General features: G+C 33.8%; 3 protein-coding genes and 2 pseudogenes across 17 annotated transcripts in view; 2 read left to right on the forward strand and 3 right to left on the reverse strand.

The window, feature by feature from the left end:
- The window catches only part of LOC114187804 (uncharacterized), a 3063-nt pseudogene extending 2622 nt beyond the window's left edge, over nucleotides 1–441 (forward strand).
- A 5758-nt stretch (nucleotides 442–6199) lies between these two features.
- Nucleotides 6200–9519, reverse strand: LOC114189024 (transcription factor bHLH157). The gene is given in 13 exon segments (XM_085674387.1): nucleotides 6200–6403; nucleotides 6405–6481; nucleotides 6483–6542; nucleotides 6811–6939; nucleotides 7010–7068; nucleotides 7109–7301; nucleotides 7396–7563; nucleotides 7566–8117; nucleotides 8508–8567; nucleotides 8734–8775; nucleotides 8871–8937; nucleotides 9051–9140; nucleotides 9221–9519. Coding segments are annotated over 13 exon segments (1674 nt in total). The 5' UTR covers nucleotides 9337–9519; the 3' UTR covers nucleotides 6200–6342.
- Nucleotides 9520–38668: 29149 nt separating this feature from the next.
- LOC114188702 (heterogeneous nuclear ribonucleoprotein Q-like) lies at nucleotides 38669–43613 on the forward strand. 15 transcript variants are annotated; one of them, XM_028077311.2, is made up of 9 exons: nucleotides 38670–38821; nucleotides 39044–39139; nucleotides 39620–40078; nucleotides 40160–40276; nucleotides 40457–40597; nucleotides 40828–41001; nucleotides 42427–42631; nucleotides 42709–42887; nucleotides 43401–43613. In XM_028077311.2, exons 3-9 carry the CDS (start codon nucleotides 39629–39631, stop codon nucleotides 43464–43466), a joined length of 1332 nt encoding a protein of 443 aa, XP_027933112.1. In that variant the 5' UTR covers nucleotides 38670–38821; nucleotides 39044–39139; nucleotides 39620–39628; the 3' UTR covers nucleotides 43467–43613. The 15 variants fall into 15 exon arrangements, with proteins under 15 accessions (XP_085530905.1, XP_027933112.1, XP_027933115.1 ...); XM_028077314.2 differs by having other exon boundaries at nucleotides 39044–39135; XM_028077315.2 differs by having other exon boundaries at nucleotides 38687–38821; nucleotides 39009–39139.
- A 19550-nt stretch (nucleotides 43614–63163) lies between these two features.
- The window catches only part of ABCF3 (general control non-repressible 3), an 18331-nt gene continuing 9405 nt past the window's right edge, over nucleotides 63164–72089 (reverse strand). Inside the window, exons 8-17 of the mRNA XM_028076539.2 lie at nucleotides 67015–67077; nucleotides 66799–66845; nucleotides 66649–66708; nucleotides 66450–66532; nucleotides 66096–66190; nucleotides 65677–65763; nucleotides 64261–64348; nucleotides 63991–64076; nucleotides 63592–63654; nucleotides 63164–63501 (exon numbers count right to left, since the gene is read on the reverse strand). Coding sequence (XP_027932340.1) covers nucleotides 63379–63501; nucleotides 63592–63654; nucleotides 63991–64076; nucleotides 64261–64348; nucleotides 65677–65763; nucleotides 66096–66190; nucleotides 66450–66532; nucleotides 66649–66708; nucleotides 66799–66845; nucleotides 67015–67077 — 795 coding nt within the window. The 3' untranslated portion in view covers nucleotides 63164–63378. The remainder of the gene's footprint in view (nucleotides 63502–63591; nucleotides 63655–63990; nucleotides 64077–64260; nucleotides 64349–65676; nucleotides 65764–66095; nucleotides 66191–66449; nucleotides 66533–66648; nucleotides 66709–66798; nucleotides 66846–67014; nucleotides 67078–72089) is intronic.
- LOC146885384 (secreted RxLR effector protein 161 pseudogene) lies at nucleotides 68029–69270 on the reverse strand (annotated as a pseudogene).

The following is a 72089-nucleotide window of genomic DNA, read 5'->3' on the forward strand; positions in this document are numbered from 1 at the left end:
ATGGTCCCCTTTTTTGTTGAAACGTCTCACGTTTGCCCTTCCCGTTAAGTCAAGGTTGACGCCGTTAGAGGAGTGCCACGAGTCAATTCCTCGATTTTTTGAATTTTTTTTTGAATTTTTTATTTTTTTTATTATTTTTTTTAAAAAAATCAAAAAATTGCCACGTGTCAAGCTGTCATCGTGCCACGTGGCAGTGACAGTGACACGTGTCAGTATTACGCCATGTGTCATTTTGTTAGTCTCAATTTGGTCCCTTTATTTTAATTTGTCTCAATTTAGTCCCAATTTTTGTAAAAATTAGCAATTTTGTCCCCCTTCAAATTGAAACAAAATTTAATTTTATATAAATGTTATACAAATATTTTTATTAAATTTGATATTTGTATTCAAATTGATATTTTTATTATATATTTTTAACATAGCTAAGTTTAGTTAAAATTATGTTTCACATTCAACTTTACTTAAAATTGTTTTAAAATTTTAAATTTATATGTGTTTTATTGTAACATGAACTAGGTAATTTATGAATTTTTTTCTATTAACAACTTTTAAACCATTTTAAATAAAGTTCAATGTAAAATATTAATTAAATGAACTTAATTTGGTTAAAAATATTTACTTGAAATATCAATTTTGATGGAAATATTTGTGTACATTTATATAGAAATTAAATTTGATTTCAATTTGGAGAGGGACAAAATTGCTAATTTTTACAAAAATTGGGACTAAATTGAGACAAATTAAAATAAAGGGGCCAAATTGAGACTAAGAAAATGACATGTGGCGTAATACTGACATGTGTCACTGTCACTGCCACGTGGCACGATGACAGCTTGACACGTTGCAATTTTTTTAATTTTTAAAAAAAATTCAAAATAAAAATTTAAAATAAAAAATAAATTCAAAAAAAATTAATAAAAAAATTCAAAAAATCGAGGAACTGACACGTGGCACTCCCTCTAACGGCGTCAACGTTGACTCAACGGCAAGGGCAAACATGAGATGTTTCAACAAAAAAGGGACCATTTTGAGACTTTTAAAAATTTGGGTACCATTTTGAGATTTTGACTCCAAAATGGGGACCAAAGGCATAATTAAACCTTTTTTTTATATATATTATTGTTGATGATAAACTTTATGTTACTCTTTCATATATATTATTGTTATATTGTTTAGATTCTATTGTTATGAGTGCTTATTTTGAATAAAAAAAATAATGTAAAGAAATTAATTTTTTTAATTAAAAGAAATTATTATTTCTTAATTAAAAAAATAATTTATATAAAACAAATATAATTTGCCCCCTAAAATTTTGGTCAAGTTCCGGCATTGCAGTAGACGAGAAAAGTACGGTTAGAGCCTAAGTGAAACTATCTCCTTCAACCATCATGATAGTAATTCAAGGTTGTGAAAGGGATAGTTGAAGGGATAGAGAAAATGTATAGAAAGTAGAGTGTGAAAGTAGTAGTTGGAGAAGTGTATTTGTAGTTGAGAGTAGTTGTATTGGATGTTGTGATAGTTGTTCTTGATGTTACAAAATGGTAGGATACATGGGTATTTATAGTCCCATAGATTATTCTAGAAACTCCTAGCCAGAACTAATGCAAATACTTCTAGATTTTTCTACATAGTTGAATGTTCTTGATTTTTCTTTCTATCCTAGGCTTTTCTCCAATACTCTAGAAGTTTCTTTACATTTCAATAACTCTATCTTATATTTTTTTAGATTCTTCTAGAATTTGCATTATACTTTAATACTCCTCCTTGATGCAAATTCGGTAACTCCAAGCATAGCGCGTAGTAGTTCAAATCTTGGTCTTGGTAAGGCCTTTGTGAAGATATCTGCAATTTGATCTTCTGTCGGGCAGTACTCAAGTCGTATCTTCATATTTGTTTCCGCTTCTCTGATGAAGTGGTATTTAATTGCTATGTGTTTTGTTCTACTATGATGTATTGGGTTCTTCGTCATTGTGATAGCTGATTTATTATCACAGTTGATTGTAGTAGGTCCACTTTGTTTCTCTCCCATATCTTTGAATATCTTTCGAAGCCATATAGCTTGACTTGTTGCTTCAGCAGCAGCCACATATTCTGCTTCAGCTGTTGATTGTGCAACAGTTGCTTGCTTCTTTGATGCCCAAGAGAATATTCCCGATCCAAGCGAGAAAGCATAGCCTGAGGTGCTCTTCATGTCATCTTTTGATCCTGCCCAATCACTATCGGTGTAGCCAATGATCCTTGAGTTAGTCATGGTTTTGTACCATATTCCAAACTCCTTTGTGCCTTGTAGATATCTTAAAATTCTTTTCCCTACTCCATAATGAATCTGACTTGGCTTTTGCATGAATCTTGATAGAAGACTTGTGGCATACATAATGTCTGGTCTTGTGGCTGTGAGATATAAGAGACTTCCAATCAAACTTCTGTAGCGTGATGCATTTGTTTCTTGTGCTCCATCATCTTTTTGTAGTTTCTCATTTACCACCAATGGAGTAGCGACAGGTTTACAATCATACATCTTGAACTTCTTCAATAGGGCTTCAATATATTTCTTTTGAGAGATAAATATGCCGTCTTCTTGTTGTTTCACCTCTATACCGAGGAAATAGTTCATCAACCCAAGGTTGGTCATCTCAAATGTCTTCATCATGTCTTCTTTAAATTCTTTCATCATCTCCAAATTGTTTCCTGTATAGATAAGATCATCGACATATAAGGAGACAATGAGGTGATACTGACCTTGTGCTTTAATATATAGTGTTGTCTCACTTTTGCTCCTCCTGAATCCTTGATCGATGAAGTATTGATCAATCTTGCTATACCATGCTCGAGGAGCTTGCTTCAAGCCGTATAAGGCTTTTTTTAGTCTTAGTACTTTGCCTTCATTGCCTTTATTGATGAAGCCTTGAGGTTGTTCAACATAAATCTCTTCTTCGAGCACTCCATTTAGGAAGGCTGATTTGACATCTAGTTGATAGATGTTCCATCCTTTTTGTGCTGCTAGGGCTATTAGAGCTCTTATTGTATCTAGTCGTGCGACTGGAGCAAATGTCTCATTGTAGTCGATTCCTGGTTGTTGTGAGTATCCTTTTGCGACCAATCTGGCCTTATGCTTTTGTATAGTTCCATCAGGATTGAGCTTTGTTTTATATACCCATTTCACTCCAATGATGTCTTTTCCTTGAGGACAGTTTACGAGCTCCCAAGTGTTATTCTTCTCAATCATTTTAACCTCTTCTTCCATAGCCTTGACCCATATTTCTTGCTTTGATGCTTCCTCACAGCAGTTAAGCTCAATCATGGCCATATTGCAGGTTTCGTATATGTCTACCAAAGATCTTACTCGTCTTGGAGTGGACTCTAGTGAAGAATCTTCTAATGGAGGTGGAGAAGGCATACCTGAAGCTTCTGCCTCTTCTTGAATTTCTTCTTGATATTGTTGCACTGGAACTAAAGTGGTGCTTTTAACAACTTTTTCTTCTTCCCAATTCCAAGAAGCATTTTCATCAATTTCAACATCTCGACTAATGACGAGCTTTTTTGTTTGTAGGTTGTAAACTCGATAGCCTTTTGATTGTGTGCTATATCCCAAGAATATTCCTCGTATAGTCTTGTCTTCAAGCTTGTGCCTCCTTTGATCAGGAACATGTATGTAGCAAATAGATCCAAATACTCGTAGGTGTTTGGCTGATGGCTTTTTTCCACTCCAAGCTTCAATAGGAGTCTTGTCTTTGACTGCCTTAGTTGGACATCTGTTTAAAATGTAAACTGCAGTGTAGACTGCTTCAGCCCAAAAAGTGTTAGGCATACCTTTCTCTTTTAGCATTGATCTTGCCATCTCCATGACTGTGCGATTTTTTCTTTCTGATACACCGTTTTGTTGTGGAGTATATGCGACTGTGAGTTGTCTCTCTATGCCTTCATCTTCGCAGAATTTGTCAAACTCGCGAGATGTATACTCCTTTCCACGATCACTTCTAAGTACTTTTATTTGTTTTCCACTTTGCTTCTCAACAAGGGCCTTGAATTTCTTGAATATTCCAAAGACTTCTGACTTTGCCTTTAAGAAATAAACCCATGTCATTCTAGAGAAGTCATCAATGAAGAGGATGAAGTACCTGTTGTTGTGATGTGAAGGCGTCCTCATTGGTCCACAAACATCAGTATGGATCAACTCTAGTAAGTCTTTAGCTCTCCATGCTTTGTCAGTCGAGAATGGTAATCGATGTTGTTTACCAAGGAGACATCCTTCGCATGATTCTTTATTCTCTTTTAAGCATGGAAGATCTCTCATCATGTTTTTCTTATATAGAAGCTTTAAGGCATATGTGTTGAAGTGACCAAATCTCCTATGCCAAAGCCACGAGTCATCAACTTCTGCCTTCATGGCAATATTAGTTCCAGGTTTGAAGCTTATGGGAAAGCTTCTATTTCTCTTTTCCATTTTTACTTGGCCAATTTCTGTCTTTCTACTGTCATAAATTTTGCATGTATCTTTCTCAAAGTGGAGAGAATATCCATTCTCCATCATTTGACCAATACTTAAAAGATTTTCTTTAAGATTGGGAACCAATAAAACATCCTTGATGAATTTCGTACCTTTCTTTGTCTCCACCATGACAGTTCCTTTGCCTTGAGACTCCACTGTGGTACCGTTTCCTAGTCGAACTTTGACATTGACAGATTTATCAATGTCTTTGAAGATGCTTTGATCTTTGGCCATGTGATTGCTGCATCCACTATCCAAGTACCAACTTTCTCCTTCGTTAGGAGATTCTTGATTGGCATAAAATAGGCGTTGCTCCTGATTATGTTCTTCAGCAAAGTTTGCTTGATGCTTATTTTTATTACGACAATACTTCTCTACGTGGCCAAATTTCTTGCAGTATTGACATTGAGGTTTTCTATGATGCCAACAATCTTTTTCCATGTGACTTGTCTTTTTACATATGCCACATGGGGGATATTTTCCTTGATGAATCATAGGGAAGCTTCTAGAATTTTCTTTATTTCTAGAAATTTCTCCTCTACTTTTATTTCCTTCATATTCTTTATTCTGAGACCGTAATTTTAGTTTTGATTGAAAGGCATTTTCGACTGAGTCTTCTTCATGCCTTTTCAATCTTTGTTCATAAGCTTCAAGAGAGCCCATTAGTTGTGTTACTGACAATGTGGCCAAATCTTTTGTTTGTTCAATCGCAGTTGCGATTGCATCATATTTTTGGGGAATAGAAATTAAAATTTTCTCAACGATTTTTTTGTCAAGAATAGTTTCCCCATAGGCTCTCATCTGACTAACTATTTCCTTTATTCTAGAATAATAATCTTTAATGGTCTCAGATTCTTTCATTCTTATTAATTCAAACTCTCGTCTTAGAGAATGAAGTTTAACATTGCGTACCTCATCACTTCCTTGAAACTCTTCTTGTATTGTGTTCCAAGCTTGCTTTGCGTTTGTGGCACCTATTATTCTCGGAAAGATTGTGTCATCAACTGCTTGTTGAAGAGCAAATAAAGCCCTTGAATCCTTCTGTTTGTTTTCCTTCAACTCCTTCTTCTGAGCTGCAGTAAGAGCGGAAGTGTATTCTGGAATAGTGAATCCCTCTTCTATAATGTCCCATAAATCTTGGGAGCGAAAGAATGTCTTCATTTTGACACTCCAAAATTCATAATTTTCTCTTGTGAAAATAGGTACTGGAATTGATGATGTTTGATTGGTAGTGGCCATAGGTTGAGAAAATATTTTGGAAGTAGTATAGAATGAAGTTCTAATTTTTTTGAAGTAGTTGAAAAGTTTATCTACGCCCAGTAGATGACCGAACGTAGCTCTGGTACCACTGATAGTAATTCAAGGTTGTGAAAGGGATAGTTGAAGGGATAGAGAAAATGTATAGAAAGTAGAGTGTGAAAGTAGTAGTTGGAGAAGTGTATTTGTAGTTGAGAGTAGTTGTATTGGATGTTGTGTTAGTTGTTCTTGATGTTACAAAATGGTAGGATACATGGGTATTTATAGTCCCATAGATTATTCTAGAAACTCCTAGCTAGAACTAATGCAAATACTTCTAGATTTTTCTACATAATTGAATGTTCTTGATTTTTCTTTCTATCCTAGGCTTTTCTCCAATACTCTAGAAGTTTCTTTACATTTCAATAACTCTATCTTATATTTTTTTAGATTCTTCTAGAATTTGCATTATACTTTAATACATCAAAACATCATTTTACTCACATTTCACCACCCATAACATGAGCTTAAAGATAACCGTGTCATATTTTGGCAAGTGTATCTTATATTCCTATATCTAAAATCTATTTCATGCTCATCCCTCTAATTTCTCATCACTAACTAATCATCCAAATATCTTTGTCATGTACATGAGTTATACTGGCATATCTGTTGTTCATATTTGTCCATTGAAGAAAAGGCAACATCATTAATATTACAATGCCTGTTTGGTGAATCCGTTCCAGACGTGTTTTTTCTGCGGAAGAAGTCTGATGAGGGACCAAAACACATCTATCCTTGTTACATGTCGGTTGGCCTGTTCCACAAGGAAATCAAATCAGTGATTAGCTTTAGGCTATGTTTGACAATTATAAACAAGATGAAGGTTGCCATGGAGTGTGGTGATATGCTGTAAAAGAGTGTTGGAACAACCCTTTTAAATTTCCCAATAAAAAATCTTCATTTTTATCAACAATTAATATGCTCATTTCATGTCAAATTTACATATATGAAGATGTATGTATAAAAATAAAACAGAGTAGAGATATCGTTTGTGTAAAATATTTGAAGTCTTAACAACTTACCTCAACTATAAAGCGTGCCCATATCTTATTAGTCTCCCTAATTTCCATGTTTCCCTTCAAGATACTAAATCCAAAGCCACCAATGGTGTCCACTATCTCAAGGAAGGAGCCCTGATCTTCATAAAGCATCTGCAACAAAGTAATTTCTTACTTCCATCAAATAAAAAAGTGTAGACATAATACATTATCATATTCTTACCTCTATAAGCATTTGGCCAGGTGGGTTCATATCCTCCACAATAATTGGGCACACCACCACTTCTGTCTTTTGCCTTCTCAATGAGCTAAACATACAAACATGATGATGATGGTGAAGAAATAAAGAGTATAAGAATGCTTAATGTTTTGTATTTTTTGTCAAGAGAGGGTAAAGCTCTCTGATCAATTACCTTAGGCTCACTGGGCTCTTGCAGCTTGTCTGCATACCTGGTAATGCTTTGTAAGAATATCATGTATCTGATGGTTCGGTCTAACAAAGAATCTATGCTACACTGCTTCATCAGCACAGCATTTGTTAATATATTAAGATTCTGAATAAATTTGATGCAAAACACAAGGTTGGTTGTTATGATGAGGAGGATATACCTTTCCACCATTGGGAATGATCCCTCTCAACTCTCCAATGCGGTCTTGAATCTGCTGACGATCTTTGGGTCTCGGTCGAGTTGTTTCACCTGGCCTAGCTCTTTTCCTCGTGACCTTATTGTGTTGCACCACCTTTTGAGGCCTTCCTACTCCTTTCTGTGACTTTGACAATATTTCTTTCTTTTGATCACTTTCAAATATTGTCTCATGCTACCCAAGAAACTGTCTTCAGAACAATGCATGGCTGTAATTGAAGTGTTATGCTCAGTTTGACATGTGAATGGAACATCATCAATACCAATCAGACCAAAAGATGGGGAATTAAATCCTAGTGACTCATCCCACGAAGTCACTGTTCCATAAATGCTGTGGTCTGAATGGGCTAACAAATGGCCTAGATCAGAATGCGGGATATCCGTTGGACATCCTATGTGGTGTTCAAATACGGCTTCAGCTTCTACTGCTTGGTCACAAAGATAAGAGAATCCATGCATCGGCGTCGTTCCTTCTTCCACAAGAATCATATCCATGGAAGGGAAGGAATCTTCAAGACTTGGATAGGAACACGAATTTCCCAATACCATTTCAGAGTTCTCACTATCAACACATTTGAGATTCCAATCATATAAATTTTCACAATCTAGATATAGATCCAAACCCTCATCTTCTATTCCCCTCAACAACCTTTCTGTTTGTTCCACAAATTTCACTCTGTCCAAAATCTGCAACAAAGAAACTACCGTAATCCACCACGGAAACAAAATTTCGAGACAGCATAAGATTTACGAGGAATTTAAAAGATATATTAGTATATAAATTAAATGCTGAACTAGCTGAACTAGATTACGAATAAGTGCTTGTATGGCCAACAAGGTTTAGGACAAGCATGGCGAGTTCAAAACTATAAAGCAACTCAAAGCCATATGAATAAGAAAATTAGACAACACGTGTAGAGCAGACTTAAGATTCTTTAGCTTCTGCTTCAAATGTCAGATACAAGCCTCTTAATAGTACTTCTTATCCATTAATAATAGCTTATTCTTAATCCAAGTGAGCATGGGCAGGAGATCATAATTAAGCATGACAAGTTCAGGCATTTCAATGATGCTAACCTTCTTTCTGGATCCAAATTGTACCACTCCCCAGGCTTTAACAGATATCATCACAACTGTCTGCATATAATAGATGGTTAAAGCACAATGATCAGGACTTGAAAGAAGAATACTATAGACAATTAAGTATATTTATTTAATATGTGATATTTAACCAAAGAAATTATGGGATAGAATATGAATAAATCTGAAGCATGGAGGTTCCTTTCTTGGAGTTTGATGGTACCTTTATCCCGGACAAGAACTGTGGATGCAAACCAAAATCATCCTGCACAAAGAAAGCAAATTTTCAAGTGGGCAAAACTTACAAAAAGAGGAGATGAGATGTTAAAAATGGTAACCAATTAACATTAAAAAAAGTACCTCACACATTTGACCATCTGACTCCACCCATCTGTGCTTGCCGGTCAAAGCAGCATGACCAACAATTCTGCATATGACATAACCACAAAAATCACCCCTTTGTATTTCATTCTTACATTTTATATGCTTTTAGGATAATAAAAAAATTATGCTATGAGTTAAGAACAATATTGAGTGTACCCTTCACCCAGCGAATGGAATTGTGGAACTGTGTTTACAATCTCTTCTCCCAATTGATCTTCACAATATACATCTTCCATGCGTAGCATCCTGGAGGTAAGTGATCACTCTCATGTTAAAAACTAAAAATAATATACAAATAACAGAACAAAAGGAAAGAAAAGGCTTACAGGGTATTTTGAGGATGAATGCGCCACAAAATGACGTAGGAGCAGCCATTCACAGCACAAAGCGTCTTCAGCTTGTTCCTTACACTTGTAACATCATGAGGCTCAACCATTGCCATTTTATTTGCCACTAACTAAAGTGTTACCAACAATATATCTTTGAAAATTAATCAATGGTGATAGATTTGTGAGTGAAGGAAGGAACCACTGTGCAAACACTAACGCAACAAGATTTCCAGTGTCAACCACAGCAAAGTTACTAAGGAAAGAAAGAGAACAGATCAACGTGTTGTTTTGTTGTTGGGTTTGGTTTCTTTCACTTTTCACTTCATTCATTTGTTTTGGCATATTTGTTTGTCTTTTCCTTGTTCCGATATCAATCAAATATTGGCATTCATTTACAATTATTAAAAGGAAGATTCTTTCTTCTTCGTATCAACATTAATTGAGTTAAGGTCAATAAATTCAACGGTAAACGAACAATTACTCTTATGTAATTTGAAAATCATTGTGGTTGTTTCATCAGCAGGTAATACGCATTTAGTGTGAAGCACTGAAAGTTGGTAAGGGAATATTGTATTACATTTACTCTCGTGCGTGTATAAAACTCCATTATTATGAATTAAAGAAAAGCATGGAAGTGATATAATTTAGGAACATTAAATTTACGAAAATGATTTTTTGACTATTCAATTTTGACAGTAAAATAATTTAGGAACATTAAATTTACGAAAATGATTTTTTGACTACTCAATTTTGACAACTTTCTCTTACAACTTTAAGTAGCATCTTTCAAATAGTTTTTCATTTTTCTATTCTCATTTTTAATATTTCAAAACTACTTAAAAAAGACACATCATATTGTAAAAAAAAATTATCAACATTTAGTAGTCAAAAATATTATTGTCTTTAAATTTGAGTACAACGTAATCATAAGTTGCCAAACACTGCAACTGAGTTTTATGTAAAACTGAATTGTTATATAGGTAGCCTAGGGAGAGGATATTCACAGAAGATGACTTGTTGTAGTCTTGTCATAGCTAAAAGGAGAAACTTATTTTTAGCCTTCCAAATGATATCCTTATAGGGTGGTCTCAAGGGTCTACTTACAAGCTCAAAGAGTCATTTCTCTATTCTTCTAGGATAATGGACCTTGTAAGATAAGGCACTACATGATTGGAGAATGTGGAATTTGATCTCTAAGTTAGCGTTGTAGGGGATAAAATAACTTATCTTTCTTGTCCATTCTTAAAATATTAAGGTTACATGAAAGTTCATTTCAATAATAAAAAAAATAAAGGTGAAATATGTGGATTTAGTTCTTTTAATCATATTTTGTTAGGTGTATTTGATGTTTCGTACGCATCTCAATATTGTATTTGAGTTGTTCATATTAATTGACACATCTTTGTTTTAATGTTAAATTAAATATTATTATGAAACGCGTTTGATAGAACTGTCAAAACGGGTAATTCGACTCGATCCGGCTCAACCCACCACGGGTTGATAATTTAGTGAGCCAACCCAACCCGACTCACTTTTTAATGAGCCAAAAAAATTCGAACCCGACCTGACCCACTACGGGTTGGCGGGTTAAACGGGTTAGCTCACGGATTCACTTAATTAAAAAAAATACAATTTTTTTATTTATTTTTCAGTCAAAACTAAATTATAATTCTAATTAAAATCTAAATAAACTTTAATAAAATCCAAATACAAACCAAAATGAACAAATACAAATTATTTATGTGTTGGCTAAAAATAACAACCTAACATGACCCAAATGTAAAGTTCAATTTAATAAAAAACACCCGTGCGACCCTTTTATTTGCGGGTTGGTGAGCCAACCCGGCTCACCACGGGTTCAACCCGAATGAGCCGGGTTCTAAATGAGTCGGGTAAAAAATCAACCCGTATTAAAATTTATAAAAGAATTTCAATCCAACCCGACCCGAATCTGTGGTGAGACGGGTTGACTCGTGGTTTCCAACCCATTTTGACAGTTCTAGCGTTTGAAATGTTAAATAAACTTAAAAAAAATTTGATTAAAAGAATTAATTTACATATTTCAAAAGATAAATGACTAAATTGATTCAAAATTTCAAAATAAATTAATTATAAAATTTATTAAAAATTAAGGGACAAAATGGTATTTAACCCGTAAGATTTAGATTATTTAAGAAACCGAATCATCTCTTTAGACTTCAATTTTATAAATAAGCTTAAAGGTTATTCTAAAGTTAAAAATTTCGGATTGGAAACGTGACAACTATTCTTCGCCTTCTTCCTTTTCAGTTTCATTTTCTGGTTAATCATGCAGTCTTCAACGCTGCCTCCCATTGACGCGCCTCCTTCTGTCATCGCCTTCTTCCTTCGTTTTGTCTGCGTCGTCAAATGCCATTGTTTTTTCTTTTATTCGGTTTATACTTTATTCTAAAGATAAAATTCGAAGTTTTAAAAATAATTTGAATCGTAAAAATATTCTGTAAACCCTAAAACAATTGTCCATTAACTATAATGGATTATTTGGTAAACATAATCAATTAATTTTATTTAAAGAATTTTGAAACATAAATGTTAGATTATATAAAAAATATTATAATTGATTGAATAAGATTATCTTTAATCACATAATTATTAACAATATAAAAATACTTTTGCAATACACTTCTTAGATTAGTTTAATAATTTTATTTGAAAACATTCTTTTTTCAATCAAATACATATCAAAACAAATTCTACTCTAATTTATCTCTCACCTATATTTCTGTTCCTGTATATTTCTTTCTCACTATCTCTTCCTTTTCATTGAAGAATAAATAGTTACATTTTGATTCACAAACGTAAATAAATCAATTATTCAAATGATCCACATAAAAATATAATATAATATTAGGTTGTATAGCTTATATTAAATGTACTATTTATTTGAATTTAAGTGTCTTCAAAATTACATAATTACTAGTTACATTTTTTTTTCTAATCTTAACTCGTTATTATTTTTAACCATAATTTTGTGATTGTCACTTTTATTTTTATATAAGTATTTATATTATATATATATATATATATATATATATATATATATATATATATATATATAAATTTCTATTTAACTTATTTTATCAACAAATGTTTTTTATGTCTATTTTCTATTTTTAAAGTATTTAAACTTGTGCGTTATGTGCAATTTTTTTTTTTGTAATAACTTTTTATTATTTTAATTGGAAAATATTAATTCTAGACATAAATTTTGATAGGAAATATTGGCTCGTAATTATACAATTATCAATTATCAGTAATTATTTTCTTACCAAATATTATATATATATTGTGAGTAATTTTGATAAGTTTAAAATTATTTTTTTATAAATTGTTTGTATGTGTTAGTAATTATGAGAATGAAAAGCACATGGGGAATTGTACAATTTTTCTCATGATAGGACTTACATCATTATGGTTATGGTGATAAGAGAATATTGATCCCATGCATTGCCTTCAAATGACAATATAATTGCCTAATGTTAGTTGAAAGGTGAAAATTATAATAAATGAACATATGTTATGTGTATTGTTCAAATCAATATGTATGGTGCAAACATCACTAAGTTTTAATAAAAAACAAATATTGATATGTTATTGTACAGATCTATTGTAGTAGTTTGTAAATATTTTCTCATTATCAAATATTATATATAAAATATCTTGGCATCATGTTTTCATGGCAATGAAACTAATAGGTTTTATCAAGATACAGAAGCAAAATTACGGGCAAGTAATGCACTTTTTCTCTTGTAAAATCTTCAAACAAAATTAGAAAGGATTCTTTTGTTCATGTCTCATAGTTTCATCAACAAAAATCTAAGAAATGAAATGAGAATGCATTCAGTATAAAAGAACTTTCATTCTCCTTTTTTTCCATTGAACATTATCCACATGTTGTGATCTTTCGTAATTTTCACGATGGGTAAACACCACTTGTGACTTGTGTTGATGATTCAAAGAAAAAAGTGTTTAATTTTCTCACTTCTTCAATCATTGGATGTGAGATTTTCCAGTGAAGGAATATCATTTATCATCTTAATTCATCATTTGTTCTAAATAAAGAGTTACTCATTGGAATTCCTAGTAAATCTTTTATAATTCATCATTTAACTTCAATATTTTAACTCCTCATAGTGTATTCTTTTATAAATCTTTAGTTGGAGAAAAACTGCCGTAAAAAAATGAGTACAAAAAAAATGGAAAAAATAATACAGGAAAAACGCTATTTAAATAATTTTTTCTATAAATGGTTCAAAAATATAACAAAATATACTTTTCATAAACTAAAATTATAATTTAAACATAAGTTAAATAAATATTTAAAAAATGGGTTAAATATGTTTTTGATTCCTTAACCAAATTTTGTTAAGTTTATTTCATGTTTCAAACACATTTCAAGATAATTTCTTAGCTAGAATTGAAGTAGAGATGTGTTAAACACCGTAAACAACTCAAATGTTACTATGAAACATGTTTAAAACATTAAATAAACTTAACAAAATTTGGTCAAAATGATTAAATTCACACATTTATAGAGTTGAAAAACTAAATTGAATCAAAATTTCGAAGATGGACTAATTCTAATTTTTATTTAAAGTTAATGGATAAAAACATATTTGACGGTTAAAAAATTTATGTGATTCTTTTTAAATAAGTTATTTATATATTTATAGATTAGAAATTTGTTCAAATATATCTAAATGTAATTTGTGACTACCTCAAGGATGATATTTTTTTAGTTTTGGAGAACATGCTGGCTTGGTCGAGTTGAGCCAAAATCGATTAACAAAAGTGATTAAATTTGTTTTAAAAGGATAAAATTACATTTAAAATGTATTAATTTCGAGCTAAACAGTTCTATAATTATATATATATTTTTAAATGAAATACTTTTAATTTATTTTTTCACACTACATACTTCTTTTATCTTTATTTCTATATATATATATATATATATATATATATATATATATAGAATCTCTATGCTTATTGAGAGTATAGGACATATGTTATGTGACTTGATAATCACAAAGGGATAAGACAATCCATTCTTCCATCATAATAACAAAATTTTCTGAAGAGAGAAGATGATGTTAATGCACCAGTGCAGGAAGGCCTTTTGGCAGCGGTTATTTTTCATATTCTGCACCGGTTCCCGGACCGAGGCATATTGGGGCGAGGCCAAAGGAGGATAGCCTTTGGCCTCGGTCGTAACCCAAGGCCATAGAGACCCTCTTCTGCCTCGATTCCCATGTACCCGAGGCCATATGTCACCTTTTTGCCTCGGTTCTGGTATGAACCGAGGCCTAATCCTCCATCTCATAATTAGGGTTTCCTTGTTCTACATTTTAGGGTTGTCGTCGCCGCAAGGGGCTGCAATGTCAGGAGGGTTTCGCGTTGGAGATGTGCGCTGCGGTTTCTCATTTAAGCGCGGCGATGATGGTTACTGCGTTTTGGCTTGATTCGTGGTGGTTTAACGTTCTGATCTGCTTCATGAGTTTTGTGGTGCGCAATTTAGGTTCAAAGTGCAGGTGGCTTCGTTCTGCTCCAATGGTTGCGATTTGCTTCGCATCTTCGTGTGCTTGGTGGCAGCGTGATGGAGACGTGAAGACGCGGGTGGACGCAGGTGCTGGCAGCGTTGAGGGTGGTGGACGGCGGCAGGGGGCTCGCGTGGTGGTCTCGCGTGGTGGTGGACGGACGCGAGACGAGACGGCGGCAGGGGGCTCGCGTGGTGGTCTCGCGTGGTGGTGGCTGGACGCGAGACGAGACGGCGGTGGCAGGAGGCTCGCGTGGTGGTCTCGGGTGGTGGGCTCGCCGGAAGTCGCGGAGAGAAGAGGAGACAATGACTGGCCGGAATTTGCAAAGAGAAATGCAGGAGCAGCTGGCGCGCGCGATAGGAAGAAAGGGGTTCTGTTTTTTAGCCCTAATTAAACCATATGGCCTCGGTTCAATTTAGAACCGAGGCATATAACACCTATTTTGCCCCGGTTCCCTAAAACCCGAGGCATATAACACCTTTGGCACCGGCTTTTCCCCAATTGAAGCCTATAGGTCCCAATGTCAATGGCATTTTTGAAATTTCTGGCAACCTTTTTGGCTTCGAGCCTCCTTAACCGAGGCCTATAACAACTTTTGGCACCGGTTTTTTTTGAACCGAGGCCTATAACAGCATTTGGCACCGATTTTTGTGTGAACCGAGGCCTATAAGTTGTCTTTAATTTCAAAATTACTACCGCACCGTTATATGTTTCGGTTCCTTGCCAACCGAGGCCTATAAGGCGAGGTAAAAATGCAATTCTGCACTAGTGATGCATGAATCATCTTTGATATATTTTAAGTAAATCATTAGTTGAGGGGTATCTAGGTTAAATTAAGAGGAGAAGACAATTGAGTATTGACGATAAAAGAGTAAATATTCTCATTCCGGAATGAGAATCTTGACTCTATTTACAACATCATTACTCCCTTTTCATTACTTCCTCACTCTTCCACCTCCAAAAAATGGTACCACAACAAAGGAATGTGATGCATCACAACATCACACTTTGCCTTTCTCTTCCTCTTTCAGAATCTCATCATTGTCAGAACAATTTAACTTAAAGAAGCCAAGTTTTTGGGTCCATCTACTTCCTTATTTTCTAAGTATAATATATAACAACACCTTTTCTTCATTTTCTCTCTCCCGTTGTGTCTGTTAAGAATATTCAGAATGAGTCTTAATTATATCGTTTGAGTTGAGATATAATGATATGTGACTTTGTTATACTTTTATTGTATGAAAAAATAATGTTTATAAATTATTTTTTACATAGACGTGTGAAATATGAGAGATTATTTAGATGTACCTCCTATTCATGTTCAGAATCTATATGTAAAAAAATTCTTAATAAATCCTTTTAAGAAAAAAAATTATAATTTGAAATTAACTAATATACAAAGTAAAAATAACGTTATAGAAAATATCTTTTACAAACTAGTTTATGCATTTAAATTATAAAATAATGATTTATTTATTTTTGTTGGAGTTCTTTTAAAGAAAAATACTGTAAAAATTCGTTACCAATAGTATATAAATTGTTTATATAAATAATTATCACATCATTCTCAACTTAAAATCTTAAAATTATTTTTTTATATATTATTTAATTTTCTTATTTTTATTTAATAATTGATATTTGCTTTATATTTAAATTCCTCATTCTTTAATAAAAAGTGTTTTTACCTTGTTATTTGAAGAGGAAGGTGTAGGTATAGGTATAGGTGTGACAAAAGTAAGGAAAGAGAAAATAGGAGACATAAACATGACGGAAAGTTTTGGGTTTATTAGTGATTGAATTCAATTTCGCAAGGAATGGGAATGGAGAGGAAAGGGCAATAATTTTGTTCCCGTTGGGAGGCACATGCTTTATCATTTAAGAGGCAAGTCAATGCCATCAAACCACAACTTCTCAATTACGTTCACCTTCCATATGGCTATGCTTTTGTGTTTTGTCCACCTTCTTTTTATATAAAGGTTAAAATATTTTTTTCCCATCGTCAAATTTTATTAAGGGTTACATATGTTTTTGTCCCTTAACTTTTAGTGAAAATTGGATTTATTCTTCGAAACCTTGGCCTAATTTAGTCCTCAAACTTTAGAAATGTTTGGATTCAGTCCTTTTAACCAATTTTTTAAAAGTTTAGTTACTGTTTTAAACAAGTTTCATGAGAGCATTTGAGTTGTTTACCCTGCTTGACATATTTTCGTTTCAATGTTAGCTAAGAAACTGTTTTGAAACACATTTGAAACGTCAAATAAAGTTAACAAAATTTTGTTAAAAGGACTAAATCGAAACATTTGTAAAGTTAGAGGACTAAAGGTTTTAGAGAGGGACTAATTTCAATTTTCACTAAAAGTTAAGAGACCAAAAACATATTTTACCCTTTTATTAAATTAGTCATAATTTTGTTTTTGTACTCAAATAAATCATAATTTTTGTCAATTTTGTTCAATTTGGTCATGTTTTGCTAACATCGTTTAAATTATTAACAACCATGAACACCTGCCACGTGTCACTTCGTGGGTCTTTTTTATTTATTTATTTTATTTTATTTTTTCAAAAGGTCCACATGTCAACCAGCAGTGTACCACGTGTCAGAGTTAATGTTTTATATTCAATTTAGTTCCTATATTCGTTATTTTTTTTCAGTCTAGTTCTAATCTTTATTAACATGAATCACTTTTGTCCCTCTCCAAATTGAGATCAAACTTAACTTTTATATTAAAATTCAGATTTTTTATTAAATATATTAAAATTCACATCATTATAACTTTTATATAAAAATTAAATTTGGTCCCAATTTTAAAGGGACAAAATTGTTTAATTTAAACAAAATTGAGACTAAATTGAACAAAAATAACAAATATATGAAGTAAATTGTGTCAGGTTTATAAGGAGGGGGTATCACTGGGGAGAACGACACCAGCGGAAGCTGCCCAACCACGAGTACTCCTTTTAGGACCATACTGGTACTGCACTCGTCTGAGCCGGTATTAACCATCGGCTCTGATACCACTTGTCAGGTTTATAAGGAGGGGGTATCACTGGGGATAACGACACCAATGAGATCTGAGCCAAACCACATAAGGCATTGACACCACTCTCAACCCAAAACCTTAAGGCAATGGGTTTATGGGTCTTTATTCTTATATAGTGCTCTACTTTCTCATTTCTGGTCAATGTGGGACTCAGACTTACACTTGGATTCCTAACAAATTGAATATAAAACATTAACTCTAACACGTGGCACATTGTTGTGTTAACATGTCGACATTTAAAAGAAATTAAAAAATATTAAAAAAATAAAAAAAATTACAAAGTGACACGTGTCAGTCATTGTTCATTATTGTCAATGATTTAAACGGTGTTAACAAAGGACTAAATTGAACAAAATTGACGAAATTCTGGACCTATTTGAACATAAAAAAAAATTATGACTGATTTGACAAAACTTGACGAAAATTGGAACTAAAAAGATATTTTAACCTAAAAAATATATATGGGAGAAATATAGTATACAGAATAAAAATATAGAATTAGAAATAAATAGAATAATATAATGATATAATAATATATTATTATGAATAGAATTATACATAAATAATAATATTAATATTAATATGAATATAAATATTAATGTTAGTTAATGTGAATATAAATATTTGAATATAAGAGTATAAGAATTATTAGAATTAAATATTAAATCCAATTTAAATATATAACCTTTATTTGAGATTTGAATGAACGTTATAAATGAATGTGACATTACTGCTATTGAAATGATTTAGATCAAGAAACCCCTTCTCGGTTTTCAAGCAAATTAAAATCAAAACCATTTCAGTTTCTAATGAAAAATTGAAGAAATTAAATTTTTTTAAAATTTAAAATTTTTAAATATATTTATACAATCTGAAATCAGAAATGAGAATGAAAAATATAATAGGTATAAATATAACAGTAAATTAAACATATATTAGTACACTTAAAAATATAGATGGTAAAATGAAATATAATTAAGTAAATAATAAAATTATATCAATACATAAATATAAATATATAAATAGTACTGTACAGTATGTCCAATCGGTCAATCGGCCATTACTAATCCCCAGGGGACCATCGGTCTCACGGATAAACGAACAACCATGTAGCATCATTAAAGGACCATCGGTCAAACGGTCGAACATAAGGATGTAATTGTACCCATGCCATCGGTTCAGCGGTAAAACAACAACGATGGACCCTCTGGTCCATCGGTCCATCGATAAAACAGCAACGTTGAACCCATTGACCTCTTGAGCCCATCGGTCCACCGGTACAACAGCAGCGAGGGACCCTCTAACCTATAGAGCCCATCGGTTCGTCGGTACAACAGCAACGATGGACCCATTGACCTCTAAGGCCCATCGGCTCATCGGTTAGACAACAACAGCGGACCCTCTGACCACGAGGGTCCATCGGTTCATCAGTAGAACAGCACCCTCTAGTCCATCGGTTCATCGGTAAAACAGCAACGATGGACCTCATAAAAACACCTGACGGTCGATCGGTAACACACATTATTAGCTTGTATAAAACATATCGTCATTAACCCAGCCAAGCGACCATCGGTCGCACGGTCATATAACAAGCCAACGATTATCGGATTAAACGAGTCACTAATCGTCATTAAGGGATCATTGGGCCGTGATTAAGAAACCCTAATTACAGGCCCATGTCAAAAGCTATAAATAGGACCCAAAGGTAGGTTGGTAAGCATCTTAATTGCGCATTTATTACAACGGATAATCTGACACACCGATCGGTCCCCTCTAACTTAAGCATCGGAGTATTTTAGACAGGTACCCCGATCGTCATCCCAACCGATCGAGCTAAGGAGTGGATTTTGCCGAAGTCATTAGAGAGGAGGAAGATATCGCGAAGTGAAGGAGTTCTTTTAGTGGGCTCTTGGTCCCTACCCCGAAACAAGTACGTTATGATGTTAACAATTAAAATTAGAAGATAAAATATAATAAAGTTAATATCTTTCATAGGTTGTTTGTCTATTAGTGTTGAGAATTTTTTGATTATGTCAACACATAATTGGCCAACCAAGATTTTCTTAAACATATAACAATTTCTCATAAAATTGAAATTAAACAATTACACAAATGGTGTCTAAAATAAGAAAAGAAAAACAATAAAATAAAGACTTCATCAAAAGTCTGACAAACAAAACAATATGTTAAAAAAATTGGTTTTGTTATGAATTAATGGTCATCTATTGATTTGATACAGTTACTCATATGATTTGATATGATTGATACTCATATGATTTATTACTTAATTACTCTTTTTGTAAATATTTGTATTAATTATTTGATTTGTATCTTTTATGATTTACCATGTTGTATCTATTTATAAATAAAACTATTCCTATCAATAATAAGACACATAGTTGCTCCTCATTCTCTCATTCTCTATTCTTCCTTTTATCTTTTCTCTATTATTAGTTTATTTCATAATAACATGTTATCATGTTCCAACCAACTAAGGACTAGTGAAAGCTTTTTTCTCTCCAACGACAGTTCGCTCTGTGTGTCTCAATCCAGACTATTTCTAATCCTTTCTTCATTTACAATTTTACCTTATATTCTTATTCTTGTGATAAGAATTGTTTGACTTTATCAATTTTTATCTCTGTCTTATTATTTTTATTTTGATTATGTGAGTGATTATTATTATTATTATTATTATTGCTTTTATGATGATTATTACTATTATTTTATGTACTAATTTTAAACCTGTCAAATCTTACAAATTTTGAATTTGTCATCCTTGATATTACAAGGAAGAATTACATTTAAATGCAATGGGTTTTGAGATACCATTAAAGAAAGAAATAAAGTATCTAAGCAACTGATTTACTCCTGCAACAACAATATTGTGAAAATAGATTTCACAAATATTATGAATTTATTTTATGCCTTTGTATGAACAAAACAATCAAGCTTTTGATGAAAAATCATGAAATCTATTTAATCTACTCCATTCCCAAAAGTGAATGTAGCAACAAATATTATGAATTTATTTATTTATTTAATGTCTTTGTATGGCTGAACAAAGCAATGAGATTTTGATAGAAAATCATGAAACCTGTCTAATTGGTTATGGACATGGTTATAAAGGAAATTTCAAAGACACATTTTGTCACTAGAAGTGGCACAATAATGTGAAAAAGGGAAACAAAAAATGTTAAAATATTGGCTATATATTATCATTACGATGGTAAAGGCCATTTGAGTTATACTTGTTGTATACTAAAGCATCTTACAAATAATGAGAAGAACATTGAAACACACTTTGCTTATGAAGATGGTGATTCTGATTATGGCCATATGGATACTACTCTTCTTAATATTATTATTTTCTTTGATAAACAAAATGGAATCATTGATAACCTTATTGGTTATGAGAGTGTTAAAAAAAATCTCATATTGTTATTTATGTTATGATGCATCCACCCCAAGGCTTATAGCTTGGGCCAACGTCTAAGCCCAAATCATACTCAAGGCCAAATCCATGGCCCACATGCTCCTAAAGATTCAAGCCCATCAAAGGCCCAATAATAAGAGACATGCTTAGAAGAATCCAAATGGGCTTGCCTCAAGAGGATCAAATTCATCATGTATAACATCCTAGCTGAAAATTACTTATTTAAAATAAATAGAAAGAAAATAATAAAACTGCATTTAATATTCAAACGCGGGAAATTAAAATCCAATGTCAACGCGCCAAGTATAACTAAAAACCGCGACGTTCAATTATTACAGACATAAACTGTTTATCAAAACCATTTCAAAAATAGTCCATGAATAAAACTAGTAAAACTCCCATAGCTGGTCCCCACTCCGACTCTACGCATCCACACACTCACCTGCATCATCATCTGCTCCCATGTAACAAGTTACATGATCATCACCAAACACACACAGATAGGGTGAGCTTAGTTAAAATAAACAACATAACATAATTAAAACATCTCCAAATTTTAACCCGTGTTAGTATTTCCCCTTCCTTAGTTTCTCAACTTTCAAACCATACGTTATACGCCTCTTGATTCTACAAACTTTGGTGAGTACACTGATCGACCTTTGCTGCACGAGTGTCTACTCGCCCCTCCGACTACAGGCCACCACCTAATAGTCCACATGCGAGAATAAATTGCCACGACCACAATCCGCGACCCCAAGTGGAGTTCCCCAAAACAAACCAAAGTCCATAGTTGTCCCTAGACTACCAAACTCAATAAGGTGCACTAATGAGGGTAATCATCTAAAACCTCGTCGTACGAGCCACGATCTCGCACACTCCACTGGACTTCTTAATCCACCAGGCTACAACCTCGAGTGGCCACGTGTTACCCCAATACAAGTTACACTCGTAATTGGGCCCCCAGCCAAAGCGTCACATCATGACACTCATCCAAAGTTGTGAAGAACTCTTCATCGAGAGCCAACTCTGCACCCAAAATCGCTTGGCGCGCCTCTCGTGTCGCTGGGCGGAACTTGGTTCCAGACCGCTTGGCGGGCCTCTAGCGCCGCCAGGCGCCAATCGTCTACCAAGGGCCCCTGCCATGTCATTTCTGCCTGGCGGAACCAACCCTACCGCCATGGGCCATGCACGTCCAGTGTTTTTGGTATCTATCGCTTGACGACTCGCCCCGCACCGCCAAGTGCTAGATCAGTAGCACAATGCTACTAGTTTTTGGCAATTGGATCAGGTCCTAACGGACCCCAAACACACAGGACGCAAACCATGACACACATACAATTATCCAGTCATAACATTATGATTGAATCACAAGGCATAAATTCAATCATGCCACCAACCTAATTATTATCTTGTCTATCATATTCTCCTCGCAACATGCAACAAAACTATCAATATTGCACATACACTTTAAAACAACACAACCAAGGAAGTATACAATCTAGCCACCTCAAAACACCAATCTCAATCATTCAGGCATATTTATAAAACTGATTTGCACTTTCACACACTTCACTTAGCATATTTCTCAATTAATAGCATACCATCCCCTTAAACAACAATGTACATTCTACTTCACATTCATCATATTACAAATTAACCAACCCATAACATTTAATCAACGACACAAGGTGTCCTCATTGCAGCTTCCAAATAAATACAATCCCTATCATGTTCAACATACAACTTTATTCAGTTTAAAGCATATATCCCAATTATCACATACTCATGCATAAATCATTTGATATCCAATGCTTGAGTTTCCTTCACCTCACTACCCCACTAATCCCTATCATACATACCAAGTTATCCATCATAACACCCAATACACGCAATCACAATAGAAACTCAAAATGATCAGTAGAACTGAGGTGTTGCCTGGCGGCAGCCTAGGCGCCGCCAATCGGTGCTTATCAAATTGGGTTCTGCCCAGATTTATTTCGATTCAGTCCTGATTCCCAAGCTCTCCAATCACAATACCCATTTTCATGCTGACATAATTTCACATGCACACATATGACAGAGTTCATACTTTATTCATATTAACATCAATTCCATAAAATAGTGCACTGATCATATACATAATTCATGCTTAATTATTTCCAACCCCAACATGAACCCTAATCAAAATTTCATTCAAGACTTCATGGAATTTCCACAGATTAAATAATTATAGATAAGTCTTGTCATGCCAATCGTATAAGTACAATAAAAATCCACTTCAAACACCACCACACCACTGATAAACCAAACAAACAAGGGAAAACTGGCAACAACGAATATGTCGCCTGGCGGGTCGCCTTCAGCCGTCAGGCGGTTCATAGGGATACGTAGAAAATTGGGATCAATCACGTGTGTCGCCTGGCGGCAGTTTATGTGCCGCTAGGCAGTTTTTGGAAAAATCTAGAAACGCGAAAAAGTCTGAGAATGGTAAGGTCATACACTTCAAGCATGATACATAATACATATTCATACGATAAAAAAATTAAAAACACACAATAGGAACTCCTCTAACCTGGATTCCTAGCACAATTTGCAAAAACTTGAATTCTCCCTTGATCCACACCAGCCTCCTTTGTTCTACCACCTTGCAACCTCCTCTCTCACTCTCTTCAGCCTGTGACTATTCTGGAAATTCTCTCCTCACTCTATGCTTCAATGGCAGCCTCACTAACTGTTTCTCACCCTTAATGGAGTCCTTAACTATGCTTTAATTTGGTTTGACGGTAGCAAAACGAAATTCATTTAAAGGGAGTTTAAATAATGGTTTCCAGCCCTCCTATCTGCCTCCTAATTTGCTAGGGTTTTCAGACTCTTCACATTCATACCAAAAATTAATTTTAGAAAAAAGAAAGCTATTTTGCTTAAGCCAAGGTTTTAACACACAACCATCAAATTACCAAGTCAATGCACAACCATTCAACCAATTTATGTTTCGTGATAATTTCTATAAATTTAGAGTTTTATACTTTCTTATCACGCTCCCATAAACCTACTAATAAGCTAATGAGTTTATGGTAACAATTAATTGTACAATAAAGTACATATGACTTGAACCTAAGTCCTCTCACACAATAAAGTACTCTCAACCATTTGAGCTAGTACTTTTTCACGTCATAACAATTAGTATTTAATGTCATAAAGGCTTTAACTACTCGCATTTATTAAATAATTATTTATTTAATTATTTAAATCCCTCGGGTCTTACATCATGGGCTTCATATGTTGTTCTCATGGGCTAAAGAAGACATCAAAATATGAGAGCACATAGGATTAGAGCATTAGAATAGATTTTATTTTGGGCCACATGTTAGGCCATGTTCTAGAATAAAAATAGTAACGTACTTTGTTGTTTAGTCTTCAAATTGGGGTAATGCAAGCCCAATTAAACCTTTTGGCCGAGAATGTGCTTGGAGGCAAGGCTTGGTGCACCTTATTTACTTGGTGCATGCAAGGAAAGTGTGATTGCCACATGGCATTAGATCCCTTCCTCCTTTGCATCACACGACCCACCTTTGTGCTTCTTCTCCAAGCTACATCTCCATTTCATTTCATGCTACATTTCTTATTTCATTTGGCCAACCATGATTCCTATAAATGGGGGCATTCTACTCTTGTATTTGGTTAGTACTCCACCTATTGCCTCTAGAGTCACTTTGCTAGACTAGTTTCTACCAAGAACTCCTCTAGCCTCCTTCCCTAGAATATATTTCTCTTAAATTTTTACTCTCCATTTCACCTTAATCTTCAAGAGCCTCCAAGCTTGAATCCACTCCTCCATTTCCCTCCATTTCCACTGCAACCATGGACCTTCTCCTCTTCATTTTCGTGCTACAAGGTCCATCATGTTTATATGAAGAAGGAATGTTGGCACTAACACCAATGATGAAGATATATGTCTTATTGATAGTGCAACAACTCATACAATTCTCAAGAGTAATAAATTTTTCTCTTTTTTGGTAATGCGAGAAGTCAATTTAGTACTATTTATGGTACTACAAATATAATTGAAGGCTCTGGAAGAGCTATTATACTTCTACCAAGAAGTTGAATAGAAACTTATTAAGTTTCAAGAATATTTGTCTAAATGGGTATCATATTGAAACAAACAATGAAAAACATATGAAATATCTTTATATCCCTACGATTGAGTTGAAAAAAATGTGTATTGGAGAAATTATGAACATTCTCTTATGGTTTGTACTACACGTATATTAGTACAATTGAAATGCACGTCATGATAAATCAGAAGTTTATGAATCAAAATGAATGCTTTGCTTGGCATGATCAATTGAATGATTTTTACTACGCATATATTAGTACAATTAAAATGCATGTCATGGTAAACCAGAAGTTTATACATTCACAAAAGTTGATAATAAGACCATCACTATAAAAATTAGAAATGAGTCAATTTCATTTTCATAACGAATACATGGTGATATTTGTGGTCCAATACACCTACCATGTGGATCATTTATATATTTTATGGTTTTAATTGATGCATAAACTAGATGGTCACATATTTATTTATTATCAATTGGCAATCAAGTATTTGCAAAGTTATTAGTATAATTAAGAGCTCACTTCCCATATTAAAATCTGTTATGATAATACTGGTGAAATTACATCTCATGCTTTTTGATAACGTTGTCGTTGACACGATCAAGTTAATACTACTTTTCTATAACAACTTCAGTATTGTTAAGAAAATAGTCAACAAAATAGAAAGGGTTAAGCTAACCTTGAGTCGTCTCCCAACGAACATGAAATTGTTATTTAACAAATTAGTTCTTATAAAAAATATACAAAAGAGTTAGTCAAATAATAAAAATATGAGAGGATTAAGATAAACAAAGAAAGAAGTAGTATTGAAAAGATAAAAAAATAAAAATAATAGTAAAGAAAAATAGGTTCATTCCACTGATTTTTCAAAATATGATTCATCATTGGTTTCTTAAAGATTATTGTTATTGAAGACTTCAAATTAATCAATGTAACTTCTCAATTAATTTTTTGGCGTCCTTACTTTTAACCAAAGTAACATCTCAATCAAAAGCAAGAATTTTGTAGATTAATCATAGTAAATTTAACCAAAGTAACTTCTCAATTAAATATTACTAATCATAATCATGTCCATTCTTTACCTCTTATATCTAGTAAAAAACTAATTAACCAAAGTAATTTCTTGATTAATTCTAATATAAGTTTTTGCCTCTAATCAAAGTAACTTCTCAATTATTAGAAAAAACTCATTCAATCATATGAAAGTTTCTAAAATTTAACCAAAGTAACTTCTTAATTAAAATTTAAAAACCCTTGGACTCATATGATTGTTATGTTATGTAGATTTAACATCTTGCTAACTTGCTACAACGTAAAAATTATTACTTTTACTAAATTAAGAACTAGAAGACATGATGAAAATAAATCTCAACAAGAATCAAAAGAACAAGCAAACTTATTCAAACCTCAAAATTCAATTGAGAAATTACAATGGAACTAACCCTTGAAGCTTAGCCCTCCATGTAATGCAAAATAAAAATAGAAGAAGAATAGAGAGAGAAAGGAAACGAAATTAGGCCCCCCTAAGGGTTCCTAAACTCTGAAGTCCCGAGGTTGTTCCCTTCTACTTCCTTTGGCCTCTTTATATAGGCCTTGATTGAACTTGAATCTTATATTTTTTATTGTTGAAATCTTTTATCTTTTGATATAATATCTCTCAAATAATTAACAAATTTGATCAGTTTCTAAAATATTTGGAAGATTTCCTTTGTTGATAATTTGAGATATATCAAAGATAATTAATCAAAAATCTTTAATTAATTATTCAGCAACTTAATTTCTGTCCAATTACCAATTATGTCCCTCTTATAATCTCCTCCAATGATCTTCTAAATAATACAATATCTTCAAGATATACTTGTTTGTTATAGAGATATAAAAAGATTCAAGAAGATCTTGACATATTTAAAAAGATTTGGTAGTTATTATCTTTTGATGTTTTATGATATAATTCAATAATATAATTATTTAAAAATATCAAATAAAATATCTAAAGATATATTTTCCCAAATTATCTTTTATCATAAATATTTATGAATTATGAAAGTCGTTCTTCTGGAAAGAGATAAAGAAAACCGCAAGGTCCAATTTTTGTTACTCGTTTCCTCTTCTTGGCTTAGCCAAACTTCTTCACTTTTTCAAGCTTTTCTTGCAATTCTTGGGTTGGCTTTAAGCAATTTATTTCCACACCTCCATTAGTTCAACTTAGCTATAGCTGCACTAACACACCTCAAAATATCCAAAGAACATTTATGCAACTAAAAAGCTATTTTTAACATCTTTTTGTATATCATGCTCAATAAACTCAATTATAAGAAATCCCAATTAAATAAATCTTTTAAGAACAAAATTCAATTAAAAATCCAGAATTAAACATTAAATGAAGGTAAAAATATGAACTCATCACTTTTCATGAGTATTGTATATCAATTGGAATTGAAGTTGAGCATCCAGTAGCACATGTTCATACACAAAATAGACTTGTGAAATCATTACTAAAACGTCTAAAATTGGTTGCAAGACCATTACTTATGAGAGATAATCTTCCAATGGCTACTTATGGATACACAATTTTGCATGTTGCATTATTGATTTATATCAAACCAATAAGTTATCACAAATATTCTATTATGCAATTAGTTTTTGGTCAATGACCTAATATTCTCATGTAAGAATTTTTTGGTGTGTTGTATATGTTTTCCCCACCAAAAGGGACTATGATGGGTCCTTAGAGACAATTGAACTACTAACAGGAAACTTATTTACAGTTCGACTTTTCAATTGTCACTTTTATGAATAAGTTTTTCCAACATTAGGGGGAGAAAGAAAACAATTAAAAAACGATATTGGTTGGAATGAATTATCATTATCTCGTCTTGATCCTCGTACAAAAGAATGTGAACTAGAAGTTCAAAGGATAATTCATTTACAAAATTAGTCAATATATTACCTTATATTTTATTGACAGAAAAAGAGTAACTAATACCAGTTGTTAATGCTCCAAAGATGATTGATATTAATTCATAACACGCTTGAAGCGTGGTAGGCCTGTTAGTTCTAAATACACGCTTGAAGTGTGGTAGGTCTATTGGTTCCAAAGATAAAAACTCTTGAATGAGAAAGGGAGCTAAAATGCAAGATGACCTAAACGAAAAGGTTGAAATCTCAAGACATTCATTTGACATAATTAATGATTCGGTTCCAAAAGAACCTCAGGTACCTGAAATTGTTCAAAATGATGAGATCTCAATAAATTATGTCATGATCATATAATATGAAACCAAAATGAAGTCAACATTGATGAAACTTTTACATATAATATAGCGATGAATGCTATGAATGACAATGAGGATCAATAATCAATGATCATTGAAGATTGTTGACAAAGAAATGATTGGCCAAAATGAAAATATGCAAAGAAGCATAATTAGATTTCCTTGTTAAACAAAAGGTTTTTTGACCTATAATTCGCATACCTAAGGTGTGAAACCCGTTGGGTACATATGGATTTTTGCGCAAAAATCAAATTAAGAATGATGAAATTGTTAAATACAAAGCACAATTGGTTGCTCAAGATTTTTCACAAAACCTGATATTGATTTGTGAAAAGACATATTCAGTGGTATTGGATGCAACAACATTGCAATATTTGATTATCCTAGTTGCACAACAAGGTTTGCATTTACATGTAATGGATGATGTTACAGCCTATTTGTACGGTTCCCTTGAGAATCCTATTTATATGAAAATTCCTGAAGGATTTTATTTGCCCAACAAGATAAATTCTAAAGAGGGTTGTTCAAGAAAATTGAACAAGCCCTTTTATTGATTAAAGCAATCAGGACGTGTGTGGCATAACCGTCTTATTGAGTGCTTATTAAAAGAAGGATATAGAAATGATCCTATTTGTGCTTGTATTTATATGAAAATATCCAAAAATGAATTTGCCATAATTATTGTTTATGTAGATGACATAAACATCGTTGGAACTCTTAATGAGCTCACAAAGGCAATTGATTGCTTAAAGAAAGAATTTTAGATAATGGATCTTGAAAAGGCAAAGTTTTTGTTTTAAATTACAAATTGAGTATTTAAACCAAGGTGTTTTTATACATAAAGAGGCTTATATAATTAAGGTGTGTAAAATGTTCTAAATGGACAAGTCACATCCACTATGCACTCTAATAGTTGTGAGGTCATTAGATGTTGGTAAATGCTCTTCTTAGACCTCAAGAAAATGATGAAGATCTTCTTTGTCCGAAAATGACATATCTTAGTGTTATAACAACACTAATGTATCTTGCTAATTATACTTGACATGATATTGCATTTTGTAAGACCCGTGAAAATTAATTAATTAATTAATAAATGCGGGTATTGGGAGCCTTTATGATATTAAATATTGATTGTATAATGTGGAAAAATACTAGCTCAAATGGTTGAGAGTACTTGATTATGTCAAAGGACTTGGGTTTGAGTCCTATATGTATGCCAATTATGTGTTATTTATATGTTATTATTTTAAATATATGTTGATCATGTTGAGGGGTAATATAATCATTGAATTATATTATTTAGCATGAAATATGAATTGGTTGAATGATTAAGCATTGATTTGGCATTGGCATGGTTGGGGGTTCAAGTGTTGGAGAACCCGAATTAAAATTTATTTTTGCTAAATTTAGTTTTGGCTTGAATGTGAAAAGTTAAAGGAAATCCTAGCTGAAGGAGCAGCTTAGGGGTGGCTGGAAAGTGGCTGGAAAAACAGTCATAAGTGACCTTGAATGGCAATTACACCTCCTCTTAATGTTAATTTCGTTTTAGAGTGATTAAGCCTAATTAACACACCATTAAGTGAGTTTTTGAGTCTGCCATTGTTCTGCAACAAGTTGAGAGAGAATTCAGAGTGGAATTGTGTGGGAGATTGACGTAAAGGAGCTGAATTGTGAGAGAAAGCCAAAGGGAGGTCATTGGTGATCATAGGAAACTCTCAAGTATCCACTTTTAAGCAAGGAAACCAGGTTAGGGGAGTTTTAATCGTTAGTTTTATGTTTGAGAATTTATTGCACGAAATATATGTTGAATTGAACGCACATGCTCTGCCTGGTTCATAAAATTTTGGGTTTCTGGAAATTTCCAGAAACCGCCTGGCGGGTCGTTCATGGCCGCCAGGCGACTCATCCAGTATAGTGTATTCTGGGTTTCCTAAGAAGAACTGCCTGGCGGTAAATTCCCGACCTCCAGGCGACCCCTACCATTTTTATCCAATTTTCTGGGTTTTGTTTGAGTTGCCTGGCGAGGATGATTAACTGCCAGGCGACGCGAGCCATGTTGGCTCGATTTTGTGATTTTGTGCGTTTTGGGATGATTTTGATCGGAGGGAAACCAAGTGGTAGTTGTTAAGGGATGATATAATGTGTACTTCATTGATTTTTAGTGTAATTGATGGTGTAATTTGATGGAACAGTGTAAATGAAGTCTTAGGGTTTTGATGTTGGAGGCTTGGTAGAATTGAGCATGATAGTTGTTAATTATACTAAAATTTCTGTTGGAATTAGTCAAAGTGATTAATGGTGTCACTAGCATCATGTTCTTGGAGAGAAATGACTAAGATAGAAAGAGGAGAGCATCAGAAGGGTGTGAGAGATTCTTCGCAAGTGCTGAAAGTCTGGGAAATTGCCCAGAAACACATGCACCGCCAGGCGCCATCGTAGAGGCAGTAATTCTGCGTGGCTGCAAGACGAAATGCTGGTTTTTGGATATTTAGATGACCAGTGATGGAAGAGAATGGAATTGGGAAATGTTAACTGGAGAATTAGAAATGTGTTAAGCGGAGGATTGAATTGAGATAAGAAGAATTGGAACTTTAGCACATTACCAATTTGTGCCTAAACCAGTATCAATAAGTGAGATTGGATGGGAAACAAAAGAGAATAGACTGAGGCATTGAAGTACTATTAGGTGCCCAATTAATCCAGAACGTAACCAACCTTTCTAGAAGTTGACTAATGAGCTTGAGAGGGATAACTGAATAGTGGCAAACCCAATTGTTTTAGGAGTTGTTAATGGTATAAAACTGCGTAGTGGAAAGTGATAAACCTGAGGGTATGAGTTGGTATACTTGGGGAAGACTCAAAACTAATGACATGTTAGTGATTCAATTTGTCTTAAGTAAATCAACTTGAGGATATAATGAAAAATTGGGAGCCATAGAGGATAGAGAGTGGCAATAATATAACTGTTAAGAGAATCGACTTTCTGGAAGTGTGCAAGGATGCGATGGATTGTTAGCAGTTGAATAAAGTGCAGTAAAATCAAAACAGTGGTTGTACTGGTACAGCACCTGGCGGCATGATGCAAACCGCCAGGTGGGAGTTACAATTTCAGGGAGGCAATTAACGCGTGGCGCCTAGCGGACAAGAGGGTCCCGCTAGGCGATATCTGGAAGCATTGGGTGCTCTAAGGCGCTTGGCACCTGGTGGTACGCGTCACCCGCCAACCAGTCTGTAAGCAGCAGCGCCTAGCGGTACGTGTCCCCCGTCAGGAAATTTTACTGCAGCATCCTTGGGTTGCTGGTTATGTGTGCGTGATTTACAAGGCTTTTAGGATAGTTTAAAGGTTGGCTTGCTGGTGTTCCTTGAGTTGAGTTTGGAACATATCCCTTGAGTTGAGCTCGAGATATGGGTTAAGCACGTGGCATTCCTCGAGTTGAGCTCGGAATGACATCTCTCGAGTTGAGCTCGGGATGGCGGACGAACACGAGGAACCCTTGAGTTGAGCTCAGGTTGGCGAGTGTTGCCGGTGTGAGTGTGCTGGTTGTGGCTAGTACAGATGGGTCCAGATAGATTGCCCTTCTCAGTAGTTAGCTTACGAGTTTGGTAGTCGTGGGACATTGCGAACTATGTTCTTATTTGGGAACTCTACCTAGCGTTACGGTGTATGATCCGTAGCAATGGTTTCCCGCACGTGCTCTATCGGTTGTGGCCGATAGGTATGACAACAAGTCATCTTAAAGTCGTCACTAGAAGATGTAGAACACGAATAACATGGTTGTGGCCATGTGGTATGAAATCAAAGGATGGGATTACTTTGGTGTGATTGCATGATATAAATATATAAGTGTTTTATATGTGCATGTATATTTATATGCTTTATTCTGTTAAGCTCACCCTATCTGCTTATGGTTGGCGATGATCGTGTACGCGGTACACGTGAGCAGATGATGTTGTTGCACGTGGTTATGGTGAGGCTTAGCCACAGAGCGGGGAAAGCTTGGGAGTTTTGTATTTTACAATTTGAAATAAAATGTAAACACTATGGATGCTTTATATTATTTTGAGTTTTATAAATTATGGAATTTTGGATGATTCATAGATTTAATGAAGTTTTACATTTCCTATGGTTTTGGGAAATGAGTTTCTATTATGAAATGAAGCTGAGTTAATATTTCTTTATTTTATTATTTAAATTCGTAATATCCTGACGGGATGTTACATATTTGTTGTAATTTTTTTAAGCAAGATATAATTCTTTAGCTACAAAAAGACAATGGATTGGAGTAAAAAATATACTCGGTTACCTTAAGTGTAGTACAAATATGGACTTATTTTATCCAAATGATTCAAAATTGGATCTAAGGGATTATGCAGATGCATGTTATTTATTATATTCTCTTAACGTCACAATGGTTGATCACAAACAAGATATTTATTCACATGTGGTAGCAAAATGATTTCATGATGATATGTGAAAGAGACCATAACAACAACATCATTAAAATCATGCATAATTTTTAGCATTACATGAGGTAAGTCGTGAATATGTTTAGTTAAGGTCTATAATTCAACATGTGCGACAAACTTGTGGTCTATCCTTGAGAACAATGGAATCAACAACCATATATAAAGACAATATTTCATTGTTCAATTGAAAGGATGATGTAGAGATCCAAAAGATTCATTCATGCAAAAATCTAGCAGATTTATTTATAAAGTCTTCGCTAAGGAGAACTTTTGAGCAATTGGTTCACAAGATTAGACTTTGTCATCTTAATTGTACTATACCTAGGCAGATTAGATAACTACACGGCCAAAACCGCCTAGGTATAGCCCCACAAATAAACAGTACATGAGTAAACCAGTTAGGCAGGATCACATAACGGCCCAAGCCACCTACTATAAAGGATAATACATAACAAGGACTTACTAACTCCAAACTTAGAATATCACAAACAAGGCCCCTAGTATCAACACACTAACAAAGAACTTGGGCTTGGCCCAAGCCCATCTAGGTTCCGAACATTGGCCCAACGCAGCTAGGAGGGCCCAACCCATAAGAATGGAAGACATAATTAATAACTCTATAAATATGTGTGGACCCCAGCAATTAAGAGGTAAGTCCCTAAGGGTCCAGACCGTCTACGTTAGGAGATGACATATACAAGTTAAGAAGGAGCCAACTCAAGAGGTCAAGGATTGAGGTAAGACATTATTTGTGTTCTCTAATATCTCTTATTTGTCTCTGCAGGAACACTAATGATGTAAGTTTACATGAAGGGGAGAAATAGAAGATGTAAAGAACAATATTATATAGAATGATGTACTCTTTTTCCTTCACTAGGTTTTTATCCCAAAGGGTTTTTTCTAGTAAGGTTTTAACGAGACACATTCTCTTATCAATGGACACCCAAGGGGGAGTGTTATTAATTAATGGTCGTCCATTGATTTGATACAGTTACTCATATGATTGATATGATTGATACTCATATGATTCATTACTCTTTTTGTAAATATTTGTATTAATTATTTGATTTGTATCCTTTATGAGTTACCATGTTGTATCTATAAATAGGACTCTTCCTATCAATAATAAGACACATAGAAAAGTTGCTCCCCATTCTCTCATTCTCTATTCTTACTTTTATCTTCTTCCCTCTATTATTAGCTTTATTTCATAACAGGATTTTTATTGAAAAATTGTTGGTTTTTTGTTGACTGCATGAAGATTTTATTGACATAATAAAATGATGTCAACAACTAATGAGTAACTAATGGATTTTGAAAAGAAATAAAAATCAGATCAATATGTAAGGACTGAAAAATTTGTATCTTAGGGTTGATAGTGGTTGTGAAATGATGGGACTCATTATTTTAATATTAAATGATCAATTATAAATAAAAAAAGTCTTATAAACGAGTTTTATTATTTAAAACATACTTGGTCTTTCTTCCTCCCTGTTAATCTAATTAAAGATATGAGATGGTAAAAGTGATCCTTGCGGCGATTTCTTCAATTTGGACTGATCAGTTTCTTCATTTGCATAAGTTAGTTTTCTATCCCTTTTCTCTCAGTCCAATTTGTTTTGTTCTTGCATGCTATCCTCTTTTAGTTGCATGTGTCGTTTAAGTCATCAATATAAGTCTCTACTTATAAGTGATCATAATCGTATAACCTTTTCAGTTCTTGTGTTATTTTTATATGTAGATAGAGCATCTTGTGGAGCTAAAGGAGTTGTGGTGTTTTTAGAACTGTTTAAGAGGTGAGGGAAGCTAATTTTTATTGCTTTTGCATATGGTTGTGTATTTAAATTGTTAACTAAAATTTTTAATGTGATAAAATTGGAGTTTGAATTTAGTTTGTGTTGTATTGGATTGTTGAATTTGTTATAAGTTGATATATTAAATTTGTGCTCGAATAAGTTGTGTTGGTTTACACGTTCAATTTTGAATTGGTGAATTTCATTGCATAATTTAAGGTGGATATGTTGACATATTCTAGTTCAGTTGTGAAATTGTATGAAATATGAAAATCTTGCTTTGATTTTGATTAGGAATACCCATGTGAGATCTTTGAATTTAACAAATTTGACACTCCTTGAACTAAGAACCTTAATTTTAAAAGTATTATGAGGTTTGTTGAGTAGGGATTAACTCAAGAAGTGTCAAATTACTAAATCAAAGATAAAAATGGGAAGTATGAGTTTTTTTATAGTGTTGAGCATTATTGTCATGCCACTTAGTTAATGTTGGGCGCAACCCTATTTTCCCGGTCTGAGTTATCTCAGACAAAATGGGATTCCCGCTTTGTTAACCAGGATCAAGCAGAAATCTTTATAGCAGGTCCTACACATATGATTTTATAGTTGGGATCTTTGATTGGAGATACGTAGTTAGAGAAATTTTTCACGTAAGATTTCCATAGGTTAGGTTGTTAACAACTTTGAGCTTTGTTGCTTGTTTGGTCCATAACATTTTCCACACTTACCCTATTGAGTTGATTCTTTTTGCATTGTATTTTTCATTCAATTATATTTAACTTCAATGTAATAACATAATTTTTTAAGTTTTATGGAAGTTGTAGTTTTATTTTTAAAATCTCAAACAGTTTGTGTATGTGTTGTTGAGTTTTTGTGCAACATAGTTGAAAAAGTGTGATGTGAAATGTAAAGTAAGTATGTTGATGAGGTATGAACTAATGAGAATGTAGGGGATTCCATGGAGGAAATCCTTTTGATGCATTGATATATTGATTCAATAAAAGAAATATAAAGTAGAATGAGTTATGTGGTCAGAATAGTAGGAGGTCCTAGTCTAGGGGCTTTACCTTGGTCTAAGACGGTGGAAGGACTAACCCTGTGTATGGTAGGGTGAAATCCATTAGCAATGGCTCTATAGAACAATAGAGGCCACCACAAGTGCATGTCTCTAGTGAATCCGATATCAATGCATACTTCCAAATAATTGAGTTTAGAAGAGTCTTCGATTATATGGTTTATATTTATATGTTTGTTTTGGAGTGCATTGTATTATGATGCAACATGTTTCATAAATATATAATGCTTCTTTTTGCAAATTAGCTTACGCTCTTGTGTTTTTTGTCATGTCTTTAGTTGTCTTTTTATTTTGTAATGATCACCTTATCGTACTAAGCAAATGAAGATGCATGTGTAAGGGCACATCTTGAAGGATGTTCTAGCTAGTTGTTTGAATCATGGAATGATATTAATTTGATCATGTTAGGTATAGTTTTTGTAATAGAAACATGGTATATAAGCTTTGAATGTATATTTCTTATATTATTATAGTTCTATCCTTTGGATGGTTGTATTGATATAAGATATACCTCGGGTAAGTTGTTTTTTGAATATTTATAATGAAATATTTTATTTTAGTAGTATTATGATATTAAAATAGGATGTTACACGATCAAACATGGTAAGCAATGTCTAAAATATGAAAATCTATAAAAAAAAGTACAATAGAAAGAAATTTATTAATATTTTTCAAATTAAATTCATGTTAAATCGACTTCAAAATGTAGGCTATATATTTGTTTTACTGTTGAGAACTTTATACTTATGCCAACACATTTTGAATTAACCAAGAAAGGAGTGAACAAAAAATATTTAACACAAAACAAAATGACTTACATGAAAGGTATAACAGACATAATGAAAATGGTTCAAGAATTTTGTTTAACACTACAATTATGATTGTTTTTCTATAAGTGGCACAAAAATTTTATTGACACGATAAAATGATGCAAGACCTAATCAACCACCAATGGATGTGAACAAGAAATTAAAATCTGAACAATGAAATTATGTTTGAAGAAAGAGCCAAAATGGATACGTCATATACAAAAATCAAAGAAGAAATCATAAATCATAAGTAAGAAATGACTAAACACATAATCAAGTAAACAAAATAATGAGAATGAAAATATTGGATAGCTTCGAAGAATAAAGAATACAACAAATGGATATGTCATTATAAAAGTGAGACAATCAATAATGAAATAAAAAGTAGTCAAACAATACAATATTAGAAATGCATACAAATAAAAAACACATACATCAGAAATAAAAAATGAAAAGAATTAACACAAAATCTTATATCAAATATAAGTTGTTACACAAAAAATGACATTTAACAATAACAACAACAAAAGACAAAAGAATAAAATAAAGACTTACTGAAAAGTATAATAGACACAATCAGATCAATGAAAATGTTTATATCATTATAATGAAAATTGCATTGAAGATAGATATTAATAAAGAATGAAGATTCCATAAAATATAAAAATGGTCAAATGAGAAAATTACAATATATATGAGTATAATGAAATAACACAAAATTCAAAATGACAAAGTCATATGAATGAACAATGGATATTTATCAACTTTAGTTCAACCATAAAGGTAAATATAAAACATAAACTTTAGCATGAAGAAGTTAGAAGAATCAACAATGGATAGGAATAAACTTCAGTTTAAGCATAAAAGTAAACCATAAACATAAACTTCAAAATGAAGAAGTCAGATGAATGAACAATGGTTAACAATCAACTTCAATTTATGCATAAACAATAATAAAAAATAATGGAAAACAGTGAAAAATAACAAAACCACCATGGGAATAGGCAAAGAACAACAATGACAAATAAAACTATAAAACAAAATATTAGTCAAAAACCCTAAAGTTCAAAATGAGGAAAAAATAATGGAGTTAAGCCAATGTAAAAGAAAAATAAGAGAAAAATATTCCTAATCCATATAAAAAATAAAATAAAATAAACAAAACAGATAAAAAATTAAAGATCATAACAAACAGTAAAAATGAGTTCAACCATAAACAAAAAAAGAGGGTATTGAAAATAGATATAAAATAACGAAACCGCCATGAAAAAATCAAGAGAGCTGAGAGATGAAATCGTAGTACAAAAGACCAAATCAAAACCCTAAAGTTCAAAATTAGGAAAAAGAAAAAAGTCAGAACAATGAAAAAGCAAAATTGGAGAAAAATATACCTAATCCACAAAAAAAAAGATAAAAAATAATTGATCAAAACAAAAATTAAATATGACTTAAGCAATAAAAAAAATTATTTTGAAAAGAGATAAAAAAAAATAACAAAACTGCCACACAAAGATCGAAAGAGCGAGAGTGAGACATGAAACCATGGAATAAAAGACCATATGACACTACAAAAAAATTGTATTTAACGAAAGTTATTTAGCGAAGGTTAATATAACCTTAGCAATGGATTAACTTAACTGAGGTTTTTAAAATCTTCGTTAAATTCCAAAAGTTTAGTGTTAAACCTCTATAAAATAGTGTAGGTTTTCAAAACCTCCGTTAAATTACAAAGGTTTAATTTTAAACCTCTAAAAAATAGTATAGGTTTTAAAAACCTCCCTTAAATTACAAAAATTTAGTGTTAAACCTCTAAAAAGTAGTATATATTTTTAAAATCTTTGCTAAATTACAAAGATTTAGTTTTAAACCGTAATCTTCTTCGCTCGTCGACCACAACTTCTACTCTAGCCCGCGAGATCAAGATCTTCACCACAACGGCGACACCACTCACCGCCTAGTCTCCCTCATTGCTACATTCATGTGTTTTCGTGTTTTGTCTCTCTGGTAAGTGGTGCTTCTCACTTCATTGTCTCATTCTAGGTTTTTTTTCCCTCCATTTGCAATGCCTACTCTGTTCGCGATTGTCAATTCTTGTATGATCACAGGTAGTATATTTCATTCTCTCACCTATGTAATTTAGGGTTAAGTTTTTGTTGTTAATTTCTTTGAATTTTGGAATAATACGAGAAAGGAAAGGTGAAATTTGCCTTCGTTGATGAAACAAAGGTGTACTATTCAGTTCACATGAGCTTCAACATTCGCAACAACAACGAAGAAGAATGTGAGGCAACGAATAGTGGGAAACAACTCCAAGGGATGTAGGTAATTCTGATTTAGATTTCTAATTTGTTTCATTTTCTTAAGGAGCTACCTGTAATGATTCAAGTTGTAGGTAATTGTTTGTTCATCACCTTGCATTTGAGTGGAAATTTTTCATATTTACATTTCATATTGTTCTTGTAAATCTGGATTTTCATTGACCCTCGTTTGGCTTTGTGTAACATAAGAGCTTGTGCTCGCCAACATGCCTATTGTTCTCGTTTCCTTTCGCCGCCTTCGTTAGTCTCTTTTATTGTGATAATTATGTAGTCATTGACCCTTTAATAAAAGTCTATCGCGTTGCGGCCATATAAGTCTTGTGACTCTTGTCTCATTGCACGGCTTCCACTGAGATTCATTCGCTGCAACACCTTGTTTGGCCTTTCTTTTTTTTCCTCCTTTCGGTATGTGTATACTTCTTCCCAGGATTTCTTCTGGCCTTTGTGCCTTCTTCACAGTTGCCTCACAAGCTTTTTTCATTAGTTTCATAAGATGCCTCGGGGAAAAGCAAATTCTTCATCAACTGCTAAGCCATCTGACTCTGAGAAGCTAGTTGAATCTGATGAGAAGGTTGATTTTGAGGAGGAAAATGATCCAGAAGAAGCTATGGAAGAAGAAATTGAGTATGAAGAAGTAGAAGAAGAAGTGGAAGTGGAAAAGATAGAAGAGGAGGGGGGTCCAGAGGAGGTAGAGGTAGAAGAAGAGGAAGAGGAAGAGGAGGAAGAAGAGGAAGAAGAGATTGAAGAAGTGGATGAAGAGGATGCAATGCAAAACCATAGCAGTGATGAAGCAAAGGTGGAAGATGAGGACGAGAAAAAAAAACATGCCAAACTCCTTGCTCTTCCTCCTCATGGGTTTGAAGTATACATTGGTGGCATTCCTCATGATGTCTCAAATGAGGATTTGAAATCTTTTTGCGAGAGAATTGGGGAAGTTGCAGAGGTAAGTCTGTGCCATTGTTGCTGTATTGTGCTCATGTTTATAGATAATGTCATTCCCTAACTTGAATTTTGAGGAAAATAGGTTCGAGTAATGAAGGGAAAGCATTCCAGCGAGAACAAGGGATTCAATTTTGTAACATTTAGAAGTGTGGACTTGGCTTCTAAAGCCATCAAAGAGCTGAATAATACAGAATTTAAGGTAAGATGTTAATCTCAGACATTAAGCATTCATAACTGATATTCCTTGTAAGTTCATTACTTTGTTATTACTACTCTAGTATTATAAACATTGCAGATGCTTTATGCAGAAATTCTTAGCCACAATGCTTTATGCAGATTCTTTGTTGTTCCTAACTGTGTTAATGATCAATTCTTTAAGGGTAAAAAAATAAAACGTTCTACATCTCAAGCCAAACACCGTCTTTTTATTGGCAATGTTCCTAGAAGTTGGGGTGTGGAAGATCTGAGGAAGATTGTTTCTGAGGTTGGACCTAGAGTTATTGGTGTGGAACTAGTCAAGGTATATACTTTTCTGTTGTGCTATGCTTTCCATTTCCACATTAAATTATAAGTGTTGTCTAGGGATTTTTGTTCTAGTCATTCCTAAATCATCATGAAAGTCATGCTTTGCAAGCTTTATTATACTGCTTTGGCATTATGCCCAGCTGCATGTACACAAGAGTTAGCATTGTGGTTTTTTTTTTTATTTAATTGCTCTTATATTTCTGTTTGTTCAATCCTTTATTTCAGGATATGAAGAACACCAATAACAATCGTGGCTTTGTTTTTATTGACTATTATAATAGTGCGTGTGCTGAGTATTCTAAGCTAAAGATGATGAGCCCAACATTTAAGCTAAGTGAGAATGCTCCAACAGTGAGCTGGGCTGATCCTAAAAATGCTGATTCCTCTGCTGCATCTCAGGTTTTGACTCACATGTCTTCCTTCTCTTAAGCTTGGTTGATAATTTATAGTTATGGTTAAAGTTATGAGAAACTTTTTAGCTGACTTATCTGGTACACAACCTAGATTTTTTGGTTTATCGGTACAATAGGATAAACCCTTGAAGGAAATATGTTATATTATGAATTTCAGATTTCTATTTATTTTTAGTGAAAAGTAGTTTGTATTGTTGGAGAGAAGGAAGTTAAGGTTTGCTTATTGGGAAAGAAATAGAGGATAAAATGGTGTTTCTAAAGGTGACAGCGATTGAGGACAACAACCACCTTTTAATAGGAACTGATAATAACTGGTATGAGCAGTCATGTACTGTTAGATGCTAGTATAATAATATCAGTCATGTTGGCAGTTATGGGTAGAATATGTGCTAGAAAATAACTCGCATTGCGTCAGTAGTTCTTTATTAGAATTAGATACTACTGTGATGATAGTTATTCGTAGAGAATAACTGATGGCAGTTATTTAGAAGTTGTAGAGTGTATAATTAGGCAAAGGGGATTGCTATTTGCAATTTGTTTGCCGAGAATAATACTTTGTGTAGGATGTCTGTCGGACAACAAGTGCATTGCTTTGCTACATTGTTTTTGATTTCATGTTCTGCGTGCTGGTTTACCTATTGGTGCTCTATCACTTTTAGATTCTAAAGTTTTAAAGATGAAGGAGGGTTGTTGGCAAGATTGTCAAACTCGAGAGTTTACTTAAACGTGAGAACCGAGTAAACACGAGTCGTAAAATCATAAGAGTTTACTTTGACATGAAAAAAAAATATATAAATAATAAAATCCTAATTCAAATCAGTCCACAAAATTATGTAACTTAAAGCATAAAGAAGTTCATACAAATATTATAAAACAAATTCAAATGTTTAGTGTCTATGCATAATCATCTAATCCTCTAATATCTAATGACATCATCACCCATTAATATCTATCCCATGTTTCCATCTAATATCTGACCTGTTCTCCAGAGCATTTTTACTTTTATTTTTAATAGATGAAGATGCACTTGGATTGCTCTCAATTAAATTAGAACCATTCCCAGACATTCTGTTTTAATTTCAATTCACTTAAAAATTCCAAAATAAAAAGTAATCTAAGTGCAGGCAGAGGAAAAAAAGGTTATAAAATAGCTTATAAAAAAACTTTCACAATGGTAATAAAAAATAATCCTAAGTGCTGATAAAAAAATTTCACAGTGGTGACAGAGTTAATTAATAGTAATTAAGTATTAATAGCATTACTACATTAATTGTTATAACTTACAAGTGACTAATATTCTGTCATACGCTATATGCTACTGAATTTAGACTACTATGCCTTTGAATATGGACTATATTTCAACCGTTTATATCCTATGTGCATTACTCTGTAAACAAAGAATTTCATAAAGTTGGCAGTATATGTGAAGAACCTGCCGAAGAATGTAACTCAAAAGCAGTTGAAGAAGCTTTTTGAACGTCATGGGAAGATAACTAAGGTGGTTCTTCCACCAGCAAAATCTGGACAAGAAAAGAACAGAATTGGCTTTGTACATTTTGCAGAGAGGTCCAATGTTATGAAAGCACTGAAAAACACTGAAAGATATGAATTAGAAGGTAGCACATTGTCCAACCTTTTGTGATTGTTTTTGTGAATGTTTGTCAATATTCATTAGCTTTATTCTATGTTTCAGGTCAAGTTTTAGAGTGCTCTTTGGCAAAGCCACAGTCTGATCAAAAGTTTGGAGGGTCAAACACACAGAAGTCAGGTTCAGGATTACTTCCAAGTTATCCACAACATGTCGGTTATGGTTTGGTTGGCAGTGCCTATGGTGCACTAGGTGCGGGATATCATGCTCCAGGTCTTGCACAGGTGACATTTTTTTCATTTTTTTTTCCATTAGATATCTTTAGCTTGTTTCCAGATCTAACATCACTATATTATGGTCTTTATTTTTGTGTTAACAGAAATCACTATATTGATGCTAAATAATGAAATTATAGAGCTACTAACTTCTATAGAGTCTAAATCCTTATTGCATTGCATTTAAAGATGTGCAATAATATATTTTAAATTACATTAGAAATCATGCATATGCTACACGAAGTACTATTATGGTGTTATAGTTATCTGATATAATTTTCGTGAAATTTATTGGAAAATTTTTGTCGATAAATTATAATTAAATTTTTTTCATTCTCATCCACTCAACTTGAATCCTGGATTATGATTAATCTTTCTTTTCATTACATTGTAAGATGGATCCAAGGTACACTGTAATTCCTGAGTTGACTATGTTCAATCCTACACCGATAATGTTTAAGACTGCATAACTTTTTTTTTCAGAGTTTACATTTGTAATTATGATTCACATTTATATTGTAGGTTTCTGATCAAGGAAGTGTGCCAATTAATACAACAAGTTTTGTACATAAGGAAAATCATATGTGATAGTTGAAGAATATAATATAATGTGGAAGTTAATTGAATCATTTTATGTTTTGAGAACCATTGCAGTACTTCATGATAGTTTTTACTGACTAATATTGTACTTGAATTTGAATTTGAATTCGTATATTTGATATACTTTGATATACATTTAGTCATCTATAAATAATTTGTCAATTTGATGAGTTTATATCTATTTATGTATAATTTCATTAAATATAGATCAAAAAAATAGAATAAATGTAAATAATTATGATTGAAAAAATATATATGAATACATAAATGATAAATGAGTAAAAAAATATAATAATAATAATTTAAAAATCTATGGTACTTTACGGAGGTTTTGAAACCTATAGTATTTTACGGAGGTTTTGAAGCCCAAGATATTTTAGGGGGTTTTGAAACCCATGGTATTTTATGGGGGTTCTGAAACCTATGTTATTTTATGGAGGTTCTAAAACCCATAGTATTTTATGGAGGTTTCAAAATCCACGATATTTTACGGAGGTTTCAAAATTCATGATAATTAACCGGGGGTTTTAAACCTACAAAACTTAACTGAGGTTTTAAAACCTATGTTAAATACAAGAGGATAAAAAACCTTCGTTATTGATTGGTGCTTCCTAGGGTTCGTAAAAACCCTGGCTAACACATTCTCCAGGGATGGTTTAGCAGGGGAATCGAAATTCCGGATAAAGAACTTAGTAGAGGTTTTAACCTGAGTAATGTTAAAATAAATCTCCGTTAAAAATATTTTTTTTTAGTGTGAAAATTCTAAATTTCAAAATGAGGAGAAAATAAAGAAGTCAAGGCAATGAAATCTATAAAAACATAGATCAGAAAAAACATCAACTATTAGTTTAACTATAAACCAAAAAAATTGGAGAAAGGAGACAAAATATCAAAACAAAAATTAGTTGAAATAAAAAAAAAAAAAAGAGAGAAATAGCCATTAGAGATGGTGAGAGCATAGAGACATGGTGAAAGGGTGAGAATGAAGAAAGTTATAAGAGAAAATGGGAGATGAGTTACTATGAGGGTGAGAGAAAAGGTTGACAAGGTGAGACTCAGAAAAAGGGTGAGAGGGGGAAAAAGTGATAAGAGAAAGCAGGGGATGTGTTAGGGTGACAACGACAGAAAAAGTTGAAAGGGTGAGATTGAAAATAAAAAGAATAGGGTTTAGGGTTTAATAAAAAAATATAGATGAAAAACTGGACATGTGTCACAAAACATGCTCCTATCCACGTGTTTCAATTATATGCATTAGGTGTTTTATACTTAAATGGGTAATGAAAATATATTTTTTTAGTTTTAAAGTTTGTTGTCCATTTTGTGCCAAGTGGGATGCTTTTACTTTTTGTGACCATAATATTGTATTTTTTACAGATACATATTAAAAAAAATATCGGATAATATTTATATTTAAATTCTATATTATAAAATAAATAATTAAAAACATATTTTAAAATATAAATGATTTTTCATGGAATTAAATATATTTGTTCACATACTATTTTAAAAAATTGAGTTTCATTTCCAAACTAGACTATATATATTGTCCTTGTACTGAAAGTCAACTAAAACATTTTCCTTAGCAAATGACACATGGAGTGTTTCCAATGTGACAAATGAAATAAATATATAATTTAGTTTAGAAACAAAATATAATTTCTAAAAATAATTTAGAGACGAAAAACTTAGTACAACTTCATTAAAAAAAAACAACAAAAGTCTTGTATTTAAAGTACGACTTGTATTTAAATGTAGATGTCATGTTTTGAAAGCATGACTTACTCATTTATGTAATTTTTTTTAAATTTGTCTATTTCTATAAATTAAAAAAAATTACATTAATTTAGTTAAACAAATATAGATGAAATTCAAAAGGTTTTAACAAGGATCTTCTAAATCGAGAATATAAAAAAAATAAAAGAGGTTAAATTGTGTCTTATTTAAAAAGAAAATTGTCACTTTCTTTCTTAAGAGGGTGAAGATTTAATGTCCAAATAAAAGCATAAGCTAATTAAAATATTGTGGACTATTGGATGATGATTTTTATTTTTAAAAATAACTTAATAATATCTCTTCTGAAATGATTTTCTCTTGAAAAGAATGTAGCTTATAAAATCACATTTCAAATTTATTATTTAATGCACCATAGATGGTTAGAAGTAGAAAAGGACCGAGCCTTTTAACTGAATATGTGTCAAGAACCTAGAACACTAGGAATTAATTAGACACCAATTATAACGATTAACTAATTTAACATAATATAACATCTACTACATTAATTTTACTGTGCTAAATGAAAGCCCATATACATGAAGGTCTATCAAATCTCTATAGATAGGTTGACATCTTATAGGTTTCGTAGATTCTTATGGTAACATTTATTACTCAAAAATTCACATATGAAGTTGCAGGTGTAGAGGCACCTCTGGTGGATGAGGAACTATCGGTTATAATAGTGGAAGGTCTTGAGGAATTTTAGTAAGTGGTTAGCTTTGTATAGGGTTTGTTTATTGGTTTAGTTTAAGTGTATAAATGATATATTTTTATAGTCTTATCTTTTGTAAGAATGTATTAAATATTTTATGCACTAGATTACTTGTTTTGAATATTATAATAAAGCGATTTATTTTATTAGTTTTAAGCTGCTAAAATGGGATGTTACATTTATGGTATCAAAGCAGTTCGTCCTTAGGACGACATGAGGGTTGTGGGTTTTTCATGTCTTGCTAGTAATAGAGTTCAAGTTTAAAAGGGTTTGTTTACAAAACTAGAAGTATTAAGAACATAAATTGTCTTGATAAGGTACTCGGAGAAATGAAGAATGGTAGACAACAAGTAGTTTAAATGTATGTAAGAAATAATTAGATTTGTTAGAAGGGGAGTTAGAGTTGTAGATTGAGTATTGTCTTCTATACCTTTTCTTGTCAGGTTTGTGCCTCTATGGTTTGTGTTTAGTGTCTATAGTGGTAGAGGAATGCAAATTAAAGGCCAACTTGACATGCTCACCTTTACAAAGGTTGGGTAAGGTCTTTGAGACAATCTCTTGCCTCGAAGATATAAAGTTTAATAAGTTGCATGTTGGTGGACAAAACAAGCTAATTTTGGTTTGGTGGGTTGAGAAATGATGTTGGAAGTTAAGAAGCAACGCTTTGGACTGAGGGAGACGTAAGAACAGGTTCTAAGATCGTATATGACAAGTTTTACAAGAGGAGTTGAGTCTAAAGGTTAGAATAAGAGGAGATATCGGTGTGTGCTCGTGTAACAAGGTGTGAGAAATCAACATGGTTCTACATCTTGACAATGTTTGAGTTTTGAGGTGGAAAGTTGTTAAAGGTTTAAGGTTAAAACTCAAAAGAGTAGAAACCATGAAGTGTATAAGAAAGGCAAATCTCTAGTGGGAGGTTAAGATGAGGCAAAGCTTTGAAGATCAATCAGGAAGGGTTGTGTTTTATGAGTATAGGGAAAAACAATTATGTGATGAAAATGAAGTATATTAAGGGTTTTATACTAGATAAACATCAGTAGAAGGTAGTTAGATCTTCTCAACAGGTAGTAGCATCAAAGTTGAGAATAGGAAGGATGTTTTAGGGAAGTAGTTCACATGAGAAGAAGATTTGATCTTAAGTTGAGGTAAAGAATTTCAAGTGTTAAAAGAAGCACATCGTTAAAATTTGATCTTGTGGGAAAGGCAAAACTAGTAATGGCAGAGCACAGTAAAGGATGAAAGGAGAAGAAAAGTCTTAAGTAGCCGAAAAGGGTGTCCGTGATAACTAGTGCTGATATGGTTAGCATGAGTGGTATAATTCAAAGATACAGGTTATAAAGGTTGTGTTTAGACTAAGGGTCTTGGTTTTGTTTGAGGTCGTGCACCTTTCGGTGTCGCTAGCATGATAAATGAGTTGTGGCTGTCTCAATAGGGAGTATGAGTTAAGTTGGTGGGTTTGCTATAGTTATAACCAAGTGAAAATTTTCTCAGGTGTGTGGTATGTGTTTTGGGGATCAAATGATTCAAATTCAAAGTCTATATGAATTGTTCTTTAGCAAGGTTGGGACATAAACTCAAGGGTGAATTGGTTGTTTACAATCTCATTCCTATGAGATGTGATACCCAACAAAGTTGTGTTCTTTGATTCAAAGAGATAAGTCGGTGGTTATGTATCAAATGTGGATCAAGCTAAGAGGTGAGGGCAGAGTGTCATGGGAACCAGAGTTGTTTGACAAAGGCAAGTAAAGAATAAATGCAAAGGATTTCAATTATGGAAGAGATTATAGACATGTTCCAAGTAGGTACTAGAATTTCCACTCAGGAGCCATAGGATTCATTATTGCACTGGTGTCTAAAGTAGAACCAATCTAATAGTTCCTAAATGGATGGTTCCTGTTGAGAGTGTGAAGTAAAAGAAGGAGGTGGAGGAGATGTTAGAGAGGTAATGGTTAGACTCAGTGCAATCACAGGGACAATAATAAGTTTTGTGGATCTTTAAGGAGAAGTTGTGGAGTGCAAACTGTTCAAGAGTAAGTGATGACTAAAGGAGGAGTGACCTTTAGGACATATGGTTATAAAGAGTGGAAACAATGTTGAGGAAATAGAATGCTATGGCTATCAAAAGGGGAAATTCAAAGGTTTTGTAGGTTTCATAGAAGTTTTGGGGGAGGTTTCTCAAAGGTAACGTTTTCTTGTCACAGTAGACATGAAATGATCATCCTTTTGAGAAAACAAAGAAGTGGGTTTGGGTGTGGATAGAATAGCGCAGTGGAATGGTGGTAGGTTATGCTCCTCAATAGTGCGAGGCATATGAGAAGAGGTATCTTGCTCATAACTTGGTGGTTGATGCAGTAGCAAGTTCTCTAAAACAGTAAGGGTGTCGTTTTTATGAGGATTTATTAAAGGTTTTCAGTGATCATCCAAAGTTAACAATATGGAGTTGGATAGAGGCGGGTGAACTGGAGAAGTAGGAGATTAACAGAGTTATAGTTTTGAGATAGGGTGTTAACCTAGAATTGAGAAAGGGGAGTAAATGCTTAACATGAAGAGGGGCTCAAGTTCTTGATTTGACGAAGTAAGAGTAAGAATTGGTGGACAAGTATAAGAATCTAAGTTGGGAAGTGAAATGATGGAAAGATTTCATTAGTGTAGTCACCTGACTAGAACTAGCGAGTTTCTCAAAATGGTCGAAAAAAGGTAAATCGGACAATCGTAGTTTGAGATGTATCATATAGCCACTATGTACTACTCAAACCATTGATCTCAAGTTGAGAAAAGATGTGGTTCTAAGGTTTGTAGAGGGATGATTACAAGTTAGTGGATTAGAAATGAAAAAGGATTGCTAGAATGAGTTTAGTGGTTGCAACAATTGAAAGTTTTAGTTTGGAAGTGGGATAACATTGTTGTGAACTTTGTTACCCATTAGCTAAAGTCAGTAAAGGAAGCTAGATGTTATAAGGGTAGTTATGAATAAGGGTGGTTTTAGTTAAAAACCAACACGGTAAGTGCACTGGTCACACATAACAAGTAATAAGTATTATATCGTTCTCTCCCAAGGGACATGTGCAACACATGACATTTCTCGCAATTCACGACTCAATTAGACACAATGTTCACAAAAACACTAAGAAACTCCTTTTGTATTTTATCAAACAATTGATGTGCAACAAGAAATTAACATAATGTATTTACAATTTGTCAAGATTAGACTTCAACCACTTCATTCTCATACATTCTATTTTATCCCAATTCCATATTCATGTTAAAATCAATTTGCAAGAATACTCAAATCCTATTCCTACAACCTTTGAGCCTATAATCACTTATCAAGTTTCAATTCCTTTAATCATCAACAAGTGAAATCATGCATTAGTTTCAAGAATCTAAGATTACTAATGAACCAAGTTCTATTCCTAGATACAAGCATCCATTAGGTATTTAATTTCAAGTATAGATTCTAAAGATGTTTCCCAACACCTCAAGAATCACAAATCAAGCATGAGAGCAATCCACAACAAGCATTAAGCATGGAAATCAAATACTAACTTGAATTGGAAAAGCATATATATATATATATATATATATATATATATATATTAACAACATAGTTTTACACAAGAATTCAATATTTTACATCTAATCTCAACAAATAGAAATTGCTCTCCATGGTGGAGAACCTAGGGTTTTACAAAATTGATGAATACGGAAGAAATTGGAACCATAAAATAGAAACAATCCCTCTCCAAGGTTCTTGAATAATGCTTCATGCTCCAATTGTGCCTCCCATTTGCATCTCCATCTCCAATTTCATAGCCCATCATCCTCTCCAACCCAAAAGGGGTAAAACCTCCATGGATGAAGAAGGAAACCCAAGAAGGAGAAGGGATAGTTTCCCAACACCCCTAATAGCTTCCAAGAGCCTCTCCTAAGCACCCAAGGTGTTTCTATTCATGAAAAATGAGGAATCCCCCAAAACTCTTGTAGAAACATGATTAAATAACTATATTCACGTATAAGGGTCGACATTCTCGCCCAGCAAGGCCTAAAATCGACGCTCTCAAACTTGAAGAGTTACTTTGAGAGTAATGGCTAAAACAAATCTACGCTATTGAAAATTTTGTCACTTAGTGCACATGAAAGGCTTTCAGTTAGCTAATGTGTTGGGATTGATAAGTTGGTCAAGTTTAGGTGGCTGTTGTAAGAGAAAATGAGGATAGCATGGTTTTCTTTCTACCTAATGAGTGAATTTTTTAGGAAGAAAATTTGTTGTTAGGGAGAGCGTAAAACCCTAGAAAATGGCATTTTAGAAGTGATGGTGATTTAAAATTAATGAGACTCCATTATTTTAATATTAAAATGTTTTAGTATAAATAATTTTGTTATAAACGAGTTTCATTATTTTAAAGCACATTATCTCTCTAGAAATCACTTTTCTAAAGTTCTCTTACTTCTCTCTAAGGGTTCTCCTCCTCTGTTCACTTGATTGAAGATCTTACACCGTAGGAGTGATCCTCTCAAAGAGCTCTTCAATTTGGACCGATTAGTTTTTCTGTTCGCATAAGTTAAAGTTTCAGCCCTTTTTCCCTTCTCTTCTTCTAGTTTTTGTTACATGTGAGACTTTTTTGCTTGCATGTGCTCTTTTAATCTTCTATATAGTATTTGTTGATCAATGATCGTAATGGTAGGTCCTGACCGTTCTTGTGTAGTTCCTAGGTTTAAATAGAGCATCCTGTAGAGCTAAAGGTGTTTTGGTGTTCCTTGAGTCTGTTGAGCTGTTTGAGTTGGTTGAGCCCCTTTGTCAGGTAAGGGAAGCTAGTTCTTATTGTCTGTGTTAGTGAGTTTGATAAGGATTGATATTGGCATGGTTATGATTGATTGAGTTTGGTAATTATCATTAATTGTACGAGGGATTTTGGTATGTAAACTGTTTGTATGATTGGTTGATTGATTGTAAAGTAATTTAGGAAAATGTAGAACTTGAGACATTGATCATATTGGTATCAACTCCTATGATTTAAGGATTGTTTTAGACCAATACCTAGAGGAGGAGTACCAATTTGAGCTGTGAAACAGGTCCTGATTTCCCAAAAACCTTAAATTGAGATTGTCGATATCTGATGCAGCATTGAGCCTCACCATGGCAATGCTGAGCCTTTGGTTTTTATGAATTGATCAGCGTTAGGCGCTACCCAGTTTTTCAACACTACATTATCTTGGTAAAATGAAGATTCCTACTTCGTTAACCGTCGGATCAAGCTGAAATTTTGACAGTTGATCCTAGACAAGTGATTCTTCACTTTGACTATTGGGATCTTTGTTTCGAAGTCTGTGGTTATAGAAATGGTTTTCATAGTTTTGGTGTACTTTATGTACAGCGTTAGTTGCCCCTATTTCTCTTATTTAACTATTTTTTAGGTGTTTTATGGTTTATGGGAAGTATGTTTGTGGTTCTCATTATGATTAATTAAATATAATATCTTATGGTGAGCATATGTGATGAATTTTGAAGAAATTCAAGGGAAATTCTTGATGTGGTTATTGTTAGTGTATGTCTTAATATGTGGAAGGAGGTATATTGAACTCTAATAACCATTCAATCTCACAAAGAGTAGAATGAATTATGTGGAGAGAGTAGCAAGAGATGGACTTGTTCTCCTATCAAAGGCTAGGATTAACCTTATGTGGTTGGGTGATGACCCGTTGTGTCTTAGTACTCTATGGAGATTAGGAACAATCACAGGTGTATACCTTCAATGATACCTATATCTATGGCATGTATCCGGATAATTGAGTTTAGTGTCAACTGCTTGTGTGATTATAGATATAGATATGTTATATACCATGTCTGTAGGTTTTTGGCATGATATAAATATATGTATGAATATTTATTTTGTAGACTAACTTACCCTGTTGTGTGTTTTATGTCTTCTTGGGTTGTTCGTCTCTTCTTTTGCGATGATGCCATATTTGGTGGGAGCATATGAAGTTACAAGTGTAGAGGAACCTTTGGTAGATGAAGAACTATCATTTAGAGTAGTAGAAGGTCTCGAGGAGTTTTAGTAAGTGGTTAGCTTTGTATAGAGTATATTTGTTGGTTTAGTTTAAGTGTATAAATGATATATTTTTATAGTCCTATCTTTTGTAAGACTATATTAATATACTTTATACACTGGATTTCCTGTTTTGAATATTATAATGAAGCGTCCTAATTTATCAGTTTTAAGTTGCTAAAGTAGGATGTTACAATAATTACAACATAGATATTTTTATTTAATTTATTTTTATATTTAATTTTTTTGTTTCTATGTTCAATTGTTTGGATTTTTTTTTTAGTTGTTGAAGATTTAATCACGATTTATGTAAAAAATTATGAGATATCATGATATGCAATTTATGTACTTACTTTCTAGCTCAAAACAAATCAATAAAATTTACATCATTCTCTCCAATTAAAAAAAATGTATATATAAAATTGGCCCTAAAATCTTGAATAAAAATGTATTTGGTGATGTGAATAAAATATCCGATCACTCATTGCTACCCAAGCTAAAGTTGCTTTTGAAGACTTGATTTTTATTGAATAAGTTATGAATGATCTTAATATAGTTCCTTACCACAAGTACTATTCTAGCAAGAATACAGGTTGATTAGTATAATGATAAAGATAGAGTTACTAAATTCCTTCGTACTATTGTTAGAATTAGAAAGATTTATCATTCTATTTCTAAGTTGGTGGTACTTATGAATGGTGCACAAGAGGAAAACCTAACATTATATTTCCATAATTTCAAATATTAGTGCTTCATTCTTAACAATTTTGGAGATCTCATATCAACTAGGAACAATGTCAAATTGTAATATATACATGGGATTCAATCCTCATGATATAAGTCTATTTTGTGATATTGAGTTAGGCTTGAATCCACTTACTAAGTTGGTAAAAGAGTTATTGATAACCTATCCTAGTCAATGCTTTGAGACTATTGAGCACTTTTTTGTCTACCCACAATATTTGCAATCTAATGTTCGATAAGTTCATTATTAAGAGTTTATTCTAGTTGACATTTGAGTCTATTGTATCACCTATTATTACTTCCCACTTAATGCCCTTTTACACATGTAGAACATAAGTGGTTAAAGATGTTACTCATATAAAGTTCAACCAGTGTAAATTTAATAAGAAATCAAAGAATAAATATTCACATTCTAATTTATTTTCAAAAAGCAATCTTAGGAATGAATTATTATTTTTTTTTATGTATATATTTAAATTAATTATATAAAACATTAACCCTTAAATTGGAGGGCACATAATCCCTACAAATATAAAAAAACATGGAGATGAGGAGTGATCTAAAATTTTGATTTATTTATATAAGATTAAAGTACCTTTTTAGTCCAAATTTTTGTTAAGTTTTGTCAAATCAGTTCTAATTTTGTTTTTGTGCTCAAATAGGTCCCAATTTTATTCAATTTGGTCTTTTTTTTGCCAACATCATTTAAATCATTGATGGTAATGAACTATGATTGACACGTGACACTTCGTGGTATTTTTTAATTTTTTAATATCTTTTTAGATTTTTTAATTTTTTTTAAATCTTTATGTGTTAATCCAGGAGCGTGTCACATGTCAGAGTCAATGTTTTATATTCAATTTAGTCTCTATATTTGTTATTTTTTTCAATTTAGTCTGAATTTTGTTTAAAATTGAACAATTTTGTCCCTCTCGAAATTGGGACCAAATTTAATTTTTAAGTAAAAATTATAATGATGTGAATTTTAATATATTTAATAAAAATATTCAATAAAAAATTGAATTTTAATATAAAAATTAATTTTGGTCATAATTTGGAGAGGGACAAAATTGATTCATGTTAAAAATAATTGGAACTAAATTGAACAAAAATAACGAATATATGAACTAAATTGAATATAAAACATTGACTTTGACATGTGGCACGCTATTGGGTTGACACGTCGACATTTTAAAAAAAGTTAAAAGAAAGAAACCACTAAGTGATATGTGGTAGTAACTGTTCATGGAAGTTAATGATTTAAACGGTGTTAACAAAAAAAAGACCAAATTGAACAAAATTGACGAAAATTTGGACCTATTTAAGCATAAAAATAAAATTATGACCAATTTGATAAAACTTGACGAAAATTGAGAAAAAAAGTATTTTAAGTTGCTTTTAATAACTTTCTTGGAACTCGAAATGTTGAGTTCTTCATTTAATTATTTTAAAATACTGGGACTGAGAAATCTCTTTTACTGTGGTTGAAATCATTCCAATAATTACATTGTTAGCAATGGAGACTCTCATAATTATACGCCCAAGAATTACAAGAAGAGAGTTTTGTACCATCAATCTTCAAAACGATGTAATCCTCATCTTCAAAGTTTTGGTTTCTTCTTCTTTTACAAAAACTTACTTTGTCAGTTTAAAAGACTTTATTTTTATTTACAAATGTATTCTAAAAGTTAAATCCTTTTCTAAAAAAGGTTTTTAATACTATATATAGCGAAAGCTTTTGAAGAAGTTCTTTTACATTTTTCTATTTTCGGTGCTATTTAGATAAAGGTTTAATTACTTGGAACATATCCAATTTGGTTCCAAAATTTGAAAATGGTACTCATTCTTAAATTTGTCTCAATTTAGTACCCAAATTTGTAATGTGCATACATTCCGTTAAGTTTTCGCAAATGTCGTTAAGTACCTTGTCATGTGTCAGCCTCTGGTTTTTTTAATTTTTTTAATTTCTTTTTAATTTCTTTTTTAAGACCAAATTTATTATTTATATAAATGTTATATTTATATTTGTTATTAAAAATGACTTATAAAATTAAGTATTGAAATTTATATTAAAGTTAATAGTAAAAGTCATGAATAACAAATTTACCAAAAACTTTGTTATTCATGAGTATAACAAATATCAATGTAACAAAACATAAATCTGTTATTCATGACTTTTACCATTAACTTTAATATAAATTTCAATACTTAATTTTATAAGTCATTTTTAGTAAAAAATATCAATATAACATTTATATAAATAATAAATTTTATTTTAAAAGAGATATAATATTTCTCTATTTTAAAAAATATATATTTGAACAAAATTCAAACAAATAGAATAGGGACTAAATTGAAACAAATAAACATATATGGGTACTAAATTGAAACAAATAGACATATGTAGGTACTTGGCAGGTACCTTGCCACGTGTCACTGACAATGCCACGTGTTACATCAAGGATTTGACACATGGCAATATTTTTTAAAAAAAATTAAAAATAAATTAAAAAATAAAAAAATAAAATAAAATAAACCAGAGGCTGACACGTGGCAAGGTACTTAACGGCGTTTGCGAAAATTTAACGGAGTGTAGTACATTGTTGCACATTACGAATTTGGGTACTAAATTGAAACAAGCTTAAAAGTGGGTACCATTTTGAAATTTTAGAATCAAACTGGGTATGTTCCGAATAATTAAGCCTTAGATAAATGATGTACTATCTGATTTTAATTGTATTATTTTGTGATTTTACCTCTTATTTAGGTTTCATTGCATCATTTTGATTCTATTATATTCAATATTCATAATTGTTATAAATTTTCTTCTTTGTTTAGTTTAATCAGTCATAATATTCACTATTCATTGTTATAATTTTCCTTCATAGGTTCGTTAAACCATTAACCTCTTTTGTTCTTACCATTTTCCACGAATAAGTATTTTTCATAAAAAGTAACATTTTTCCTTGAATTTTTTTTGTTTCATTTTTCACAAATATGGAGACTTAGGGTGTTGTGGATTTGCTATCTACTACCCTTTTCCTGAAAGAACTGTGAATGGTGTTTGGTAGATGACAAAGGTAAGTTGTGACCTACAACAGATGTGTCCATCGTCCCAGTAATACTGAAGGTTGGTTATCCCTCATAAAATTTTATAACATAACAAGAAACCAACATCTTAGTTTCAGATATGTCGAAGGACGTTATTTTTGTATAATAGTTCTACCATGTGAACCTAGTATATCAAATTTAGACAAGTTGATAGGCAAACCATAATTTGTGTTTTCTGGATTACACTAACGCATTCTCAATAAAGGCAATCATTTGGTAAGATTTTGTTTTTTTTTTTTATTCTAAATTTTATAAATTTAAATGTCTTCATTTGATTTTCATTTCTGTATTTGTTTGTGTGAATTATTTAGGTCATGCCAACTGATTTTGCGAACTATATTCGCAATTGAGGTTCACATATATCCAACTGAATGGAATGAAATAAAAGGTTAAATACAAAATCCTCATTAGGAATTTTTCGGGGAGGTCTACGAAAATTGGGTCTGGTTGGAAGTTGTTTTTTACGGTGTACGAAAATAAGGGAGATGTAATTGTTTTTCATGCCGAGAAGATATTCAAGAATGTCAACATTGATGTATTTGTGAATAACAAATATAATTTTTTTGTAATATTTTTGTTTCATCTAAAGACGTAGAACATGGATAACATGGTGGTGGTCATGGGGTACGGAATTAAAGGACGGTGTTGCAACCGGAATCGCGACGGGAAGGCGAACCGAAAAAGAAAACGGGTTTAAAAAAAGATTTGGGAGTCGCCACCATAGTTATTCTGGAAACTATGGAAAACCATCAAAATAAGACAAGTCTGCGGAAAACCAAATTTTGGATACGGGAGTCGGTTACACGTAGGGAAGGTGTTAGCACCCTACAGCGCCCGCCCAAGGGTGGTACCTTTAATTAAAAATGCAAAGCCGATGTGATTTTCAAAATGTTAATTTTCCCCAAAAATAATAAGACAACGATGCTAAAAAGAAATAGAAATATTTTTTAATTTTTTTTTGGGCCCGACAAGGATTGACCTTGGTCCTACGTATTCTCATTTAAAGTGAGAAATCAGGGTTACGTAGTTCTTTAGAAGATATTTGAAAAACAATTTGAGAAAATGATTTGATTTTTTTGGAAGTGAACCTGACAAGGACTGGCCTTGCTCCTACGTATCTCAGGGTGGAGAATCAAGGATCACGTAGTTCTTAAAAAGACTTTTGTTTGAAAATGTTGATGTTTTTATATTTTGAAAATTTTATATATTTTTTTTGTATTTTTGAATTACTTGGAAATACGTGTCATACGACGCGGGCAGTCGGACAGACAGTAAAAGGGAAAGAAAACTATTTTTGGTATTTTGAAAATGAGTGTCACGCGGTGCGAGCGACCGGACAGACACAATAAAGTGAAAGAGGGTATTTTTCATTTTTTAGATTTTTTTTTCTATTTTTTTATAGTTTTTGTAATTTTTAATAATTTTCAAATATTTGTTTCTTTTTTTTAGAAATAATAAAAAATAAAAAAACGAAAATAAATAATAAAAATGAAAAGGTAAATAAATAAATAAAAAAAACAAATTAATTAAGAAGGATGAAAGTGGAAAACAAAACATGGGGGTACATGAGTAATTGGTGGGAGGTACATGAAGTAAATGAGGTGTCTTTATTAAAAGTGGTGGTGTGGCGAGTAAAATATAAAACAAGCCTAAAATAAGAGTAAAAAGTGTGTGCAGGGGTGTGGGATTAGTAATTGTGGAGGTGCGCGAGGAAGTAAAAATGCAGCAAAAGCCCAACAAACAAAAAAACAAGGCGGGGGTGCAGGGTTATCACAAACGGAGGTGCGCGAAGAAAAGAAATGATAAACATGGAGGTGTATGAGATAAAAAAAGTGGTGCATGTGTTAGTGGAGGTGCATGCAGTGAACATAAAACACAGGCCTAAGATAAACATAAACAGAGGTGCAACGTTATCAATTGTGGAGGTGTATGAAGTGAAAACGGGGGTGCAGAGATTAAGAAAAAGGGGTGCGGAAAGACAAAAATGGGGTGTGCAGTGGAGGTGCGCAGAGTATGGATGGAGGTGTGCAGAGTAAAAACTGAAATGGGGAGAAAAGGCTGAAAGGGTACAAACAGTAAAAACGTAGTGCAACACAAAGAGGCGGTGCAGATATTAAGGTGGGGGGTGCACGGAGCAAAAGTGTTCAGATTCAAATTTCCCAAAACACATTAAAACCTAATTAATCTTCTCTACGCGCATGCGTCTCTTCTTCCCATCCGCACACACACTGCCCGCGCCGCCACCGCACGCCCCGCCACCGGCGAGAGGCCACGCCGTCGACGCCAGCCACCATCGGCAACGTCGCCGGCGAGAACCAAACCTCCTGAGTCGCTTCTCTTCCTTGCTTCTTCTTCCCGTCACCGCACACCACACCGTCCGTGCCGCCACCGCACGTCCCGCCACCAGCGAGAGGCCACGCCGTCGACGCCGGCCACCATCGACAATGTCGCCGGCGAGAACCAAACCCCCTGAGTCGCTTCTCTTCCTTGCTTCTTCTTCCCGCGTGCGAGACGGTGACTATGACCACCGCCGTGAACGCCACTGGCAGCATCTATGACCACCGCCGTGAACACCGCTGCCGCCGGTGCTCGACTATCCCCTTCCGCTAGAAAGAAAGGTGCGCGACCACTCTGAGGCTCGTCACCACCGTGCCAGCCACCGCGATTAGGTCTGCCACCAGGTTTTGGGTTCTGGGTTATCATGTGAAGGCGAATGGGGTGTATTACGTGACGCTGATGTTAGTTGCTATGATTGGATTCTGGTTCTTTGTTTTTTTTTTTATTATTATTATTTTAGATGACACAGGCACATTGTAAATGGAGATGGAGGTTACAACATATCACAATGGCTTTCACAGATACATGCACATAAATCAACAAGCAAAAGAACATAATACAACAGAACATCATACTCGCCTATTTAATGACGCACCACCAGTTACATACATTTCAGTTCATATTTACGGCATCGTTACTTACCTCTTGCTCCTTCTTCACTCGTGTTGCTCCTTTTTCTTTTCACTGCAGGAACTGTCTTTTTTTTTTCTTGCTTTGTTGCTCTTCCCTCTGTGATCTTGTGAGAACTTCCCTCCAATTCCCCTTTTTCTTGCTTATGTGTGGAGTTGCCCTTTAGTCATGGCTGCACTGCTATGCTCAGACTGCCTCCTCTGGTTGCTGCCACAGTGACACACCAATACCCAACCTTTCTTCCTTTTCTATCCAAACCCCCCCAATACCAGATAAAGTATGAATCTGGCCATATTTTGCATGGCATAGTCAAGTCAAATGACTCTCATTATTATTTTTTTTATTTCATATATATTTTTCATATATTTTTTTTTTTAAGAGCACAAAAACAAAATGGTGTGAAAATAAAAATAAAATGGAAATTAAAATTAAAAAAGATAAAATAAAATAAGATAAAGTGAAGTAAAAAATAAAATAAAATAACATAAAATAAAATAAAACAAGATAAAATAAATAAAATAGATAAATAAAAAGCAAGACAAAATTAAAATTAAAATTAAAATTAAAAACAAATAAATAAATAAAAGAAAAGGAGTATATATGTACATTCAAATTAATGTTGATTTTTGTAATGTTTTTTTTCTTTTCCTTTTTTTTTAAAAAATAAAAATAAAAAAATTTCTTAGTTAATTATTTTTATTAATCGAATAAAATTGAGTGTTGACAGACGGGATTCGTTTGATAAATGTATTCATATTTATATTTTGAATTGTTTATGTGTTTATCTGTTAGCTCACCCTATTTGTTTATGTTTGGCGATGATTGTGTAATGCGTTACGTAGGAGCAGATGATGTTACAGGTGGTGTTGGTGAGACATAGAGCCGAAGAGGGACTAGCTTGGAAAAATTATTTTTGTGGCATTTATGATTTTTACTCTTATGTATTTGAAAACAATGTTTTATTGGTTTTTGAATTGTAATATTGGTATTGGAATTTGAATTTTATATTTGGACGAGTTAATAAAGGTTTTAAATTTTCCCGCGTTTTGGAAAGATAAGTTATAATAAATGCGAGTTTGTGTTTATTTCTAGTTTATTTCATTTTAATTAGTAATATCCGACCGAGATGTTACATGTAACATGCTTCCTTGACGAGTCCAGCCTGTAACACCTTCTCTACCTCGGCCTTAGTGACTAGTCTTCCTTCCTCTCATAGCATCCTCTTCTTTTGTGAGATCAACCTAGACTCACTAAATATAGACAGCTTGTTGGAAGCTACCCTTGGTTTGACCACTAGAAAGTCGGTTGTTGTCCACACAAGCAGATCAGCGTTGTCAAATAGAACTTGACCTTAGCCTTTTTCTCTTTCTTCGTCCACCGTCGCTCCTGTCTTCAGGTCTTGACCTTCATGCAAAGAAAACATCTTGGTTTCTCCAATGAGCTTCATTCGTGCATCACTGGCCACTCAAGGGTCGAGGTCATCACCTTTTATGATCGCGCCAACTAATTTTCTCGCTGAATATTGTTAGTGTTAAGTGGGGGAATTGGGAACCTTAAGTTCGCTATGTAGCATTCTCGTGTCGTCTTCTAGTCACCATGGATGTGATGATATCCTCTAAAGAAGATGGAAATTTCATAGCGAGGTTGCAGGTGGACACCATGACCTCTAGAAGTTTAAGTGATAGCTACCCCAATAGGATGTTATAAGACGTGTTTGCGTCTATAACTAGGCATTGGATTGGTATGGTCCTTGTTAAGCTACCTTCTCCGAAGGTGGTATACAAGTCGATATATCCCTTGGTGGACCTAGAAAATTCATATATAGGCACGTCATATGGGATCATCGCTTCCTCTAGCATCTCTAACTTTTTATAGATCTTCTAGTAGAGTATATCTACTTAAGTGCCTTAATCTACTAGGATCTTTTTAATGGCGAAGTTTTCAATCTCCACCATATGACCATAGGGTCGTCATGGTCCAAATCCACTCCTTGAAAGTCAGCATTCTTGATGGTAATAGGAGGCATCTTCTTTCACCAAAAGCTCTAGGATGTTATGTTAACTATTGAAAGAAATAGGCCAATACAACCAAGAGGGGGTGAATTGGTTTTGAACCTCTAGTACCCAGAACGTGAACTTCCCTCATCTTCTTCCTTCTCTTTGTCCCTTCGACCTTTTCTTCGTTCGTTGAACCTCTAGTACCCAGAACGTGAACTTCCCTCATCTTCATGTACCATAAAGCATTTAACATAGTCAGCACAAATTAACTACTCAACCTTATCTTTGAGTGTATTGCACTCATCTATAGTATGACCATTATAGCGGTGATTCTTGGAGTACTTGCTATTGTCAGCATTCAGCGAGTTTTGAGATTTTCTAGGTGGCAGTATGAGGTCTGCTTGCAACACTTCCTCCAACACACGAGACATGAGGTGTTCAAAGGAGTGTATCGTGAAAAACAATTAGGCTTGAGCTCCCTCTAGTGGGAAGTACTCCTCTGTGCTAAGTCTCGGTCAGCCCCTTTCTTTTCGAACAGTATGGTCTTAACACGAATCTTGTTCTTATGTTTCTTAATCTCTTCTAATTGCATAAACTTAGCGGCACATAGACACCATAAACGTTTTTCTTTATAAGTGAGCCCCACGGTGGGTGTCAATTGTTCTTACAAAGCCGAATGTATATCCAATAAGGACTCCAAAAGCACTTCAAACGCTACAAGTCTTCAACTTCAAGGGTACTCGTCCTCTCCAATTTAGGTAAGGGTTTTGCATGCAAAAGACATTCTTACCCTTAAGTCAGCCAAGTGCGTTAATGAGCAATAAATGTAGTAACTAATGAACGTAATCAACATACCTCGTAAATTACCTGTTAATCTTGGATTATCGTAGTTAATTGTTTTTTGCTTAACTTGTGGAGTATTTTGACTAGTAGGTAATTAGCATGATGTCGTCCTAGTCCAATAGGTATGGGTCAAGTACATGTCGACTTAGTGGGCTGACATGTATTCAGCCAAGAGTGGGTCCTATACTGTCATGGGCAAAGGGGACTTAGACATGTACATAATGTTTCAACCGTAAGTTTGATAGCATCATTAGGATCAACCACTGCATTCCCATAGTATTCTCTACTTTGGAGTGTAGAGCCATATTATAGTTTTGTCCTTAAAAGACACCTCAAAAGATGGAAGGAGTATTTAATTTGTGCTTGACCTTGATTCCTAATCGATATGAGACTAATGGATGTACCAGAAAAAAGTCCCCAATCGAGGCCAAGGGGAGTTATCGTTCCCACAAACAGCACTAATGTTCCAACCATATGTCCAACAACATTGCTAGAATTGTATTCCCAAGGTATTATTCGCTTTGGAGCATGAAACTCTATCACAATTTTATCCTTAAAAAGCACCTCGAAAGATAAAAGGAGTACATGTTGAACCTCGATTCCTAACTAATGTAAGACTATTAGATATACTGAAACAATTCCTAACTATATTGTTTTCATAAGGTTAAATCATTCCAAAGGTCCCCATTTTTGTAGCAAAATCTCAAGTAGGTCCCCCCATTTTTATTTGACTCAATTGAGTCCCTATTTTGGAAAATTCGTTACAATCAATTTCTTTTCGTTAGTTGTATAGTAACAACGTTAATTATGTGCCACGTGTCAACACGTGGTTTTTTTATTTTTAATTTTTATAATTTAAAAAAAAAATTGTCACATGTCAATCTGACATTGTACCACATGGCAGAGACGGTATAATGTGACCGTGCCACTATTGGATGTGAAAAGTCTCAAAATGTAGTCCCTATATTTATTATTTTGTCTCAATTTGGTCCCAATTTTTTTATTTTAAAACTGAATCAATTTCATCCCTATATCAAATTTAATTTTTATATAAATTTTACAATGATATTATTATTATAATTGATATTTTTAACAAAATTAAATTTATTTAAATATATATTTTACATTAAACTTTATTTAAATATTGTTTCAAATATTTATATATCAATAATTATTAAACAAATGTTAGAATTGTTATAAAATATTTTTAAAATTTTATATTTGAATTTAAAAAAATTTTATTTTTAAAACAACTTTAACACTTATCTATAAAGTATAGATATATCAATATTTAAAACAAAATCTAAATAAATATCAGTGCAAATATATATTTAAATAAACTTAATTTTGTTAAAAATATCAATTATAATAAATATATCATTGTAAAAAAATTATAAAAATTATATTATGTTAACGGTGAATTATTATAGAAGTATTATGTTTTATTTGATGGAAACTTTTATCTAGAAAACATTCTAGAAAACCATATTTATCACAACCACAATAACCCTTTTCTTCCATTACAGTGAGTCTACAGAAATGGATGTATAGTAGAATCACATTGATGATTTTGTTATAAAAATACAAAATAAAAATAAAATACAGAAATTATAAATTTGAAAACTTGTATATTCCCCCATGCATGACAGCTGAGACAAACAGCAGAAAAATGTCATCCAGGTATCTTCCAATTACCAATCTTCCTAGGCTGATTGGAGTATCTTCTTATAATCTTGGAAGGTGCCATGGAATGGTGCCACTCTACCTTCGGATACAACCCATAGTTCCTCCACACTTCCCGATATAAGATGTTCGTCGTGACTCACCTGCCAGACACAAACGCATGATAAGATTGTTTATGACCACTCAAATCGAATACTCATACTAAAAGAATGAGGTGTCAGAATTTATCATACCATTAGAATGCCTCCTTGGAACAGGACAAGACCTTGGATAAGCGCCTCAACAGCATCCAAATCCTACACCATGTTATTACGTTCTCAGTCATTTTTGGATTTAGGGTCGCTTAAGGCACAATATACTATACTATACTATACAAGTCCGTCAACTTGAAACGACGATGTTATGTTAGAAGTTTAATTGAGATAATTCCCTAAAAAAACATAGGATCTACAGCTATTTTCTCCTCACTCAAGTTGCTTGCAATTATAAAAGCAAAATAAGCACCACCATGATGAAAAACAAAAAGAATGAATCATTAGACACATGTACCTTCCCTTCAACAAAAATAAGACAGTAAAAAACAAACAGCCCACCAAGGAGCAACAAACAATGACGGAGAGACATCAGCATACCAGATGATTGGAAGGTTCATCAAGCAATATTATGTGTGGCTTCTTAAAAGTTATCTTTGCAAAGGCAACCCTGCTTTTCTGACCACCTAGTAAAGCATTTCGGGGAAGTCAAAAAATATAATTCACAAGAGAAAGATACATTTATTTAATATATATCCATTGGAACTCATAATACCAACGAGTGTTCTAACATATATTATTGTTGATCTAAAAGATAATTAATGAATCCTTTATGAATTATGATGTCTACATGAACTGTGACAAAAGTACCTGACAAAGTATACATTGGCTGCAGTGCAAGATTTCCAGTTACACCAAAGGAACCTAAGTGAGCTCGAAGCTTCTGTTCCGGAACTCCCTGCAGAAATTTTCAAAAAAGGAAAAAATTAATAAGCAAATTATAAGTACAGCTACTGTTAGAAGTGAGTTTTAAGCCTAACTCAACCCCACAAAACCGGCTTGTAAGATGAGGTTTGTACCTCACTTATATACTATGAAATCGTCCTTATCTTTAGTCGATGTGGAACTTCCAACACACTCCCTCACGCCGAGGTATATTCATCTCGTGCGTGGGACAAGAAATTAGTGGGTGGTCTGTTAGCGGCCCGATATCAGGTGGAACAGAATGTCCAAGAAAGGTCACTAGGGTAGGCTCTAATACCATGTTAGAAGTGGGTTTTAAACCTAACTCAACCCCACAAAACCGGCTTGTAAGATGAGGTTTGCACCTCACTTATATACTATGAAATCGGTCTTATCTCTAGTCGATGTGGGACTTCCAACAGCTACTAAACAAGTTTTGAAAAAATCACTGAGTTACATGCCTAGCACCCAATATATAGACCTGATCAGTTCCCCCTCTTCTCTTTCAAAAAACAAATTCACAAAAACTATATCATGAAAAGAGGTGACAATTATTAGTTTTCACATGCACAACTAAATTTAATCTGTTATACTGATCATCCTTAGATTCCTCCCTATAGTTTCCCAAAAAAAAAAAAAAAAAGATCAAACTCCAGGTGTTTGGTATAGGCCACTCTCCTCACTCACATTGAACCCAAAACCAGTAAACAGGCTCCTTACCCTACTCGGATATGAAGCTGTGAAAGCAGAATATGATGCCCTGCTTCACAATGGAACTTGGTCCCTAGTCCCCTTACCACCCAACAGGACTTCCTTTGGCTGTTAACAGGTCTTCCACATCAAAGAGAATACTAAGGCCACTGCCAACAAGTACAAAGTCCGGTTGGTTGCTTAAAGAATTTCACCAGCAACGAGGTTACAACTATAATGAAAACTGTAATAGTTTGTCTTATCCTTGCCTTGGCTCTAACTCAACATTGACCTATTCCTTCCTGAATAGCACTGTTGAGAAAGAAGTTTACAAGATGCAACCTCAAGAGATACCTTTTGTCTGCAAGTCGAACAAAGCCATCTGTGGATAGATTGGACCTGATCCATGTTTTATTGTAACATGAATTTATTTATAAATGGATTGGATGGATAATAGATAAATAGACTGATTTGTCACCCCCAATTAGAATATGATGGGAACATCAATTACCCAGCATTCCATTTAGTCAGTGATTAGAAGGATGGGAATCCCCAGTCAGGCATTTATATTAATATTAACTCCCATAAAACATTCAGAAAAAAGGTAATTGTCACTAAATACAAGGAACTCACAGGATAGCAGCGCATCATATACAGTAGAGGATTTGAGGATAAGTCCAGACCATCAACATGATGCTGACTGAACACTGCTATACGAACCTGCAGCAGTAAACATACATAATTAATGATCCAAAATAATATTGAAATAAGAGAAGACATCACTACGGATAGATGAGCTGCCACTCTGATAATTTCAAGTTCCTAGCATCACGTAGTAACTTGTAAAATGCATTACCCTTTTCAAATCATTCATAAACTAGTTTTGACATTCACAACTGATTTAAACCATAAACTACTGAGACTTCAGTTGATAACAGTATCATGGATAAAAAAAAATAGCCAATAAATCAAATAATAATGGAGGTGAGACAAAAAGAAGCAACTTTTATTTATGAAATTGTAGGACAATTTTATCAATGTACTATAGTTACCTTAGCAGAACGAAAGACAGTCCCAGAACTGGGCTGAAGTTCCCCAGCAATTAACTTAAGTATAGTTGATTTGCCAATACCATTTGGTCCAACCACTGCAAACATTGAGGATATAATCTTCAAGACATAACCAATATGGCAGTGCCATGTTATTATATTAACAAACTCTCCTCCGTCCCCCACCCCCTGAATATACAACCCAGGAATGAATGACATGTCCACCACATACAGTCATGACTCATGCATACTATATGATGCAAATATAAATTGAACCAAATTATCTACATCGCGGCAAGGCTTCAAAAGGCATGAGAGAAAATTCATTCCAGGAACTACAATAAGCATGATTCTTACTTGCAATACGGCTGTCAAGATCAATCCCAAAGTTCAAATTCTTAAAAAGAATGGGCCCCCCAGGATAACCAAATGAGGCATCACTGCACACATGATGAAAATTTTCCATTTAGCTCACTGAGGCCTAAATGCTGTACCTGGCACTATATTTTGGTATTCATTGGTTCGTACAACATAGAGAGAGTACAAGAAGGTATACCTGAAACTTATTATCGGTGGACCAGGTCTATCATCTGGAGTGGGGAACTCAAATTTGTAGCTATATCCCACCAGAAAAAAAAAAGTATATACAGTTAAAAAGTTAAACAAAGCTAAACAGACAAACACAATAAAAGAAAGAAGTTCTTACTCAGGATCATTAACAATTTCATCCACATGGCCCATTCGCTCCAAAGCCTGAAATATATTTTCCAGGAAAAAATGGGGTTTATGATACAGAAATATCAGATTTAATGATTTAAACTGAAACTTAAAAAATAATAAGCCAGGGGCTAAATAACACACACATGTGCATGACTTTTTGGGCAATTGATTTATAAAATGCTAATCTGACAATAAAAAGTACCTTGATTCTAGATTGAACGAGTGATGCCCTCTTTGCATTATAACGGAACTTGTCAATAAAAGTCTGAAAGAAAAGCAAAACATCAATGTCAGATGTCAAATAGAATCTTGAGTAAAATACTACTGAGGCACAAGTTCTGCAAATTGCAAACAGCCCTCTTGAAGGAATCAAATGGAAAATGATGCTAAACAGACTATTATGCACATATGATAGTCTGCCTGTTTCTTCAAATGTTTAAATAAAAATGTCAAAAAATTGTTAAAATTAGATAAGTTTTTCAAAAGAGAAAAAGTCAGTTATTACATTTCATAGAAGCTGGAAAGCGTAGCATCTGAAAAAAACTCAAGAAAAAACAGTGTAGTCAAAGAGCTTCTTTTCAAAGTTTATCACAGCCAGAATCAATCAGAAGCAATATCAAGAACTAATTAAGGAGCATGTATCTGTATAATAAGGATTCAATCAATATATAACTAATACTAACCCATCTAATGACACTAATATAGAAAGAGGGAGCATGTGTGCGGACTGTCCACACACAATTCATCCCATAGCATTTTTTTGTTTCGCTTGTCAAGAGAAGTTTCTGCCTACAAACAACCTTTTGGAACTTATCTGATCTTGAAACAACAGCTATCAAAACTCTATTCCTTGACTTCAGGATCTTTAACGGGATCTTTAACGGGATGTTATCGTTAAACATTCTTCCATAAATTAATGGAGAATCAGAAATAGGTTTGTTACAAGATAACCAATAAGGTCATGTGTACATATGTTGGTTACACAGATGTTAATCAGGCAGCACTACATATATCTTCAAATCTTGTTTGTCATAAAAGAATCTAGTAAACTGATGTAGATTGCCAAATTGGTGGGGATTTGGGATAAAATTCAGCCTAGTGTTATATCACAACAGCGGCATTTTTGTATTTTGGGGTCCATTTGATCTGTAATTTGTAAAAATAGATTCGTTGAACTTGAGACTGAGACTTTAAAATATATGAGTAGTGGACAACAGTACCACTCTCCTCCTCTTCTATTTATAATGAAGCAAGTACATATGAAAAGACTACTCTAAGATACGGCAGTAGATAGTTTCCCACACTCAACACCCTACACATAGGGTTAATGATACAATAGGTAATAATTCTAACACTCCCCCTCAAGCTGGAGCATACAAATTGTATGAACCAAGCTTGGAACAAATGAACTCAATCCGAGGTCCCCTTAATGACTTGGTCAACACATCTGCAAGTTGGTCATTTGACCCAACGAACTCAGTACAAATTTCCTTGGTCATCAATTTTTCTCGAACAAAGTGGCAGTCAATTTCTATGTGTTTAGTTCTCTCATGAAACACTGGATTTGATGCAATGTGGAGAGCAGCCTGGTTGTCACAGTACATCTTCATGGTCTGAATTTCACAGAAGTTAAGCTCTCGAAGAAATTGCTGGACCCATATGAGTTCACACGTGAGAGACGCCATTGCCCGATATTCAGCTTCAGCGGTGGATCGAGCCACTACATTTTGCTTCTTACTTTTCCAAGAGATAACATTTCCTCCAAGGAGGACACAATATCCCGTAGTAGAGCGTCTGTTAATAGGAGAGCCTGTCCAATCAGCATCACAGTACCCAGAGATTTGAACATTTCCTTTATCTTCATATAGCAAACCTTGTCCTGGAGCCTTCTTGAGGTACCTTAAAATACGGATGATGGCATTCCAATGTCCAAGACATGGAGTCTGCATAAACTGGCTAACAATTCCAACTGCGAAAGATAGATCAGACCTCGTAATAGTGAGATAAATTAACTTTCCAACGAGCCTCCTATATCTCTCTGGATCGGAGAATAATTCGCCTTCTTCTGTTGTTAACTTCTGATTTGGGTCCATAGGACTCTCTACTGGTCTGCAGTCAATCATACCTGTTTCTTGTAATATATCAAGAGCATATTTCCTTTGAGAGATTACAACTCCATCTTTTGACTGAGCTACTTCAATGCCCAAGAAGTATTTGAGACTTCCGAGATCCTTGGTTTGAAAATGTTTACACAAGTGCTCCTTCAATTGAGATATTCCAGTAGTATCATTTCCTGTAATAACAATATCATCATATACTATTAGGTAGACACATTTCCCAGGAGAGGTGTGTTTGTAAAAGACTGAGTGATCTGCCTCACTGCGTCTTAACCCAAATTTCTGAACAATGGAGCTGAATTTTCCAAACCAAGCTCGTGGTGATTGTTTGAGGCCATATAAAGATCAATGCAATTTGCATACCATACCAGACTCCCCCTGAGCACCAAACCCAGGAGGTTGCTCCATGTAAACTTCCTCCTCAAGATCACCATGAAGGAAGGCATTTTTGATATCCAATTGATGAAGCGGCCAATGACGAATTGCTGCCATGGCAAAGAAGAGGCGAATAGTAGTCATCTTGGCCACGGGAGAGAAGGTATCACAATAGTCAAGGCCATAAACTTGAGTGTACCCTTTTGCAACCAATCGGGCTTTGAGTCGATCAACCTGACCATCGGGGCCAACTTTAATTGCATCGAGAGGAACGAGTACCTTTTCTGAGAGCAATGGGCCAACCTGAATCACCTTCACCAGGAGTCGTGGGATCAAGAGACGAGGGAGAAGAATCTGAAGTAGGGGATTCACCATGTTCTTGAACAACTGGACTATTTGTCGGCGTCCTGTGTTGGAGAGAATCAATAGGTGGAGATGATGGCTCAGGAGGACTTTGGTCGAGACTCGGAGGGACAGGGACATTGGAAATATTGTACTCAACCACGGGAATAGGAAGAACCTGCTGTATGACATGGACATCTTGAACAGATGGAGAGAAGTAAGGGGTCTGTTCAAAAAATGTAACATTGGCAGACATGTAATATTTCTTGGTTTCAGGAGAGTAACATCGATACCCTTTTTGAAGTCGTGAATAGCCCAAGAAAACACATTTGAGAGAGCGAGCAGAAAGCTTGTCTAACCCGGGAGACATGTCATGAACAAAACATACACAACCAAAAACTCTAGGAGAAGTGTGAAAGAGAGGATTTTCTGGAAACAGAATGGAGAAAGGGACCTTATGATTGAGAGAGGAAGATGGCATCTGATTAATAAGAAAACCTGCAGTTAAGATGGCATCTCCCCAGTGATGGACAGGAACGTTGGTACTAAGCAAAAAGGTACGAGCAGTTTCAACTAAGTGTCTATTTTTTCTTTCTGCTATACAATTTTCTTGTGGCGTATGAGGACAAGTAGACTGGTGCAGGATACCATGGGAACTCAAAACATTAGAAAGAGCAGACGAAAAATACTCTTTGGCATTGTCACTTCTTAAGATTTTAATTACTTGACCAAATTGATTCTTGATTTCATTCAAAAAGGATGTGAAGAGGGATAATAATTCAGAACGATCTTTCATAAGATAAACCCAAGTACATCTCGAATATTCATCAATGAAAGTAACAAAATACCTAAAGCCAAAAGATGAGACACGACTAGGTCCCCAGATATCGGAATGGATGACAGAAAAACTAGAAGTACACTTTTATTGAGACCTTTTAGGAAAAGTAGATCTAACATGTTTTCCTAGTTGACATGACTCACATTCTAAAGTCTGGAGACGACTAAGTTCAGGAAACATTTTCTTTAACTTGGACAGGTGAGGGTGACCAAGCCGATCATGTAACATTTTAGGATTGGGAGCTGCAACACATGACACACGTGGACGAGATCCAAAATGGTATAATCCGCCCGCTTCATATCCTTCTCCAATCTGTCTCCCCGAGCCACACTCCTGTATAACAAAAGATTTGTTATCGATGGTTACAGAGCAATTCAATGTTTTGGTTAACTGACTTAAGGAAATTAAATTGAAAGGACAATTGGGGACTAAAAGGACAGATTTTAGATTTAAGGACGGAGATAAGATGGCTTGACCGACTCCCTTTGAGGATGTTTTAGAACCATTTGCGAGGGTTATAAAATGAGATTTTTCTTGGAATGAAATGGTTGAGAACAAGGAGGTATTACTAGAAATGTGATCAGAAGCACCAGAGTCAATTACCCATGAATTGTGACCTTCCATGGATTGAGAGATGCAAACAGTTGATGTACTTGGAGCTTGAGATGATTGTGCCAAGCTGTTGGATTTGAGGCGTAGGTACTCTTGATACTCGTCCTCAGTGAACTTGGAGTCAGTAGTCTCTGCCTGGGAGACATTGGTTGTTTTGGCAGAAAATCCATATAAAGTGTAGCAGTTTTCTTGGGTTTTCTTGGGTATGACCCATCCTTTTACAATACGTACACTGAGGACGCCCACAACCTCCACGTCCACCTCCTCTAGTTCCACGACCTCCTCTTCCTCGGGTGGCAACCATGACAGATGGTTCCATTACAGCAAGAGTTTCTGGAGTTTGAAGAGTTGGAACACGTATCATGCGGGAGATCAAAGTTTCCATGGAAGGAACCTCATGAGAGGTCAAAAGCTGATCTCGGATATGATTAAAGTTTGGGTGTATAGCGCGGAGGATCATTACCATATAGTACTTGTCAAGCTTTTTCTTCATTTCATCTAGAGAGTCGACTTCCAAGAACATTCGAAGTTCTTCCACAGCAGCTTGAGCGTCATTCATGAATGACATCATATCATGGTTAGTCATTTTCATAGATGCCAACTTGTTCGCCGAATCATAGAGGCGTTGAATATCATTTGCATAGATATTCTGAGTTCGCTTCCAAAACGAGTGGCAAGTTTTGAAGGCCCGTAGAGACATCAAAAGTCGTGGTTCCACCGACTGCCACAATAGAGCACATAGTTGGAAATCTGCTTGTTTCCACTGTTCATCTTTTTCAGAAGGTACGTGGCTGCCATCTTTCTCAAGGTGTTCGTGGTGTCCTTGACCGAGAAACCACATCTCGACGGCAGCGGACCAAGATAAGTAATTTTGGCAATTTAGTTTCTTGGACATGATGCAGGGGCTTCCGGAGAATGAAATAGCACTCCCAGTACATCCAGTGGCCATGATATGATCAAGAGAATAAACAAAAACAGAAAGGATCTCGGAAA

Source organism: Vigna unguiculata, chromosome 6 (genome assembly GCF_037176805.1).
Source record: "Vigna unguiculata cultivar grain cowpea cultivar isolate G323 ecotype 2 chromosome 6, ASM3717680v1, whole genome shotgun sequence".
NCBI classification, from domain to species: domain Eukaryota; kingdom Viridiplantae; phylum Streptophyta; class Magnoliopsida; order Fabales; family Fabaceae; genus Vigna; species Vigna unguiculata.

Excerpts from the sequence above, each read along its gene's own strand:
- LOC114188702 (XM_085674779.1), top strand. The coding sequence starts at position 39,629 with ATGCCTCGGGGAAAAGCAAATTCTTCATCAACTGCTAAGCCATCTGAC. Across the intron at positions 40,079-40,159 it reads GAATTGGGGAAGTTGCAGAG|GTTCGAGTAATGAAGGGAAA; the intron begins GTAAGTCTGTGC and ends TGAGGAAAATAG. Across the intron at positions 42,632-42,708 it reads TGAAAGATATGAATTAGAAG|GTCAAGTTTTAGAGTGCTCT; the intron begins GTAGCACATTGT and ends TCTATGTTTCAG.